This window comes from Ixodes scapularis, unplaced genomic scaffold (assembly GCF_016920785.2).
Source record: "Ixodes scapularis isolate PalLabHiFi unplaced genomic scaffold, ASM1692078v2 PGA_scaffold1__304_contigs__length_218370807, whole genome shotgun sequence".
Lineage (NCBI taxonomy): Eukaryota > Metazoa > Arthropoda > Arachnida > Ixodida > Ixodidae > Ixodes > Ixodes scapularis.
Genome location: NW_024609846.1, coordinates 55,207,642 through 55,279,730, shown reverse-complemented (window position 1 = coordinate 55,279,730; position 72,089 = coordinate 55,207,642). Strand labels below are relative to the sequence as shown.

At 45.0% G+C, this 72,089-nt stretch overlaps 1 protein-coding gene across 1 annotated transcript; it reads right to left on the bottom strand.

The window, feature by feature from the left end:
- Window positions 1-24,442: 24,442 nt before the first annotated feature.
- Window positions 24,443-63,362, bottom strand: LOC8023108 (delta-1-pyrroline-5-carboxylate dehydrogenase, mitochondrial). Its single transcript, XM_002399224.5, has 14 exons — window positions 63,155-63,362; window positions 59,554-59,752; window positions 57,236-57,283; window positions 53,699-53,854; window positions 50,893-50,973; window positions 49,761-49,835; window positions 47,890-47,964; window positions 43,387-43,574; window positions 40,139-40,212; window positions 36,853-37,001; window positions 35,340-35,518; window positions 34,593-34,781; window positions 32,530-32,648; window positions 24,443-25,963 (listed from the first exon to the last, which is right to left on the bottom strand). Exons 1-14 carry the CDS (start codon window positions 63,235-63,237, stop codon window positions 25,848-25,850), a joined length of 1,731 nt encoding a protein of 576 aa, XP_002399265.3. The 5' UTR covers window positions 63,238-63,362; the 3' UTR covers window positions 24,443-25,847.
- Between the last annotated feature and the right edge of the window lie 8,727 nt (window positions 63,363-72,089).

The window sequence follows — 72,089 nt, the reverse complement described above, 5'->3', positions numbered from 1 at the left end:
GAGCAGAGCACGAGGCAGCGCGAACTGTCTCGTGACCTGGAGCCTCCCTCCTTTGAACTAATGTCACTGGATCCTGCGAAAGTAGCGCCAAGCTCCCCGTACGGTAGTCATTTTGGTCCATTGAATGAGCAGTTTTTCCTTTACCTTTCCATTCTTGGTGAGCCGATCAAAATTCGCTGGTGACGGGTAGCTTCACAGAGACGTTTTCTGAAAACCGAGATTTTGTTATCTGCACGCCGGCGCAACAAGCGTACATCTTTGCACCGCCACTACATGCGGTGACGGTACTTGGCGGCATTGAAAACTTTTTTTGTTTGTCTTTAATTACCCAAGAACAAGAATACCATTGTAAGAGACCTGGGGAGATAAGCATACTTGATAAGTAGAGTGCATGCACAGCGCCAAAGACGCTTATATTGGCGAGGAACGCTTTCAGTATGATGATGGTCCATAGCGATCTCGGTGCGACTGGCACAGAAGAACCCTTCCGGAGCCTTGAAGATATGTATGGACCGAAATGGCGATTGCCATGGCAACTGAGACCAATTAGCCAATCACCTCGCGAGGTTTGGTCGTCTGTATGTCAGTACCTCTTTCTGTCTGGCTAGAAAGGCAGGGGAGGGCAGTGGCGCTACTTTCCCAGGGTCCAGTGGCCTTCCATGAACTAGAGTTACGGGGGCCTCATGCATGCGTGGAACGCTTAGTAAGATCGGTCTACTGATACCAGGAACCCCGGGTTCTGCAACTCGAGCTTTCGCGCCATGTGCTCCAAGTTGTGGCCGTTAACAACACTCGTTCCCGTTAATAGATAGCTTGAAAACAAAAAGCCTCAATGCTTTGGATCCCCGAAGAGCTGGGGTTGGCTCACAGCGCATCCGCAGAACGACTGCGCCCGCGCAGTCCGACGTCCCAAGCTCCTTGGGAAACTCAAAGCATTGAGGCCACCTATTCTAAAACTTTATTCTTAAACGTGCACATATCTCCAGAAGTACTATTCCTCACCAAGCGGAGCGCACTTACCAGGCAGGCAGGGACATTCATCCTCATCATCCGACCTCCGGGGAGCCTTGTCCCCTCAACGAGGAACCGAAGCCGAACTCCAAGATCCTCTTTTAAACTCCGGACGACGCCCGGGCGGGACACCCAGAAGAAGAAAAAACGTCGGGTTTCCTTTTCACCCCTTTAACTGTCGTCGCCTGGATGCCTGGATCGGATGGTCGCACACGCCACCAGAGTGAGTGAGTACACGGGCACCACACAAGAGGGCGACGACGCTCCGAAACACTCGCCACCGACGAGTCCACCGCACTGACTTGCGCGCACTGGCGAAAGCTCGTGCTGCCTGCCTGTCCTGGTCTAGATACCGTTGGTTCTCCAGGCCCTCCCCGGAGCGTCGTCGGTCCGGAGGTAGTGGCTATCGGGGGGAACGTGAGGAGAGGGAGGAAAAGGTGCCGTTTGTAAGGCGTGAAAGGGCCTTAAGCAGGGGAGGAGAAAGCGGTCAAGAGCAAGGGGGAAGGCGGTGCGAGAGGGGAATCAGTTGCCCTCGCTTCCTGGCTTCCTGGACGGACGTCGTCGTGCGCCAATGTCCAGGACCGCCGGAGACTCTGAAGAGAGGGCGTGCAAAAAACCTGGGCGATGTCTATCGAGGAGTTACTTCTCTTTTTGGGCGTGTACTCGCCAAATTCCCGGAAATCGAGTTTTCCCCTATCTTTCTGCTTTTGTGTGTTTGTGCTTAGGTATGGTTTCCTCGATGACTAGTCTTTCCGTTTGGCGCTCAGTGCGACCGGATTTGTCCGGAGCGAGTCCCGAGAGGACTGTCATTGAGTCAACAACGTCGCATTCGTCGTCTGCTCCTGCTTCTTACTCGTGCATAAATTATGAGGTGTAGTGTCAGCACTATAGGTTAGGTACAGCATTAACCAAACTGTCCCTGTACAGTGGAGACACATGTTTCAAGACGAACTCCGTTGCGCAACCATTGATATGACCAATTCAATTAAGATGCAACATATAGATGCGACTTGGGGGCCGCAACCGCCAGATCTAACCAGAAAACGTCAGTTCAAACATACTGTAAAAGCAAAGATAAAGGAATATATCGAATAGACTAGATGCATTCGCTTAAAATAGAATTTCCAATACAAAAATCCGGTCTTTGAAACAAAACAAAACAAAAACCTCGGAGCGATGTCCGGCGCGTTTCATGGGTGTTATTGTACGCGTCTGCAGCTAATCAATATGCCAACTGCATAAACATTGACTTGGAGATGGCCAGATGCGCGTTCTTGAGTTGGCATGTAACCAGAATGTGCAATACACTCGACGTTCTCAGCATATATTCACCTTATATTTTAGCTGGAAAGTTACATAAAAAAAAAGTATAATCTTGGGGAACGCCTTCGCATGGAATGTGTTTGTGTCTTGTATCTGCAGCTCGTGTGTTGTAGCCCGTACGCCGCAGACAGTAGCCCTCCGAGGGAATCCCGATAAGTAATGGAATACTGCTGAAGCTGTAAAAACTAAGCAATCAATCCAGCTAACTGAGGCAGCAATCCAAGGCCAGTTTGAATATTCTCGCTGCTTCTACGAATTTGATGATTTCAGATAGTGTTGATGGGTTACAGAGGAGAAAAATAAGGCGGTCTCAGCTACAGCAAGGTGAAAACATCCCACTCTTCCAAGAAAGCCCTAAATAACAGCGTATTGGGCGTACCTATTATTCACACGGTGAATAGTGGCAGGACGTTTCGCCTGAACCAGACTTGGGCGATACGCGTAAGGAGCGCATCACTTCTAGATCTTAACTTTTTCCGAAAATAATGTAACAACCCCGTTAGGCACACTACGAACAAGAAAGAATAACGTGTCTCGGTTATTCTTTTATCAATTAGCAAGTAACGGTAATCAACTTTCATACTGAAAAAAAAAGGAAAAAAAAAACGAGGCAGGACAAAAGGAAGGGACAAACACAACCAAGACTGGTCCCACTTTTCCTGTTTGTGGGGCTGACGGTACATTTGCAGTTGCGTTTTGAGATTTCGTTGTGTTTGTCCCTCCCCCCCCCCCCTTTTTATAAGTATAAACGTTTACCAGCTAGCCTGCGCCACAACCCTTATTTCTGTAATTCAGCATTCTTTTTTTTTTTTTATGAGCTTTAGCCGGTAGCCTGTATTTGTACCACACGCCAGAAGCACCAACGGGGAAAACAAGCACAGGCAGCACCCAGACATATCAACCCACATCGCCCAGAAGGCCTAATTTCAGGAAAGGGATAAAGGTGCACATATTCAACATGTACATCCAATGTACGTATACAGGGATGGGCAGTATTTCAAATACAAGTATTTGAAATACGTATTTCAAATACTTTGTGTATTTTGCATCTGTATTTAATTACGAATTGGGTAATGTGTTTGACGTGTGTATTTAAATACTAAAACGCGGGTATTTCAAATACAATTGTAATTAAATACAATTTTGTGGGAGGAAATACATCCCTCAAATTTATTGTCACTGTCCAGCCCTTAGCAAAAAGAGGCCGTACTTCAAACGAAGTTGAAATATATTTAGCACGGATATTCCTTTTGTATTTATTCTGTATTATTTTGGCCGCATTCGAAATACGCGCGTAAGGTATTCAAAATACATTATAAATATGAATAAAAAAATGTTTTTAGATATACCAAAAATATTACTCCTTCACACTCAAGATGCCATTTGTGCATTAAAAACCGGTTACACAATTTTTTTTATTTTCGATTTCGTCAGCAAGTGGTGTCCCTGTGGTATTTGAAGGCACTACTAAATACATCTCACAAAGCTACAATAGAAACGAACACAAACACAAACACCATGACGCACTGAACAGCTCATTCACAGCCCCGTTGACTGCTCTAGAGCCTTATATAGCCTACATATTGAAGGTAATCATTTTTTCGGTGACCACCTCTGCGCTTATTAAGGTTCCAAGTATTCGATCTTCTCCTCGGGAGTCTGTCAAAGGGGAAACAGTGTTTTGAAGTTCGTGGACGATATCTCTTACTAAAAGGCATTGGTACAACTAATAACAATTCGGCACAGTCCCTAAAACGATATCCACACAAACGGCTCATAAAATACATGTTATCGCTTCTCTGCGTAGCACCACTCAGGACGAAGCGGATCAAGGCAGTTTCTTCACTTTAAAATACTGTAAACGACTTTATTTTCGTGAGGACCTAATTCTCGCTAAGTTGGCGAATCGCCTACAATTCCGAAAAATAGGTACCATGAACAATTCCGGCAAAATGTAAAAACATTAAAATCTATATTGCGATCCCAGCGCGTCGCGAAATTAGAATTTGCGAATTATTCAAAAACTCCAACTTTGACCTAAATCGCGAAATATTGAGCCCGCGAAAAATAAATATTTTACAGTAGTTGTTTTGCCTTTCCTTTTTAGTAGTTGACTATTTAATATGGTAGTTAATGTCACTGTATTAAAGTCACTATTCACATCACGTACAATGGTGAGTATACACGTTCAGTGAACTAACATTGTGCTAACAAAACCACGCCAAACGTATCTGTTCACAGGACCTGCTGAAGCTTTCCAGCATCAGCAAATGTTGTGGTTGTTGTTCCCGAACCCCGTTTGTGATTGGTGTGCAAGGAACTGATCAGGTTCTTGATAGAAAAAAGGAAACAATAACATAAACTGGGCTGATTTATCAGTGCGATGCTGCGCAATTCAATTGACAAACTAATCAAATGTTGTATTTAGGCGCTTCAGTGTACTCCATATCTGATTGAAGTGAACTTCAGCTTTTCAATATTTTGGTAGTTTAAGTCAAACTACCAAAGTATTGCAATCAAAAGGTACTTAGAGTATAACACAACAGTATTTACGATTTTCAGGTATTTTAAGAGTATTCTGCACGTATTTTTGATGGCTCCATTTTTTTAGGGTTGGAGTATATTTTGCATGAATTAAATAAATATTTCAAGAAATATATGTGAAAGGTATTTTTTGCCTATTAATTTAGTATTTACATATCTCAAAACGCATGAAGGGAACTTCAAATGTAGTTTAAGTAATGGTCTTTTAAAATGATTTGTAGAAGTATATTTTAGTACCAAGTAAAAAAAAAGAAGTTTATATTTTCGGTATATTTTTCGTGTACTTACAATTATGAACTGTATTTCAAATACACTCAAATTAGAATGTGGTATATTTCAAACGTATTAGTTTTCGCTAAGGGAGGGCAGGAAGAAAACTACGTTCTGCACCGAATGCAGTGTCTCTCAATCAAGCACAAGCGTTTAGTGACTTTGTGATTACGGTGCTAGTCCAGTGCAAGAATAGTGGCGAAATCGATGTTCACAGGACTGGCTAAATAAGTGCCTGTGGCAACTTGTGATGCTTTCCAGCCTGATTTCCATCCATATTTTTGCCTGGAACAATCTAAATGCGCGGGTTGTCCATATTTTTGTAACTGGTGCGAGCTGCAACAATAAAAAATTCTCTAGCTAGTGCTGCGCGTCTTGGTCGTCTCGGTTCTTGGTTGGTCTATACCAAAATGTAATCGACAAAAAAAGCTGCTTGAAGCTCTGTAATTTTTCACCTATTATGTCCAAGCTGATTACATTTTTTTCTTTTTATTATATTTCTATTACGTCACTAGAGCCTCGCACACTAACTCCCGAGTGTGCGATGCAAAACTAAAATGAAGTACCCAGAAACCCGTTGCAGGTGCCCTGAAATCGCTGACGCAAATTTTGAGGAATGTATTTGGAAAAGTATTTGGAGAAGACCAAATACATTTGGTTGTATTTGTATCTTGTATTTAAATGCTTTTTTTGAAATGTAATTAGATTTGTAATTAAATACATTTTTGACGAAGTATTTTGTATTTGTATTTCGATACATATTTGCATGTATTTTGCCCATCTCTGTACGTATATTTGTTGTATACCGCATACATTTGTTGTACACTTTAAGAAATGCCTGCGCGTCTACTTACCGGCCAAACACTCAAAGAGCCAATCATTGCGATCTATGGGAAATCAGCTCAGCGAATGATGAGACGGAACATCCGCTCGGACCTGAAAACGAAGTCTGCGCTGTGGCATTGCGCGATGCAAAGCGTCATACTTGCATTGCGTAATGCCACAGCGCAAACTTAGTTTTGGGGTCTTAACAGATGTTCCGTCTCATCATTCGCTGAACTGATTTCGTAGATCGCAGAGATTGGCTCTCAAAGTGTTTTGCGGGTAAGTAGACGCGCAGGCATTTTTTAGAGTGTACAGGCCAGCACGCTGTTTGCAAACAAGCCCGCATCTGCCCACATTATGTGTGGGCCTTGCGCATGCGCAGAAACCAGATTCGCGTGAGGTGGCATGTCTGTGCACGCACCGAGTGCCGACAGCAACACCACAGCAGCCGCGTAACGCCAGAGCCTCATGTTGGTGTAAAAAACGTTGGACAGCGTACGGCCCCACTTAATGCTGCGCGCATCACATTCACATCAATGTTTCTGATAATTAACCCTCGCAAACTCATGAACACGCCACAATGTATATCATATTGGGGTTTTTTTGTAAAAATATTATGGTGGAACCAGCATTGAAATCGGTTTACCAAATTTTTTTAACATCATTAGCAAAAAAGAAGCAGAGTTTATTTGCTGCTTGTTTACTGCAACAAGAAGGCTTAAATTTACAACATCGTTGATTTCCTGTTAACCGTCAGCAGCAATGGCGGCGGATTAAGACAATGTGACTGCTTGAAAAGGGAGTTATGCGGATCATCATTATTCTGACGTAACCATTTTAAACATTTTAGTGAAAAACCCGAGACTGGGGTATTGCCAGACGACGACAAGAAAGAGAAGGAGAGCGTCTCGTTCTGCTCATTGAACATTTTATCTCTCAATTTTGAAACGGATTACTTAATATTTATTTTTAAAAAAACATAAATTGTAATCCACGCTCTGTCATTCGACACGCGAAAACGGTCTGCATATGACGTATATAAGAAAATAAACGAATATGCAGAAGCAATATACAGTGAGTTTCAAGCACGAACGAGGGATTTTTTAAAGTCATGAGATATTAAAACATAAGATTTTTTTGTCAAGATTCTTAAAGTCATGAGATATTAAAGTATAAGATTTTTTTTTGTCAAGTGCACGAACCATAAAGTGCGTCGCGCGGGACATGACGACTAATATACTCCGCTCCAAGTACCGATAAGCCACGTTCTTAGCCAATCAAGCAATGCACGTGTACCACGTGACCCCACGTTCCGCTTGCCATTTGGCAGTGTCATGTGACACGCTTTAAGATTGGCTCGGTGGAGACTCGTGCCGTTTGTTGCGCCAAAGTAGTATCGTAATGTGCGGTGTATAGTGTTTTTGTATTTTGTTCTTATCCTTATTTGTTTTTTTTTTCAATTATCGTAATATGCGGTGTATAGTGTTTTTGTATTTTGTTCTTATCCTTTTTTTCTTTTTTTTTCAAGTACACGACTTTCTTTTTTTGTCATTTCTGCTCCGTCGAATCGTGTGGAAGTAGGAAAATACCTCCCCCCCCCCCCCTTTCCTTGTTATCAATGCAACGAAGGGCTAAATAAAATATTTGGCGGTCCCTCGGCCTATCTCTTCCTTCAGGAACAAGGACACTGCTCTGAGAAACAGAACAAACTGGAGCCGTCTATTTCTCTTTTTACGGCAACGTGGAAAAACCTTCCACCCTTGGGACGGCCGAAAACACCAAGGTTAACTTTATTTGGACGGCAAGCCAAACCCAAGCTCTTAAAAAGAAAAAAAAAAACAAAAACAAGAAAACATAAAACGCAGCGGTTCGTTCCAGTCGGCATCCCATGAATGGTGCCACTCTCCAGACGGCAAATTTATGTGCCTGTGAGTCGCGTCGGTTGCTCGGAATTCGAAGCGTGCGAAACCCGCCCAGAACCAAACGGAGTTTTATCTGACGAGGGCGCACACCTATCCCTGCGAGTTTCATTCGCAGCCAAAACAAACGAGAGCTGTTTGCCAAGGAAACGGCTCCAGTGTCTGCAACGAGAAACGTGTTCAATTATAGTGCAGGTCAGAGAAACTTCTCCGCACTCGTATCGGCTCGCGCTTCACTTCTTTTTTATCGTTAACTCAACGCTAGGGCAAATTATGTTTAATAATTGCCAAACAACCCGTACGTTTTATAGGTTTATATTAAAAAACGCAACTAGTTTATTTTATTTTACCACCGTTCCACAAAAGAAATTGTGAGTTTTAAATACGGTCACTGACAAAGATTTTATTTTACGGAGTCTATTCAGGACGAGGTATTTCTTATTTAGAGCCTTCCTCATTCGCAGACTCTTCATTAACATATTCTCACCAATGCAGTGGCGGTTTTCTCTTGAGAATGAGAAAGAGAGCGCATCATGGCCCGCTATCCGGAGAGCAAGTCGTCTGCTAATTACGCAGGAGTTGCGATGACGTCAGAACGATATCGAGCTCTGATTGGTTTCGATCGAAAAGATAGTGGGTAGACATCAATGCTACACTCTAAAAAAGTCCAGTGCGTCTACTTTCCCGCACAACACTCGGAAAGCCAATCTCCGCAACTTACGGAGGCAGATCAGCGAATGACGATGCCGAAGCATACGTTTAGACCAAAAAACGCAGCCTGAGTTGTGTGCAATAAGAAACGTCACGTTTTGCATTGGTACCGAGGCGCCATCTGACGCCTATTTTTTTAACGTTTCCGGTTCCGGCGCGCGCTGTAACATGTGGTAACATGGCTCCCGTCTCGTCGAAACGTCGAAGAAGTGTTTTTTTCGACGACAACTTCGATGAAATAATTGCGCAAAGACGGCAGCAACAGCAAGAGCTTGTATTTGTGCCGCACGCTGTTGGTGCGGCGATTAAAGGTGCGCTGAACACCTTCTAAATTCCCAAAAGCCTTAAAAGATGACGGCTGAATGGCCGAATTTATTGGCTCGCCTGATCCTGAAATTGCGGTAAGGTACATGAAGAACTTTGACAAGCATTTGAAAGATGTATCATACCTTTCTACACCAGCACCATGCTTTTTTATTTGCCACGATGACGGAACGATTGCACGAGCTGCCGAGCGATCGCCGTCGAAGTATCCACGCATCCAAGCAGGCGCGACTTGCGCGTCCGAGGGAGTCCCTAAAGGCTTCGGCGCAAGCACGAACGACGCCGAGAGCTCCGAGCACTGCATGGTAGCACAGAACCAGCAGCTCCTACCCCCGACCGGCCTACCTCGGTGCCGTCCCTGGCTAGGCCGGAGCCTTTCGGCCGCGGGGTTCGGTTGGTGCGGTCGCGATCGGCAAGGTTTGGCGAGGCGAGCACGGTGGCATCCCTAGAGCGTTCGGAAGCGAACTCGCTCGCCGGGGATTGCGCACACCCGACGCCTCTGGTCCAGAGTGGCCCGGCCAGCCCGGCGGCCCGGCCCGGAGCCCAAAACGCTTGGGTTTTGATGATTCTTCGATTCTTCCGTCTCGTGCGAGACCACCGCACCACCGTTTGAAACCACCGCTGCCACCGCGAGTAACCGCGAGACTGGCCGCGAGAGCGGAAACGCCGTCATCTTACCGGAAACCAACTTGTTCGAGCTCTCGCGCACCATCTCCGACGACGGAGCTCGCGGAGCGCGCTCCGCCACCGTGCACCGGAAGTGAGACGATGTCGCTTAGTTTAGCTCGAGTGCACTCTGACCGCTGGAGTGCGCTCGAGCGCGTTAACTTAAAACGCGCCCAATGTGGTCGTGCCTTTAGGCGCCTGTTTCTGGCCTGAGCAGCGTCGCCGTCAACGTCGCCGTCGGCGTAACCGCGCGTTGCATTATGAGATGGTCCCATAATGACGTCACATATGACATCACGTGTGACGTCACGAGAGAGGAGGAGGAGGAGAAAATTTTTTCCGCTAAATTTAATAACAAAAATTTCTCGCTAAATTTAGCGGCAGAATTTCCTTACTAAATTTAGCGGAAAAAATTACCCGCTATATTTAGTTGAAAAATTTCCCTGCTAAATTGAGAGGAAAAATTCCCTGTTAAATTTAGCGGGAAAATTTTCCCCGCTAATTTTAGCAACGAAAATTTCCCGCTAAATAAGCGGAAAATTTTTCCCGCTAAATTTAGTTGTGAATTTTTTCCGCTGAATTTAATGGGAAATGTAGCAAAAATTTCCCGCTAAATGAGAGGGGAGGAGGAGTGTAGGAGGGGGAAGAGGGGCATACACTCCCCTCCTCCTCAAGAGCTGCGCTCTAATTCGGCATTATAAACATGCGTAAACATCGTTCAGTTTTTTTGTTTTTTTTGGAGGGGGGGGCGGCGGAAGGGGAGGTGGGCGGACAACAAGAGCGGAGGCCTTTACGACAGCCAACAGAGCGTGTGACTTGCTGTCCGAACCCACGTGATGAGGACGTTCCAAGCATCTGACCCAGGGACGGAAGCAAATGGTAACTTTTACCCCAGGGGACAAAAGAAAAAAAAAAAGGAAACATATCGAATTTGGCCGGAACCGGAAAGATGGCCAAGTGGGCTATTGGTACATGTTTAACTGAAAAAGCGCCTTAAAAATACGTGGACACGAGAAAGAAGGGAAAGGACCAAGCGCTTTCGGAAGACCTCTCCTTCCGGTACAGTGCAAATGCCGTGCAGGACATCTGCCGTATCATTGCCGAGTCCGTTATTAGCTCCTGATATCCAGCGTCAACTGTAAACTGTGATCGGCGCTCCAGACTCGCGACCATCGCGCTTTTTTGATGTCTTTAAATGGTTCCCATGAACGCCCATAGCTTCCACTAGCCTTCACTACACTGCCATAGAAAATGGCCTCTAAATATGAGCTGGCAAGTCTGAAATAGGCCGGCAAAAAATAGCGCATTGCAAACAATATCGCGCTGAGGGCCGATCTTCCCCAACACCTAATACTCCATCTAACAAATTCTACGCGCATCGCGCGGAAAAAAAAAAAAAAAAAAAAAAAAAATATATATAATAAAAAAAAAAGCGTGTGCCGTTGCCTAAAGGAAGTACAATACTTCATGGAGAGCTCCGGCGGTTGTTTTCGCTACCCGAACTAACTACATTTTCGGAATATCCTGGCTTTACTCTTCCCAACATGCTATTTATTATCTCTAAATTAAGAAAAAAAAATAGCTTTAGAGGAAACGTCAAATGAAGGTTATGGCCCGGCCAATTAACGAACTTTCCCGCGCTTCTTTTTTTTTTTTTTTTGTGCACGAAGTGTTATTTGGAATAATTTGAGGAGGTGACCGCTTTCTGGACTGCACTCAAAGAAAGGAATGCAGGCCAGCATCGTGCAGGAACTGCAGCAGCGACTTGTATAACTTGTCGTCGTTCACCGATCGGGTGTAGTTATCGTGTGGGTGACCCCTTAGTTCGGCCTCGCTGTGCATCTGCTCACAGGTGGTCTTTGTCGAGGAGCAGAGCCACAGCAGATGACGAGCATCCGCCATAGCCACAGGGGCCGGCCACTTAGGGCAGATTCACGGGACGGTCGGTGTGTCCCCAGGATTAGGTGACGGAACGTATTAGGGGACCAAGCCGGAAAGAGGTTTCCTCCACCCGGGAAAGGTTACGGGGAAGGGAGCATTAATGCGCGTGCGTCCCGTCGGACGAGAGATATCGCGACTATGAGGTCGGACCGTGGATCACAAGGGAGGGAGCGGGTAGAAGGTCAAGTGAGGGCTACATGTGTGTGGTGGGCATGGTGGTCAGCCAAGAGGTTGGAGTGGTTCACTCTTGGCTGTGCCCCTGCAGCCAGTGGACTTTTCTGTTGATGGTTGCATCTTGTGTAGTGTGTGTATGTGCTAACATATTAGTAACGTCTGGGTGACCTGTTTCAAATGACTAATTGTATTAAGCGAGTCAGTGTATTTGGGGACTTCATTGACGTCGGGCAGACTGATGACAGCCTTGATCGCGTGGTGTATGATTTGTAACTCCAGTATCACGGAGTCCGATGTGTCCGTCTTGTAGTGTCAGGTGACTTGAATACTGACGTGGGATGGACTTACGAAGGCGACCCGTCCTCCCCGGGGAAGAACTACTGCGTCCGTGTAGACCACGCAGTGGCCGGGATGGTACGGTTTCGTTGTCTTCTTAGTGGCGGTATTGATATTGTACCACGGAGGGATGTTGTCAGTGTAGTAGTCAGGGGAGGTCCTCCGTAGAAGTAGGAATGTAAGCTCTCTGGAAAAAAGAACAAAATGTAACTTCGTACAGTATGTGCCGACCTAGCAAGAAACTTCGTGATGCAAGAAATGAAAATCGTTTTTCAAATCTCCGTAACGCGAAATTAGAGTGCAGCTCTTGAAAAGGAGGCGGGAAGGGTACGGAAGGTAGGGTATGCCCCTCGTCCTCCTCCATACCCTCTCCTCCTCTGCTCCTCGTCGTCCCCTCCTCTTCCTTCTTTCCTGCTTTTCCTCCTCTCCCCCCTCCCAATCCTCCCCTAGTTCTCCTCCTCCTCCTTCCATCCTCCTCCTATCACCTCCTTCTCCCCCTCTGCCTATACTCCTCCTCCGTACTTTTTCCGCCTCCTCCTCCGCACGTGACGTCACTTTTCCCGCTAAATCTAGCGGAGAAACTGAATTTGTTCATAGGTGACGTGACACCAAGTCATATGACGTCATTTTCTATGCTAAATTTAGCGGGGAAACTAAATTGGTGTTGAGGTTACGTGACGCCAATTTTCCGATAAATTTAGCGCGGTTACGCCGACGCCGACGGCGACGCCACTCAACCCGGAAACGCGCGCCGAAGAGCTGCGCTCTAAAATGCAGCTAACAGAGTCGAAGCAGTACAGCAGGCGTAGTAACGTAGAAATTAAAAAGGTAGCTCAGATGCCTGCTCAATCACTGGCGGGACTAAATTACGCGCATTGGCGAAGGTTGAAATTGGTAGTAAATATCTTGACGGCCATACATCGAGTTCCCTGCAAGGACAAATAAAAACCAAACATTGTGGTAAGGTTTTTTGCGAGGTCGGTTCGTGACAAAGTGCTCAGGCAGCAAAAAAAGACTGAGATTAAGCACAACCAACCTCGGTTTTAGCACCAGTGATCCTGTATACATAAATGAGCATATTTGTCCAGAAAATAAAATCTTGCTCGATAAGGTAACCAAAATAAAGCGGGACAAAAACTAAAAGTTTGCGAAAGTATCGCAAAAAAAAAAAAAAAATTCTTATGCGAAATGATAAAAATTTTAACGTGATTCAGATTACCAGAGATGAGGACTTGACTAAGATTGTATAGCTTCCTTCGAAACCCCTCCCACTGTTAAAAACAACACAGCGGACAGACAAGAACGCAGTAGAAGAAACCACAGGACACAGCGCTGGTCCTGTAATTTCTTCTACTTCGTCCTTGTCTGTGCGCTGTGTTGTTTTTATGATTTCTACCTATCTAGCCCAAACTTCTACGTTAATCAACTATATTCCTTTTACATCGGGCTCTTTTCAATGTTTGAGTTTGGATCCGTGTGTCCTGGTGACGCTTATAGCGGGCGCGATTTGTCGCTCCCGCATGCTGGCCTTCATTCGCCGGAAACTTCTGCCTTCAGAAGGCCGGATCTTGTTTGGTGCGTACGGTCCTTCACAAGGACATGGAATGCGAGTTTGCAGGATCCTCCGTTCAGAATGTGTACGACAGACACGACTTTACAGAGAGTGCCTGTTCATACGTCTTCAAGAAAGTGCCAATTCGTACAGGGGTGATGCTCGGTGGCGCGAGTTTTCACGTACAGTTGACAGAACTGTTCACTTTCTGTGGCAACAAACTGTGTTGCACCTTCCAGCCAGCGTGACCAAGACAACTCCAGCTGCTGAAAACAAGGTCCACAAATTGGGTGGAACTGACCTCCCGAAGCAAGTTGAAAGAGTCCTGTGCCGAGGCCCCAAGTTCGCCGTGGAGCCGAAAAAATCGTCTCCTGAACTTCTATCATTGGTGAGGCAAGTCTCTGCAAGAGCGCCGGAATCGGAGACTGAAATATGTGTGCCTGAAGGAGTGGATGTCTTGATGAACTGTAAGCCTTCCGGTCATAAGATTTCTTTGAAGAGCACTGTCTCTTTTTTAAAGGATAACAATCTGTCGCTACTACCAGCAGATAAAGAGGGGGCTTTGTTGTTGCACCAAAGGGCATGTTTTTGGAAAAAGCGTCTGATGCTATCTATGCTACTTTTTCTAACAGGGACGATGTGTCACTTTCAAAAGTTAAGCTAGATGCTTGCAAGATTTGTAAGAGGCTAGGTTTAGATAAACTTGCGCTATCTGTGGAAAAATGTAAAGGCTTAAGTCTAAAATTATATTTTTTTCAGCCAAAACACATAAAGTAGATTGTCCTCTGCGTGTTGTTGCATCGGAAAATGGGACGTGGCACAAATTCATGGCTACTTTCCTACAGAAGAGTTTGAATGTGCTTTTAATATATGACCCTTTTCGAGTTAAGAATTCAGAAGAAATAATTGAGTACCTAAAAGACCATCTTAGCTGGAGTCTTTTGGCCTGCTCGATAGACAAAAAATTAGCGCTGTGTCCTGTGGTTTCTTCAACTTCGTCCTTGTCTTTGCGCTGTTTTGTTTTTATCATGTCTACTTACCAACTAGCCCAAACTTCTACGTTAACCTTCCCACTGTATTGTTTTGTTCTTTTTTTTTTTTGTAAAATTTTCGGCTTAAAATATTTTTATAACATCTGCATATCAGTTGTGTTCGACTAAAAAGTGCTGTCGGTGCTACACTGTAACATAGAGCAGTGGTTCTCAATCGTCGAAGTTTCGCGGACCCCTTGTGGATCGGCAGAGATGCTGGAGGACCCCGTTCGTGGTGAGAGGAGAGAAAAGGTATAGGTTACATATAATAATGATAAATTAAATGGACGAGTGTGAAGTACACTTCTCTTTTTGACATACACATAAGAAAACACGCCCGAAAATTGAAAAATTTCTTCTCGATCTGAGAGAAGACAACTTTTATTGCGGGTCTTGAATGATGAGGCACGGCTTGACGGAACCCTAGAATGCCTTCACGGACCCCTATTTGAGAACCACTGATAGAGCATTCATAAAAATTTAGATGAACTGTTTGCCTCCCTGTCCTTCACTCGTTTATATGTGATGTCATTGCAATTTGCAACAACCGAAACCTGGTTGGAAGGAGATGAGTGCGTTAATATCCCTAGTATGTTCTTGTCTCCCTTCCAAGACCTGCTAAGCATAGCGGGTGCGGCGTAGCATTGTTCATAAAAATGGAATTAACTTTCTCGCTCTTAGAACTGTGTCCAAGTTTTGCATCTGGAGCTGAATTGTGGTATAGCGGTTGGTGCAGTGTGCATAGACCGCCAAACTCGTGCCTGTTATCGTGCCTTAATCTAATATAAAAGATACTTACATTATTGACCGTCACAAAAAAAAATAGATAATATTGATCTAAAAATTATGATTATAGGCAGTGGCGTCACAAAAAAAAGGGGGGGGGGGGGCGGACCGCCCCGGGTGCAGGTAAGGCCTTAGGTGCAGGGCTCAGGGGGGTGTCGCGGCGGCCACGAGAGCGGGTTGGGGGGGGGGGGGGGGGGGGGGGAGAGTCGCGGCGGGCTGGCGCCCCGGGTGCCGCTCACCCTCGTGACGCCACTGTCATAGGATATGTTCACCTTGTACAGTCGTTCAACTTCACACATGTTATTAACGAGCCAACAAGAGAAACCTGTTTCATCAACCCTTATTGTTAACATTCTTACTAATTTTAAAACAATTGATGCTGGGTTTTACGAATTTAACATCGCAGATCACTTCCCCATTTTTATTCTTGTTGTGATGAATACCACATGTTATAGACCGCGTCACCAATTAAAACGACAAAGCAAATTTGAAAAGTTACGAGACATGTTATCAACCTTTGATTTTACAGCTATATATATTCCAGACGTGAATAATGGATTTAGCGATTTGGTAGAGGCGCTAACAAATGTGGCTGCAGATTGTACGAGCAAGTTGAAGAAAGGGCGTTACTCCGATCCTCTCTGCCCCTGGATAACGCCGCGCATTCTTCGCGCTCTAAAGCATAAAAGTACTGTGCATCAAAAGTTGAAGTAGCATAAACACAGAAAATTTTAACTTTGTCAATATAAGCTCTAACGTAACTACGTAAAGAAAAGAATATTATTCTAATCTTATCCATTCCAATTGTCAGGATTCCAAGAAAACGTGAAATGTAATCAATATTGTCATTTAGCCAGGAACGAGGAAGCAAATAAATCCTGACAAAATTGATAATACCACAGTTGAACGTTGTAATCGCATTTTTGCTAATATCGGCACACAACTTGCAGACGACATAATCTCCCGCTGATGTTTTCCCATCCGGAGTTCTGCCCACAAACATGCGTTTTTGAGGAAATAACACTTACAAAAATATTATCCACAATCTCTACGATGTCTGTTAGTAAATCAACAAGGTCTGACGAAATTCCAACTATGTGTTAATATAAATATCAATCTACTAGGTTATGCGCCTATGCCTCGCGGGCATTTCAAATGGAATATATGCTGAAGGCTATCGAAGAACCAGCAAATCAACGCCGATCCTACAAAGACTGCTTCAATTCGCGTAGCTAGGGCTTAGCCCAAGTAGGAGGACTGTTGATGAGATAGCGAAAATAATAATAATATTAAAACCCAAAATGCATTTGGTAGCCTATTGTATTTAGGCTACCAATTGCATTGGTAACCTTCGCCCATTTACCTGGCACACAAATATTGCCGGAGAAAATGGGATTTCCCTCTTTCTCGACTAATCGTTTTCCTCTATTATGTTTTTTGGATATTCATCTTTTTCCCTCATTTCGTTCATTTTCGCGTCCTAGTTTACCCAGTGGCCGTGATCATTTGCTTGTTTATTCTTTTTAGTTTCGCTCGTGCACTTTGTGCAGTGAAGGCGAGCATTTGTACATACATGCATAGGCGTCTTTTCAAAATTCACGTTTTCATGATCTGTTATTAACTGTGAACTTGTACCACGATCTTTTACGGGCTTTGCTGTTCTTTCTCATGTTATGTCCCTTTCGTGTCTGCACGATCTTCTGGTCTGCATTATATAATAGATAAATAAAAATATAACTCCTTATTAGATGTTTTCCGCTGTTTAATTTTTTCTTTTGTTTAGGTTGTTTGAAAATACCGCACCAGTCCTCAAGCTCACCGCCAGCAAATCGACGCGCCGGCGTGCTTACGGCGTTTTTTGTTACCAGTGAAGGTTGTCATGGCTGGGCTAATACCACCATTCTATTGTTCCCATTGCAGTCATTTGGAGCGCAGCTGAACCATTTGAGTTTGCGAAAGATATCCTGTATCATTCTGACAGCCAGCTCCCCACACAAACAAATGCACAAAAAGCAAAGCAAAGTCGTATGCCTTACCAATGCCGTTTGCCTAACTTCCATTTAATCCGACCACGACCCAATGTATTCCTGCCATTGTTTTCCGTCGCAAGCACTCCCCCAAGGATGGATTATCGGTGACGACGGTCTTAGTTTTCGAAATAAATTGTTCTCCGGAATGTGCATTCCTCGAGAAGTTAACACTATAAATTTAAATTTAAATAAAATTAAGATTTCTGTGCCTGTCTTTCTTGGGGTCCTCAAGAAGAGGGAAAAAATCCCTAAGCTGACAGGTGGGAATACGCGCTCGGCGAACCAATGAAGAGAGCAAGTCGTCTGCTCCTTGTGCAGGAGTTGCGGTGACCTTAGAACGACGCCGAGCTCCGAATGGCTCTGATTGAAAGCATAGTGGGTAGACCTCGATGCTAGATGCCTTGAGCTTGAGCCTTGAGTGGAAGCTACGTGCTGGTTGGACCCACTATTTTTTTTTAGAGCGCAGCCCTTAGGCGCTCGTTTCCTGCTTCAGCGGCGTCGCCGTTGCCGCCGGCGTAACCGCGTGGTGCATTATGGGTAAATTTACCCGCTAAATTTAGCGGACAAATTTCTCCGCTAAATATAGCGGAAAATTTTTCCCACTCAATTTAGAGCAAAATTACCCCACTAAATTTAGCGGAAATTTTTCCCCGCTAAATTTAGCGGAAAAATTCCCCCGCCAAATATAGCGGAAAAAATTACCCGCTAAATTTAGCGGGAAAATTTCCCCGCTAAATTTAGTGGAAAAATTTCCCCTCAACCTTTGGCGGAAAAATTTCCCCGCTAAAGTTAGCGGCAACATTTTCCCCTAAATAGAGGAAAGGAGGAGGGGCATAGCCTCCTCTCCGTACCTTCCCATCCTCCTTCTCAAGAGCTGTATTTCGGCGTTCCAGGGGATTGTAAACGTCTTTCACTTTTTAGAGCGCAGCTCTTGGGGCCCGTTTCCGGCTTGAGCGGCGTCGCCGTCGGCGTAACCGCGAGGTCACGTGACCCCCCCCCCCCTCGAGGTCACGTGACCCCCTAAGGCCACGTGAACCCCCTAACGTCACAAGACCCCCCCCCCCAGTGGCGTACCAACTTGTTTCTGAGTGGGGGGGGCAAACCAGACCCTCTCCCCCCCCCCCCCCAAATCGAAAATTCGGCGCAACTTTTGTCGAACTTTTCTAAAGATTTGGCAATGATTCGGCAAAATTACAACGTTACCAGACTTAACATTGATATTTTGTTTTTTCTCACGAAAAAAAAATTTGCTTCTTAAAATGAATACAACTTGTAGTGCCTATTGAAACAGTTATGACTAAATAAGGTGATATTCTAGAAGATAATTGTATCGATGTCGTTTTTGTATGTTTAATGGCAATTTTAGTGTTTGCTCGCAGAAAGTGGCGTGACAACGAGGTTGGGTAGTAGCCGGCGCAGTCACGAATCACACTAGGAGAGCTTTGATTTTGAGGCTTCATCAGCGCACGCCTGCAAGTGTGTTTACATTGTTAAAATAAAGGCAATCACTGGCGTTCTTACTTTCTCTGGGAGTCACCGTTTCGTGCGCGAAAACGTATGCAACGGTTGCTTAGCCTTCACCAGAAGAGATGACAAAATTGTAAATATGCATGTTTTTCGATTTGAGTCACTTGACGTCAGCTTTGCATGAAAGTGCGCGTTCCATATTCGCAATGTGCCGTTTTTAACCTTTAAAATTCCGGTTTCTGGTGTTAGGACACACACGGACGTTTAGGAAGATGGGGAGAGTTAGGAATGTCGGATGTGCAATGTCGAGCATGATCGTTCTGTGTTTAACGAATACTTTTCATCACTGTTTACTAACGAGTGCTTGGACTCCGTCCCCACTCTCCCTGAAGAGCTTTACGAGCGCATGCATCCTATTAACGTTAACTCCACCGGTATTAAAACATTGATTGATAAACTAAAACTTACTTCGTCCGCTGGAACCGATAACATCAACTCTAAAATTTAAAATAAAACACCAGTGTTATTTCTAGTGAGTATTTGAAACTCATCTTTATTCAGTCCTTATCTCAAAGCTGCCTTCCATCTCACCAAAAGGTGGGAAGGGTAATTCCCAGTCTTTAAACAGGGCAGCCGCTCTTCCGCATCTAATTATCGCCCTATTCCTTTGACTTCAATTTCTTGCAAACTACTTGAGCATATCCTCTACTCCAATATCATGAGGCACCTATCATCCCATTTCTTTTCTTTAAACAGAAGCACGGTTTTCAAAAGGTACTTTCCTGCGAAACACAACTCTGCGACTTCATCCATGACTCGCACACTAACCTTGAATGTCACGTCCAAACTGTCGCCGTTTTTTTTTTTTTTTTTCCAAAGCGTTCGGCCGTGTCCTCCATCAACGCCTTCTTTCCAAGCTATCATCTTTTTGCCTCGACCAATAACCGTTTGCATGGATTCGTGACTTTCTTTTTTCCCGTGTACAGGTCACGTCCATAATGATCATGAATCTTCCTTAATAAATGTATCTTCTGGTGTTCCCCAGGGGTTCGTACTTGGGCCCTTACTCTTTTCAATATTTATTAATGACATTCACAATGGGCTTTCTTCAAAAATACGCTTTTTCGCCGACGACTGCGTCATCCATAACAAAGTAACTTGTGTGCAACATAATAACCAGCTTCAGGAAGATCTAGATAAAATTAACAATTGGTGCAAAGAGTGGATTATGTCATTAAACAAGTATACACGCAAGCTAATTCACTTCACCAAGAAAAAAAAACCACTCTGTCATTTAATTACTTCTTGGACTCCGATCTGATTGAGACCGCTACTGTGTATAAATACCTTGGTGTAGAACTAACACCTTACCTTCCCTGGAATAACCACATTGAAGTCATTACTGCCGGTTCATCTGGAACTCTTGGACTAAGCAGACGTAACTTAAAAAACGCTCCACCCTTTGTCCGTAAGCTAACCTTTGACACGTACGTCAGACCAAAAATAGAATATGCTTCAACCATCTGGAATACCCATCGACTGTACCTCATCAATACCCTATAGAGGCACTTCAGAACAGAGCTGCTCGCTTCATTTCATCCACTTATGACTTTTTTTTTCAGTGTCTCAGCGCTAAAAACTGAACTAACCATGTCCTCTTTGCAGCTTCGCAGAAAAGTCTCTCAGCTGTGCCTTATTCACAAAATCTACTACCACATTCCCGACCTCAAAACCACTTTTTTATTACCCCCCGACCGAACATCTTCTCGCCTCAACAACGTCTGCACCATCAAGCACATTTCTGACTCTACTAACGCTTTCAATTGGTCATTCCTTTCTCAAGCCATCAGCCACTGGAACAGTCCCCCATCCTCCATTGTCACCATCTTGGACCCTGCTGATTTCTCCTCTGCAGTAAAACTATACCTTTCTTGGCCCATGTGATGGTGTGCGGGGCTAGGCAGATAGGTGAAAACCCTTACGCAGAGTGCCTGCCGGGCCAGACTTGTACGTAGTTCAACTACTTTACTCAAGTTACTGTAGTTTAACTACTTTTCTGGGTAGTTTAGTAACTTTTAATTACATTTATATTCTAGTAATTCGTAGTTTACTTTAACTACTTTTCCGAGTGACTTCCACTCAAATTACAAATTACTTTCTAATTTTAGTGGTTGTTTTGCCTATCAACAGAGAAAAGATGTCGGAAGGTCAGCTGATATTTGCAGAGGGGGAAGCATGCGGAGTAGAAAAGGGGGGGATGGGAAGGAAGAAAGTGATTTAGATAGTCCAAAAAAACCCAAAATTTTAACGAGCCCCCCCACTGCAACAACACTGCTACGAGGCGCGGGGAGCGAACAGACACGACGCAAGAGAGGTCGAGTAACTGTGGGATTAGCTCCGAATAGTGGCGTTTCTTTGTATTCCGAAGCTCAAGGAGACTTGACGCATATGAAGAAAGGGCTTGTCCCCGCTTCTCTCCAATGTAGGAATTCTTGCCCACTACAGGAGGTGCACACACTGCTCCTTTTACGGTGCAGGCGATAGAACCCCTAACAACGACGCTCACGCCGGATGGGCTGCTCGTGTATCACTCGAAGCGCGTTAACCCACCCCCGCGCCTGCGTTCACGCCGCTTCGCGGTGACGGTGTGCGGCTGCTAATTACAAATCTATTAACCCACCTAGCCCCCCCACCCCCCGTACACGCCGCTTTGCGGCGTCCGGTCGGCAACCCAAGCCCCGCTGCCCCCCATGCACTTCCGTAAATAGAGTCGATACGATTTAGTTTAGCGATGTTTCGTCAACAACATTCGTTTTTTTAGTGTTAATGGTAAAAAAGAAATGTAAATATCGCCAAATGCCTCGACAAAACAAAATGTTCGAGAAAAAAAACAAAAAGAAGTAAGCCGGCCCACACCATAAATAGAACCCGGGTCTGACACGTATGAGGCAGACATCTCACCACTAAGTTACGCTACCTCTTCGGAAACTCGCATTGCATCCGCTGCCTATGTTGACGGCGGCAGCGCCTATCTCCAAGCAAGCAAGTAAAACTTTATTTTGTGTAAGGGCCTACGTCCTGGTCTGGACGGCCCGTCCGGCCCATGTCTCGCGGATGGATTCCGTAAGGTTACCGTGTAGCCTTGTTCGTGGAGCAAGGCTTTACGAACCAGCCAATCCGGCGTGCGTTAGCACCGTTGCTAGGGTTTGTATCGCCTGCGCGTTAAAAATATGCCCGCGCGGGTCGGGGGGCAGTGCCCTTGGTATTCCTTGGGCGCCGCCGGCCAGTGTCTGCCCTGCCCAGTGGCGGCCGTTTCAGGGGGGGCAAAACGCATGCCTTGCCCCCCCACTCTGAGAACTGGGGGGGCAAGTACCCCCCTTGCCCCCCCGGTTGGTACGCCCATGCCCACCCCCCCCCCCCCCCCCCCGAGGTCACGTGACCTCAAGGAGTCGCCTATCCCTCAGTACGCTTCCATCCTCCTCAAAAGCTGCGCTCTAACCGGCGTTACAGGGAATCATAAACTGCTTTCATTTTTCTTCAATCAGTTAATAAGACATTGGCGTTCTGACATCATCGACACCTCTGTGCAAGCAGCAGACAAACTTGCGCTCCGCATAAACATAATTCCCTCTCATCACCTGCCCCCCTCTCTGCGTGATCACGTGGCGAAAGATCGATGCATATGACTGGTCCAATCAGAACGTAGCTTCCACTGCAGTCAGCTTAGAGGCTTTGTTTGCTCTCTGTATTACACTGCACGGGGCGACGTCAGGGTTCAAGTTCTCGGTTATCTTTGTTTGCTCTCTGTATTACACTGCACCATTTCAGCGAGTCCGAGGGCAGCGAAGGATGCCGAAAGTTCACCACCACGTACGCGAGAAAGCGATCTCGAGACAAGGGATTTGAAAATATCACATAAATTTGCAGCCTTATAAAAAATAAAATGGCAGCGATCTTTATTTTTGAAGCCCTATAGTGCCTGAAATGCGGTATTTAGGAGCGACATTAAACTGCCGTTCCGGGGGTGGAGAACGTGACAGGGGGGGGGGGGGGGGGGGGGTGCTCTAGGACTGAGAAGATTGGGAGAGCATGAGAGGAATGGGAAAACTGAATTGTTGTGTCACATGACCAAGGAGGGGGAAGAGAAAAAGCAGGGATGGCACCGTAGGGTAGGAAGATGGTTGCGAGATGGGAAGAGGAGGGGTGACGCATATCCCCACGCTAAATCTAGCGGGCAAACTTTTTTTAATTAATTCAGTTGGCCATGCGGCATAGGTTAATTCATTCCCGCTTCCTGGACGAAGTCCAGAAGGGAGCTGTGGTGCGGGCCATGCGTCCGCTAAAGTTACCAAGGAAACTGAATTGGTGTTTAGACCATGACTTGAATTTTCCCGCTAGATTTAGCAGGGGAACAGAATTGACATACCCCTTCCCCCCTTAGCAGAGCAAATGCTGGAAAGGAGGCGACCTCCTCTCCAGTGTTTGCTAAGCTAAAGCCACCACCTGTCGCTCACATCAATATTTCCACTTAGAGTATAGGTCGAAGGCATTCCATGTTTTAAAACATCAGGCGCAAACCGGGTGCCTTAACTCTACTTAATTTGTCGCATCTCCTCAATATTTTTGACAACGCTGCGCATATCTCTGTAATCTTTACAGGTCGCTATTACCGGCTCCAAGTCCTCCGCGGGTGAGACGATGTTTGAGGATCTTCCAACCACGCGAAATTGACTGTCTGAGCTGCGCCAAGATGTTGCACAAAAAGCGCGAGTCCAAAAAAAAAAAAAAAAAAAAGTCAAGAAGAGTTACATGACGCAACATAGCAGACTAGCGAATGAGAAGAAAGGTAAGGTCTTTGCAGCGGACGTTCGTCAGATAGAGACATGCTGGCAGGGCATGGACAGATCTGCAGCCAAGAGCTCTAGATGCCTGACTGACAGATTTTTCTATTCTCTCCTCGTTAATAGCGTATTCACTGAAAAAAGAGGGGGTAGAAAAGAATTGGCTGTCTTTGGCATTTCCAAAAGCCGTTCTAAAGGCATAGCATTTCAAAAGCCTTTGCTCGTGTCTGCCGCACAAGTCACTGCACCGAATGTCATGTGCTGCTGGGCACGGACGGCGCTCTCATTTTGCAGTGCGTCCCTTGCAGCTGCGCTGCTTTTGTTTCTAGCATTAGTGGTTTGCGTAGGTCGCTTCGCTGTCGCCAAGCGCACACTAAGGAAACTTCCCACTCCAAGAGCAGTCGCCGTTGCACGCGGAGCAACCATACTATCGTCAACAGCTTGCTCCGTGCTGAACGATCTCAGGCTCGATCTCAGGCTCACACATTTAAAATATGCCAGTCAGACATCTGTGCATCAAAAAGGGATATAGCCTTTATAGATATGCCTCTGTGTGGCTGTTTTCTTTTTATGGGTTAATTTCATTAAATGTTAGTTGTGTGCCAGTGATCGTCCCGTCTGCTTTTCCGTTGTTTTTGTGTGGTGTGTATTTTATTTATAAAGACTGATTTTGATTTATACAAGCTGCGAGCAGTGGTCAAAAGACGTTTGGTTTTATTAATTTATGGTACATGATCAGAAGCAGCAGCCTTTGCTGCTGTTTCTGATCAGAGCCAAAAGAAGGAAAGGTGTCCGTCTGCTTTCTGGAATGAATCGTGGTGAAAGACAGCAAACATTAAATTACTGCAGCTGATAATAGCACAGTGCTCTGTAAACCCCAAGTCACCTCTTTACATACTGTATTTTCAGGAGTTTTCATACAAAAATCGAAGGCAATGCCAACTTTGGGCAGAAGCATTAGCAGTGCTTATAGAAAGAAATTAAAAAGAAAATGAGTTCCAAGCTTTGCACACTCAAAAATTGACATTAAATGTGTTTTCACAGAAATCTACATGAATGCGACTCTCATATAAAGATTACCAACACGTGAAGAAACCAAGCAGGGTAATGCGGGCATCACAAAAAAGCCATCACTTGCTATAAGGCATACAAAGTAAAAGTCAGTAAAACATTGCACACTGAATGTACCGGCAAAACTTGTGGAAGAATCCCCGTACACATAACTTCTTTTGAAACCCCATACTATTCAATTACTGCACTGAAACTCCTCCCGAAGATTATTGCGTAGAAAAGTAGAAAATACTCTAGTTTTCGTGTGCATTGGTGTCTTTGCAAATTAAAAAAAAAAAAGAGGGAAAAAAAAAGGATGGGAGTTCTCTCAGTTAGTCAGCTCTTTTAACCTCGGGAAGGTGGTCCTGCTGGATCTTTGGTTGCTCATATCCTTTTGCAGCAGTACATTGTACCTTAGAGGGGTTTAGCCTGCCTTAAAACATTTGGTCAAGTCATTGCAAAGGCAGCATCTTCCTTTTTCCATTCCTTCTTGTTTGAATGCGCACTTATTGCCATTCACCGATGTCTAAACACAGCTGCACGAAGACTGTCTCGTCCGTTTCTTCGATTTCCCCATTCAAGCGTTTAGGCTGTCGTTTCTCAAGACATTCCCCTACACTATTTCCCTTCTTGCCTACAATGTGATGCACGTTAAAAAAAAGGCTACACATTAAAATATTAACTTCGCATCTCCTTCCTTTGTGTGAAGTGCCCGGTACCATGGCTGCCATTCAATCCACATTACTAGAAATATTTTTGGACATCTCGCAGGTCTTGCAACGAGCTACCTTCTTCGGCATACACTCCCCCAACACACATGACGGTAAAGACAAATTAAAGTCGAACTTCCACAACATTGGAAGACATTCGAAAGGCAACAGGTTCCATCTTCCGCGCTGCTATCGCTGGAAAAGGCACGGTTTCTTTCATCCCGTGTCACACAGAGTGAGCGAAGCCAGTCTTTCACTGTCTGGTGCACGGGCGGCGTCGAGCCTCGCGCAAATGTCCCGTGGATGTGACACAAAGGAACCAGGCGGATGACGGCACTACGACGCCATGTAGGGGTAAGCGATGTCCGTGAGGGGTATCTTGGTCTCCTTGATGGTCTGGGCAGAGCTGAAGCGGAGGAGGTAGTGCGGGCCGCCCGCCTTGTCGTTTGTACCTGTGGGTTGCGAGAAAAAAAAATGTTTCTGGTCAACAGCTTTATTGGAAAACAGCTTCAATCAGCTTAAAAAAAATCGGATTACCGTAATATACCGAGAAATGGCCCACCTAAAATCTATAGCGAAATCGGATGAAAATAAAATGTGGGCTAACTTTCAATGTGTCATACAAAAAAAAAAAAAAAAGCTTCTTCTAGATTTTGTGACTCTCGAAACTTTCGATCGCAGGAAGGGGCTCCAATGAGCCAAAGACGACTGTTCTTCCCAGTCAGCAATGTTCGCTCATCTCCCGCCGATGTTAAGTAACACTGTTTTTGTCGAGGTCATCATTGGCCAGGGCCCTGCAAATACTGGAGGTGGGCAGGCTTTCGGGGGTGGGGCATCTCTCGAGATATTACGGTACTCCTAAAGCGAACTGTTACCCTCAATATGTACAAAAAAAAAGAAAAGTAGCTTATTTATTTGAATATATGGTACGTTAGGACAATACAAGTAAAGTGGTCACCAGGGGGGTATCATTACTGCAGTGCAAATTTTTTTTTTGGTGTTTAGCATTTTACACACTACTTTTTCATTACTTGAGACCTAATACAAGAAAATGAACTACCATAGAAAGAGAGAAAGGAGTGTCTGTATCCCGAGATTTTTTTTCCATTTTTGCGGAAGTATCTAAAAATTCGGATAAAGCGAAGATGAAGGTATACCTCAGCACCTGCATCCTGTGCTTTCCAGTACACATATCTTCATGCTTATTTTCCCGCATGCTCTCACTCAGCCCGGCTCAAAGATAAAAAAAGATGTGTTATAAATGTTTCTTATAATGTACGCCTAACGAGTTCCAAGCAAGATAACGTGGTAGAGTCGCAATGTCTTAGTGTTAACGGCAGCAATAAATGCTGTCTTCTTTTTATCCTGCACAGATAGTTGAAATTAATAGTGTTGCGCAAATTATTCAAATTTCCCGATACAGTCGAACCCGATCACATCGAACACGGGCATATAGAATTACTGCCTCTATCGAACCCTCGTAGAACTCTGATAAAAATTCCACGCATTCCAAATTTTTTATATCGAACGTGATCGAGCTCGTAATGGATATGTCAAACCCTTCCACAGTGGATAGTGTGCACTCCGGAGACATGCAGCAGACTTCTCCTCAATACACCGGCGCACAGCGGTGGTGCAGCAAGAGCTTGCAAGTCTAGAATGCTTGACCAGCACCGCACGCCCATATTGTTAGTGCCAGAAGCGCTGAAGGGAACCAGGGTGGAGCTGACTAACATCGAGATGGAAGCTGAGGTCGTTTGAGAGCGGCCAGTTGCATGCCATGAGCCCAGTCCCACAGGAGCCGTCGCTGCCGTAGCCCTGCTATGCCACCACTGTAGTACCATTGAGGGCAACACACTCGCACTCATTGACTGTTCAGATACCATGAAGTGGGCCGTTACCGGGGGTGCAACGAGTTCAAAGAAATGGGCTACGCTTACACAGTTCTTCTTGCCCCAATAAATTACTACGTTTTCGAGAAAGTGTCTCGATTAATGGTGAAGTGCAGGCTGGTAAGAGCTGCCTGCGAGTTTGCTGGAGAATGTGTCAGCTGCATTGCACTTACATGCAATTCTTTTGCTACATTTTGTATGTTGAATTTTTGCTACATTCAACTATTTTAATATCGTCGCGCCGTTCGATATAAGCAGGCTTGACTGTACAGTTTCGAGTAACACGCTATTCGATATTCACTCCGAGATAAACTGTGATATTACTATTTTTCGAAGTGTTGATTGCGGCGGGTTAGCCCCGTTGAGCGCGCTTCTTACCGAGCACAGGAGCACTGCAGAGAAGCAACACTCGCCAAGCTCGCTTCCGCGGATGTTGCTTCTCCGCAGTGCGCCGGTGCTCGGTAAGAAGCGCGCACAACGGGGCTAACCCGCCGAAATAGACATTTCAAAAAGTGCAGATATTGCAGTCGCGTGCGTAGGAGAAAAGCACCCTTTTAAAGCGGGATGGTGCACGTGCACACCTAGTGTATTTCAAAAGAGGCCAAAACTTTGTGAATGTTGATACCTGCACTGAAATAAATTTTTTGAAATTAAACTGTGGCGATTATGCAAGAGTATACAGTATTTTAGGAAGAGATGCCCTGACAACCTGCGTTCATCATTTGAGATTATTTTTCTTTAATTCGAAATTGAAGAAAGGATACTTGCATATCCCAAGATTTATAAATCCTCTTGATCAAGTAGAGCTAGGCATCTTTATAGGTTTAATTTTATGTCAAACCTGTTGTTCCCTTGATGTGCCTATGTAGGCATTTAACTTTTTGATGCCACACTTTCTAAATATAGCTATATCAAAATTATCTTAGAAATGGACTGATGGAAGTTCGGGAACAAGCTTCACAAGCCCAGCTGCGTTTTCGTTCAAGCATGGTGCAACAGTAGTGAAAGGCTCGGAAGAACTATTTGATATCCGATTCAAACATATTCGGCCAACGCCATGATTTGCTTAGAATGAGCTTCGAACTAAAAACCCACTACAGTCAAACCCCGCTACAACGAAATTAACGGTGCACCAGAAAAAATATGTTGTAGCAAAAATTTTGTTGTATTGTGAAATTCACAAAAAACTGGCATACCTGAACTGGTAGAGTACTGAAACTCAAGTGGAAGCACAATATGTCGTTGTTATTGTTTTATACTCTCGTGTTATGTACCCCCCCTTATGTAATGCCCTCAACGAGGGCCTTTAAGGGAACTTGAATAAATAAATGTCTGTCTCTGCCAATGCTGACTTGCCACTAAGTTCACACACCAGCAATGTAAAGCAGTCGTGCGATGCAACTACATCGCATCGCAAAAAAATTAGATGGTCACACTGGCGTGCGCTATGAGCGAGTCCAACACCTTCGTTGGTGAATAGCTTCTCGAAAACTCTCTGTCCGAGCGCCGCTGATTGGCTCAGCCGCTCCCTGACTAGATCACATCGCAAAAAGTTGGGTCGGGTAGTGACTGCTCAAATCGCGTCTCTTTTTTTTCTGCAATGGCCGCTTTTACGATGAAAGTTATCGCGTGACTAGATCACATTGTCGGAGTGAACGCACCTGTTCAATGCCAAAAAAAGAAATCGAAGGAATTCTGAACTTTTTTGCGATGACAGCTTTCTTCTGTCCACTTGCGACTTCGACCAGGATGCGAGCTTTATCTTCTAAAGATAAAACCTTCCGCGTTTTGCTTGGCGGTACCATGTCTGAAGGGCCCGTGTACTGTGCTCACAAAAGGACAACTGACAAAACAAAGAAGACGACTGAGCTTCGGCTTTGGATAGTCTGCAGCAGAGGATTATCAAGCCAAGAGCTAGGGTACAACCAACATGGGTGCAAGCGGTGCAACAGAAAAGGAAGGCCAGCCTCGTCGCCGTCGCCACTGAGTAATAGCGGTCCGCACGCCCGGTCAGCGTTGCGCTCAGGTAAGGTTATAAGTGGCAGTTTCTGGTGGTTAAACACATGACTTAAACTTTACAGTAGATGTATTTTATGTGCCAAAACGCACCAAAGTGCTGGAAAGTTTGTTTTCCACACGGAAAATTAAACTTTCGAACTTCGAATTGCTCTGTAAAATATCATTCAAGTGGAACGGCACAAGAAACAGTGTTCGCTGTAGTGAGAATTTTTGTGCATCGACTCCTACGGACCGTTGACGGGCAACCGGAAAATATTCGTTGAACCGGAAATTTCATTAAAGCGGCGTTCATTGAAGCGGGGTTTGACTGTATTTGCACATGACTACCAATTATTAAAAACAAGTAAATAAATTTTTAGGCATCCGCCAAAAAATGTGAAGTTTTTTTCTTGCTATGGTTGGATCCCTAATTGATTTCCTCAAATCTTGAAAGAAAAAGAAAAATAGAAAAAAAGCTTGCAGCCATTGCGTGCATGAGCATATACTGTAAAAGACTACCGTAAAATACCGCAGAAGAGCTGACTTCGTTTAAGCGTCCACTAATAACATTTCACGAACTTGGGAATTCTGCAAATTGTACATTAAGTGCCCCCTGCTTTCCAGCATTCCATCTGCTTCCTCCTCCTTGGCCTTCCTTTCACTTCTCCTACCTTCTTGAGTTGCAATGGACTATAGATTAACCCAGTTTTCAGTGGAAGTGGGGTGGGCACTTCCCCAGTACTTTATGTTATTTTCGCGGGCTCAATATTCCACAAATTTGACAAGGCGTTACTTTCAAGGATATTTCGCAAATAAGGATGGTATGCTATATATTTGCTGGCAGAGGAAGACATATTTAAGGGATGTATTTTTTGCAATATTATTGTAGTTGTGAACTTCGCGAAAATTAGGTCCTTGCAAAAATTAAGCTGTCTACAGCAAAGGTTCTCAAAATAAGGGTCCACAAAGCCCCGCCTCATGAGTCAAGCCCTGCAATAAAAGATTCATTTTTTTCATATTGAGAAGAACTGTTCCAATCTTCAGGTTAGATTTCTTGTGTATATGTTAATAAGACAAGTCTACTTCACACTAGCCCTTAGTTATATCCATTTAAGGGGGGACATGGGTCTTTGGAGCCAAAAACGTCCTAAAACTGTATTCTTTTGAAAATGGTGATGGCTGTTGTTGTTCTGAATTCATCAGGCTTCTAATTTCGTGGATGAATATGTGGGCTATAAATCAACTAATAATGTCTATGCGGGCTGAATGTGAGTTGAAGTTGACTCTAAAACATTGCTTTCACAAGACACAATTTTCGGACTCGTGAAAAGTTTGCAGGAGAGATGTCTCAGCAACCAGAGCAGATAGAAATATAACCTTTCCTGAAATGTGTAGCTAAATGTGTGAAGCATACAATGTTGAGAGCAGATTTTCTAATAAAAGTCTAGAAAATTTTTTATTTGATCTTTTGTTTTATTATTTGTTAGCCATGCATTGAGCTCTGAACTTCGATATGTGTTAAAATCATTAATAGTGTGTTTATCTTAAAAGTACTTCCAACATTGTATGCTCTACACTTTCTAGTATCTAGCCATGTGTTAAAAAGGATATTTTGTTGAGTAGTTTTTTTCCTATCGTTCCTCCAAACAAAGGCAGGCAAGTTTTAATTACCTTGAGGACAATTCTCCTGACTGAGAAAACAACCAGATATATAAAATCAGCACAAAAAGCTGAACAAGCTTATGCAGTTTCAATGGGTTTGGTCACAGAATAAGAAAAAAAGCTCCAAGACCAGTGTTCCCCCTTAATAAATATCTATCACAATTAACCTATACATTTTCCTTCCCCTCACCACGAACAGGGTTCCCCATCATCTCCGTCAATCCACAAGGGGTCCGCGAAACATCAATGGTTGAGAATCACTTGTTTACAGTATACAGTAACTGAAACTATATCCTCAGATTCTCAAAAACTCAAACTCTGTCTTTTCTTAAATTGAAAGCCCAATGGCAGTCCACTTGGCAGATCTACAACCATCTAGGATGAGATTCTCACAGTCACAGTTTTTATGTTTTTATTTTTACAGCGGAGGGAGCTGTTAAGAGTTGCTTTCCCCAGGATCGTGTCCCCCAGCAAAGAAATGTCGACACAACACTTTGGACAGCTACTGCCATCTACAATCGACGACGGCAAACAGACGACCGGCTTGCCGGTCGTCTGGTTGCCGCCGTCGCTCAAAGATGGCGGCAACCTTTCCAGCCTTTCAACTCTGGCCTGCCGACTTGCCATTACTTTATTCTCATATTCCCACCTTAGTACAGCTTCGCTGATCTTCCTTCTTCACCAGAGTGGAAAGGGTGAAAGTCTTTCTTTTATAATTAAGGGTTAAAAGAACTCTAAGACATGCAAATATTAATCAAATTCTTCAATAAAAATCAAAGAATGAGAGGCATAAAAATTTGTTGAGCGACGATCACACGATGTGATGCGACAGCTATGCCGCTTATTCAACGATAAGACAATGACGATAGATTGACAATGCGCCGATCTTGCACCATACGGTGATCTGATAGTAGAATGATGTTGCATTGATTTAGCGGCGATGTTTCGCTGATGAATAAATGATTTTAAAGAAATACTATAACGAAATTTCGGCGCTCATTTTTTGGTCTATATGTGTTCAAAAAAGCAGTATCACATCGAGCATACCAACATCTTGTTATAAAAGTCTCGAAAAGGAATTTTAAAACGAATTAAACGATTAGCAAAGAGCACCTGGTGGATGTCGCTAACGCCTTGCAAAACGGCTAGGTAAGATGCGCCACAGCAAAGTGAATTCCGCCGAAAGCCATGAAAAGGATCCACCTCAACTCGAAAGCACGCACACAATTTTTTTTTTTTGCACGCAGCTGGATTACGTTATTTGGCTGCGTGACATCACAGCCCAGTCATGAGACAAAGTCGCACATTCTCAAGTGCTTTTTTTTAAGTATTTATGTTTACGCTCATGTCTTCGTGAAACGGGGGGACGTCCCACTAACAGCCGACGCAGTAAAAAGTCCCTTGGTAACCCTTACCGTCCTTGCATTCAGCTAGAAGCAAGCAATGCAGAAAAATGCGAAACAGACCTGAAATGCGTGAGCCCCCAAAAGGCTGCTGTCCAACGATGGCCCCTGTTGACTTGTCGTTGATGTAGAAGTTTCCGCCGGTCATCTTGAGAGATTCACTCGCAGACTTGAGGAAGCCCCTAAGACGAGGATCAATATTCTGTTTAAGCCATCCACATCAGGCCTAATTGCCCGTGTGAGAGAACATTAAACCCAAGCAAAAAAAAACATCTTAGTTTAGTTTAGAGTTAGGGGAAGACGGCAGGATAACTAGGCTTGAGAATCTGTTTTACCTCAATCTTTGATTTTCACTGTAAACATGCCTCAACAGAAAATAATTGGTCAGTTCCTTTGACTTCGATGTGCTACCAAAACGTCCCATATGCACAATGCGCTAGCAATATGTACACAAATATAGGCGGTATGACCGTGTGATGTCACCAGCGTGTAGGACAGCTGGACGGGGAAATGAGACCCGATTGGTCGACCCCATTGTGTCGCCGGTTAAGGAAGGTTTGTGGCACTCCACATAGATGGTGCCACGCAAAGGTGAAACGAAAAACGAAGTATCCATATTATTATCGCGGGCAACGCGACACAGTGGCAATTTATTTAGTAAACTGCGCGTGAACCGCGCACGTTTGATCGAGCAAACTAATAATACATTTAACATACAGGTTCCGTTTTGCCTGTAGTTCTACATTACAAGTTAAAATAATCAAGGGATTCATTTCGTCGTGCAGCACGACGAAATGAAGGCAAGCCGAGAAGTCAGCGAAGGCGTGTCGTAAATGCCTTGACGGCGTCGCTTCCATTCCGCCTGCAGGTGTGTTTGGTGGCCTAGCTTTATAAGTTTCCGCCACATACGTGCAAGCGAGGTAAATTTTAGCTCGACGTGATTCGAAGCCAGCGGTACCCTATTGCACTACATTGCGATCACACTATGTCCAGCACGACAGAGTCACCCCAACTCAATGTCACCCATGTTTGATATCGCCACGTTTCCTTTCTTCGGGTCGTAACCCGACCGACAGTTTGGAACACAACGGTAGCGACCCGTACCTCGAGAATCTTGGCTGTCCCTAGGCGCCAAAAAACAACAAGAAATGCCAACTTCGTTCGCTACCGCCACATTCATCTGCTCTAAGCAAGTTTGGGAGCAAACAAACACAACGAAAGGCAAAGACCGCATCAGACGTTTCTCAGACGACTTCACGCAATCAATTGCTCACGGGGTTTGGAAAATACAGCAAAGTTAAGAAACATGTCAATGAAAAATCGTGTGGTGATTTCACATTCCCAAGATATAGTAAATTCTACTTCAACAAGTAAAAGCGAGCGAGGTGAAAATGAATACTTAAAATCGAAAGGATAAAACGTGGAGGAAAAGAACAGGACAACCACCATACTGTGCTTGTCTTCCACATTTTATTCTTTCGATTCTAAGTCTACTTCAAGTTAAAGAATATCACTGACACGGTGCGTTCCCTCACAGAGTTCCATACAAACCCGAGCCCATCGCCTTCCGTATGCCGCCGCGCCATCTACCATGACGCGGAGGTACCTTCCAAGCTAAAGCAGCGAGGACACTATCTGGTTGTGTCGCTGCAGAAGATTTCAGTGGTTGTTTCTCCACCTATCTCCCACCCTGGATGTCACGGTGTCGAGTTGTGATGTTAAGTGATATTGTGGGACCTGTCATCACGTGGCTCGATGTTACGCCACAACTTGGCACCCAACGTTACAAGAATCTAATTGGACAGACACCGTGATATCAAGACTTCGCACAGCGAGTCTTGTGACATCGCATGATCCAACATCATGTGAGGTGGCATGGCCTCACGCTTGTTAAGTGGCCAATTGACCAAGTGACCCCTAGTGACGTCCCGCTAAATCTCACTGATGATGTCACTTCCGCTGGCACTGTGCGGCTATACAAATCATAACTTCGCTTCCATTAAAATGTATTTTGAAATAATAACAAATCGCTTAGTGGCCAGAGCCCTCGAGACCGATGGAGAAGTGAGCGACGACCGAACCGGAATTAGCCAGTAAAAGAGGCCAGAGAGAGCTTGCCGACTCACTCGTCTCTGCCAAAGATGGAGGCTGTGAGACCGAAGGGGGCGGTGTCCCTGGCCAGGGCCAGGCAGCCCTGGACCTCCCGCTCTGGGTAGACGAACACCGTGAACACGGGGCCAAAGATCTCCTCCTTCATGATGCGATCCAGGGGATCTGACGTCTCCAGGATCGTCGGCTGCACAAAGAAGCCCGTCCTGCAAGCGGGAGGGCATCGACGATCGGCACACGGGGGCAAAGCAAACAACCGCCCAAGCTTAGCCAGCAATGCAAACAAATCTTTGAAAACAAAAGCAAGAAGAGGGAAGCAGCTACTGCAGACGATTTGAAAGGGGATATCAACAATATAAATAAAGCTACGAGACATTCCTAAAAAATAAATAAAGTACAAGCCCTCAGAACTCATCGTGAAACGTCAACAAGTATACTACTACCACAAGTATTTCCCAGATCAGCAGACACAAATTGACACCCAACATTTCTCAGCCCATTGGATTTCATTCTCGACACCCTGCATGAACATGCCATAGAGTTTAACCCCGGTCATATCAAAGATCTTGGTTGGTCACATGTGACTAGAAAAGCAAGTATAAAAGAAGGCCTAGTCTTATTTCTCCACTTCCTTTTACTTTCACTGACCGTTATTAGCTTTGTCTTTCTTATTGTGGAAGCTGGCTGCATACTTTGAAGCCAAGTTTTGTAATTATGCACCAAGATTGGCAGTACTTATCGAGTTAGAGAAAAATGTCACCTACCGGTCATCGCAGTCACCTCCTGCCAGAACCTTGAGCGTGGACGCACTTTTGGCGTGGTTCAGGTAGCTCGAGATCTTGTCAAAGGCATTGCGATCGATGACGGCGGACGTGAAGGTGTCAAATTCGAGCGGAGAGCCCACCTTGAGCGACTTGTGGGCCTCGAGCAACTGCTCCCGCAACTGAAACAAGGGGGCGGACACACCCATTTAGCCACGTCGGTACAATACTTCCCCACAACGCGCCGTTGCACTCAAGTCCCGATATATTCTTGCTCCAATTCCCGACTCTGAATCCCTCAAAATAATTTTAAAGAGAGAACACAGAAAACGATGGAAGGTTGACATTAACATGTTTTTGACATGAACCAGCCACAGTGTAGTCTCAGGGTTGAAACAACTGTAAAACTGTATCTGGTGGCAGGGAAACGAACTGCGTGCTATTCCCTAGTAAAGATGACACCGTGTCTCCTTCATCTAGAGTCAAAATCACCTGCAACAGTTTTTTTTTCCTGGCTCGTTACTTCCAAGGTTTGCGGCCCCTCCTTGTTGAACCTCCGGCAAGTCCAGCTAAGCGGGAGTGAGCCAAAATTAAAAAGTCACTTTACGGTTCCTCTTTATTATATTACAGCGGAGCTGTTAAGGGCTAGTTTCTCCAGGATCGTGTCCGCCAGCAAATAAATGTCGAAACAACACTCCAGACAGCTACCGCCATCTATGAGCGATGGCGGCAACCTTTCCAGCCTTTCCACTCTGGCTTGCCGACTTGCGGCTGGCCATTACTTCATTTCCACCAAGGTACAGCTTCGGTTGTCTTCCTTCGTCACCAGAGTGGAAAGGCTGAAAGTTTTTACTGCATTTCCCAAAGTGACGCTCAATTTTGTGGAGGACACGACTTGAAGGGATTGCCCAGTAAAATTTAGTCTTTCAGAAAACAATTATATTATATTTTCACTGCTTTTAGGAATATCATCCGCACAATATCCAAATTTTCAACCCTCCGCCGCACAAGCAAATTCAATTTTAAACAGAGCCCAACTGTTCAGATTGCACCCGCAAAACACGCAGCATGTTTTTTTTGGCAACAGCAGAAACTCTAATGTAACGTCGTGCAGAGAGCCACGAGAGCTCCTCTTGACTGCTGTACCTGTAAATTAACTTTGTTCTAAGAGACACTATTTACAGTATTGAGGGAAGCTCAGTTCTTGAACAACGATCTTTGTATGCACCATCGACCACGTTGATCAAAACTGGGAATAAGTAAACGCCCGCAACTCTGACGTCATCGTGCCTGATCCGACGTTGCGACACGACCAGCCGTGCATACTCACGAAATTTGGCGTGAAGTTTCGTGTTAATGCTCGTAATTGATTCAACGAATATTGGGGAGACTTTTAATGAAATAAATATCACATCTGACTATATTTAGGCCCTCACCACATGACCAGCGCAAAAGCTTAGTAACTTTCGGATATCACTGGACAATCCCTTTAACGATCAAGACAGGCCCCCCTCACCTTGGGCCAGAGGTTGTCCGGCACGTAGACACGCTCGGCTGCGGAGCACTTCTGGCCGCTGTATTCGAAGCCGGAGCGAATCGTCTGGGCCACAACCGTAGGAAGGTCGGCCGAAGGATGCACGAAATGGAAGTTCTTGCCTCCGCACTCTGCAGAGACACACAGCACAAGAACACCTTACATTAGCTCCACAGCACACTGACAGATGCCTTCGACAAATTTATTTTGGCACTCTTACGTAACCATAGCTTAGTCAAGCATTGAACACTTTCACCAATGTTGCCTTAGCGTACATTGTTGTTAACAAAGCTTGAGAGCTTATAAATAGCTTCATCCAAGCACTGTCGAGTAACAAGCGATTCTTTGGCTCTCGCTCAACTTGTAATGGGTCTTCCCCGAAGTCCAAAAGTCGAGAACACCTGCAGTATACTCGATAACAAATAGAAATAAAATGTAGAGAGGGCGAAACTCGAACAGATACATTTTGAAAGAATGTGCTCATCTGTGTTTAGTCCTCTCTATGTTTTATTCTTTCTGTTATCTAGTATACTTTACCAACACGTTCATAAGAAATACAATCCGCAGTATGTAATGTAATAAGCCTAAAATCGGGGCTGCTCACATTTAACTACTGAAGGTTAGGGCTGATTATTACATTATTACATTACGTGTGCCAGCTAACTCTTTCCGTACCACGCTCACTGTCCACCTATCACAGGTGGTCAATGGATTCCATGTGCTGCCAAGATTTGAATCTGGCAGTGCACAGGAACACGCTGCTCCATCTTGTGGATGGCTGAAGAACTACAGCTTCAGTTTCGATTTCGCTTTGTGCTTTCTCCCAATCCCTGGGTGAGCCATCAGAAATAAATCTCTGCGGGAGGGTGGCACCTGTCAAACGTGATGTCCCGCAGAGATGGGTACTGCTAAAAAGATAGCCTCAATCCTATGATTTAAGTGCTTTTACTGCTCATCTCTTTTGGATGACTGCAGCACTGAAGAGTGAGATGATTTTGGATCATTTTATCTGAGCACCTACGACGTCACTTCATCCCTGAGGTGCGGAATATCGACAGGAACTTGTTGGAGAGCGTCATTCTAGCTTTCTGGGCCGTCCTGAGACAGGAAACATATTTTCTGTGTGTCACGAGCTATAAAAACAACAGCAGACGGGAAGTAAGAGCATAGTGCTAAAAGAAACCAAAATGTTGTAAAAAATCATTCAGCCTTTCCACTCTCGTGAAGAAGGAAGACCAACGGAGCTGTACTCAATACACTGTGTGCTTCTTCTTCGTCGTCGTCTGTTTTTCGCGCTGTTTCCTACGATGAATTCTCACCAACGTGCTCAACTATCCATTCTTCTATTATAACCGGAAAGGTTGCCGCCGTCTACGAGCGACGGCGGAAACCATACCGGTTGTGTGCTTGCCGCTGTCGTTTATAGATGGCGGTAGCTGTTCAGGTAGGTTTGAGTCGACATACACGGACACGATCCTGGGGAACCTAGCCCTTAACAGCTCCGCTGTAAAAAAGAAACAGAAAAAGAAGTGTTCTATAGTACGACATACATTTTCGCATGCAACAGCGTGTCTGTATGGCATGACGCCACAGAAGCGCACTTTGTATATTTAGGATTTTTAGAGGGGGGATCGGTGGCCGAGTGGGTTGAAGCGCACACCCAGCTCGACGCGCGTGGAGCGAAAGCTCGCACTGCAGAACCCAGGGATCCTGGGTTCGAGCCCCACCCCTGCCCGTTTCGATCTGGATGAGCATCGTACCGGCGTGCGGTCGTGTATCACTACTGCGTGGTGCACGTTAAAGACCCCAGGTTAGCAGTTGTACTGCACTGGCTGAATTGCTCATCTACAGCGTGTGACTCGTCGCAACTTTAATGGAATGGCAGACCACCTACACGCTGTATAAATATCCCCACAACCCAATCATCATCATTTTTAGAAATCATGGTATGATTTAATAAAGCCACAGACGTTTAGACTTCTTGTTTTCATTCCTGAATAAATTCCAAGTCCTACATTTAAAATGACCACTTATTTTCAGCCATTAGTATAAATCTTTTTTTTTTTTTTCCTTCTAAAGAGCAGCTCAATGGCTACATTGTAATGTATCAATTAGCCATGGGCTGACTATAGTTCTTGAAAACCAAACTTTTTTGGACACCCCTCAAAAATCGCTGCTTTTTCTCGTGGTATGGAAAGCATTAAGCAACCAAAAATTGGGCAAAGCCCATATATCATAATACCTTGCTGCAAACAGGAACAGGATTTTCACATCTTTCTATAAAAAGCTTGCTATATACCCCACGACTTGAACAATCTACCGAACAATCACTAAACTGGTGAACATACGTGCATTGAAGGAAATCCAACACTGCAAGCAACAATCTCCCCTTAGTTTTCAGATCCTGCTTTGTGGAATCACTCTAACTCAAAAGCCAAAATCTCACTTGTATTTTAGTAGCCTCCAAGACAGGCAAACCACCTAATAGGTCTGCCGGAGATTGCAAAGTGCAGAGTGACGCAATCCCCCTGACCCAGTAAAACAAGTACAGTCTGCATACATCTGTGTAACACTCAACAAAGAAAATTCAAGCACCTAGTGGAGGCCCTATGAAACTGCTGTTTAGCCGGGTCTGAAGTGAGGATGTTGCAAACCTGCCAACGCTTGAATTGGACCAGCTTCACCTTCTTCAGACTTTTTATGTATAGTTAGTCTACTGTGCACATGTGCAGAAATTAAAAACGAGCTGACATCCCCTGACAGAGAAGGGTTGCATTAATCATTGGGGGCATCACTTCAGGTTAACAAACAAAATCATGAGAAGTTTGAGTGTCTGCTTTTACTATTTGTGAACAACTGTATAGTATATAAAAATGTTCCCAGGTGTTTGAAATTTGTGTGTACAAGTAAGGCAAAGTTCAAAATTTGAACTTTGTCCAACTTCACCAAAAGTTTAAAGGTTCGCTAGACCAGTGAAACATCGAGGATCAACAGAAATTTGCGGCAACCCCACTTCCAGGTAGGTTCTGAAACTCTCCTTCATGTCCCCTCTCTCTGCAGGTGGACACAGATGTCCAAAGGAAGATTTGTCTTGCATTCTGCCTTTCCCAGTTTGTCACATTTATTAAACAACTACTTCCCATTACATTCAAGGAACCAGTTATTCCCTTGTGGAGAGTTCAGCCTTGATATTCAAGAGGTTACCCTGGGTTAGTGAAAATATGACCAGCCTGCCGCGGGGTTGGGAACATGTGCCTGGGACACTCACCACCAACGAGCCTGGGGAAGTTGCCGTAGGAATCCAAGTTTTGGGCGACCTGTTTCCAAATGGTCCGGAAGGTTCTGCAAAACAGAAAAGCCTTCGCTGTAAATGATTTATCTTTTAAAGTGACTTAGTTTCATGAATTAAAAAATGTTGTAAAGAAACACGTACACAAATAAACTGTACACAGCCAGGGGCTCCATGAAGTAAGTGGTTTACCCCCAAGTGCGAAGCACGATACTATCAAGACCGGTGATAATGAAGTTGGTTATAACGAAATAGTGGCTACAGCAAATTGATCACAATTTCTCATTCCCATTCACACTTTTTAATGCGAAAGCATTAACTGTCCCACGGAGCGAGCCAAAGTAATCGGTTTTGAAGCCGTGCCAAATGGCACCTAAACTTGTTTCTCCAAGTGAAGCCGCGATCTGATGGCTCCCAGCTTTGAAGCCACGTGAAAAGCCTAGCCACCAGCCCCTGGTTTCCCCGCCCCCAATGAAGCACAGTGAAGCCGAATTCTGATGGATTTTGTCTTCAGTCCCATTGGCTGGCACACACCATAGTTTCAAGGAACGAGGCTCCCATTGGCTGCTGCACGTCAGTTTCAAGGAGGGCCACCCCATGGCGCTGCACGCCCGTGCCACCTAGAGTTCCTGTATAGGCTTCCTATGGAGCCTATACAGGCTTCCTAAGAACTGTAACACCCATCTTTCCATCACCGTAACACCATCTTTCCTGCACGGCATGTTGATCCTACTCCTCACGTGACTGAATTCAGAAAATAGCAGCGACGCACGTTTGAGGCACGCGGCACGCTCAAAAGCAGGAGAACGTAGCTGGGGCGTGTGCAGCGTCTACTTTCCAGGACAGCATTTGATCCGACTTCTCACGTGATCGGATCTTGGCAAATAGCGACGCGGTGGCACGTGAAAAACAGACATGCATCTCTGGCTCCCGTAGGGAGCCTATAGAGGAACTCTGGTGCCGCCAGCGAGCAGATACCAGAAATCGGCTGGCGCGCTCGGGCAGACCGCCAGCGCGCGAGAAAAGAATAAGCCGTGCCGCCGCTCTCGAGAGCGGTGGCATGGCCGATGTCACCGCAACATGGCCGATGTCACCGCAGCATGGCCACTTCACGAGGATGTGCGCAAGGACGACATTCATGCTTTCGCATTCACAACTCGTAAGAAGGGCTGAGGTGTACCTCGAGCCTTTCTCAATGCATTTGTGTCTGTTTTTAGCGAAGAAAATTGAGCGGTTCCTGCGGATATAGCGAAGAGAAATGTTGCGATAAGTTAAAAATAATAATATTTGGAAAGTTTACCAAGTCTCAGACCGCTGAACTTTGCTGCCGCGGCCGAGTAGCCACCCAGAACGGGCCGCAGACAATGCTGCAAGGCGGCCTGCATCGCTGTCCGCACCGCCCTCATCTGGGAAGCGGCTTTTCTGCATCGCACGCAGAGAAGCCGTCTTAGCTTGCCAACAGGGGCGCTCGGAGCCCTAGCGACAACGCACCGGCAGAGACGACAGAAAGAGCCCAGACTTAAAAGAGGGAGCGATTCCGACCATTGAGAGCATTGCAATTTAATGGTAAATGCCTCCTGGGCAGATTGGCGCAAGTACGCCCACATTTGGTTGTTGCATGGCCGGTGTGGCAAGGAAACTGGGCAGAGAGGCGGGATGAAAGCTTGGGCATTTTGGTAAGGCATGATTATTTAAAATGTACATCGAAACAGAAGCGGGCACATTTGCAGAAGGTGAATGCTTTTGGGTTATGACCCCTTGCATGCTGCAGCTTGTTTTGCAAACGCGGCCCACAAACCACGTGACCCCAATCGAGCTGTTTTCCCCTCTCTTAAGCTCCGTTTAAAGATGAAAAACGAGTTTGGGCATGGACTCGGTGCCGTGCCTGCTTCTTTGTTTCCTTCGGGTTTGAAGGCGGCGTCACTGGTCGGTGTGGTTGCCCTTGCGTGGAAGTCTAACTTCGCTCAAGCACCAATGCGACAAATCATCGCCCCTCAACAATGGAGAGTCCCAGCACTGTCGGCACCTCAACGGGGAAGACGAAGGAAACCTACTTGGAACAAAAATGTGCCATCCTCGACAAAGTGCACATAAAGGTAAAGAATGCCGTCCACGCGCGGGTGTCCTCCGCGGGGGCTGTTGCAGCTGTTGACACGGCCCATACGTAGCTTGAAGAATCTTTTCTCGATTGAAGCTTCTCGCAATTGCCGAGAAGCGGCTCCGGTCTAGCAGAGAGCGCAGGCAGGGACGGGTCAACCGGTTTCTGCAGGCACACTAAACAAGCACCCATGACAGCCCATGTTAATTATTTTTTTCTTTTTTTAGATACAACGAAGAAGTGGGTAAAGCTAAGTGATTTCTGATTCTCATTGATTTTGTTATAACCGGGTTTGACAGTATTAAACAGCATTTGGAAAATGTAGCTAAACAGAAAGACCAAAGTTGTCTTTGTTAATGCCATTTATTTGAGCAGCTCGCAACCCCGACCTTCCGGAACTCTTAGCTTATTAATTCTTCACCCCCAAAGAAACGAAATTAGGACTTTTCAAGTGATCCCTAATCAGTACCGTCGGACTGCATTAAAACACAGTCGACGAGAACAAGAAATATGTTTGCTATATTAAGGATATGAAGAAAACTTGGATTTTGTCATGCTCACGGCACATAGTAATTTGTTAAGCAGCTTAAATACGGGGAATATTCACCGAGCTTGAAGCAACATGCCACGGGAAACGGGAAGAGAAATCCCGTTTTGCACACCGTCAGTCTGGTCAAAGCTGCGATTCCCGGCAGATGTTGTGCATGATTAGCCGCCCTGTGGGGGGTTTGAAACCAACCCAATGATAGGAATAACTTGCCTAAAGAGGCATTTAGTATATTGAATTTAACATGAAACGTGGTCAGCGGAAGGAAGAAGGTAGAAATATTGGCCGGTTGTTGCACCGGGCGGCTCTGGCAAACACGTCCGAGCGGTGTCTATGAATGCTAAGCATTCGGTGTTTCGAAGCAAATAATTTCTGAACGATTTTATGGTAATAATTTGCAATTCTGCCATCGAAGGGAGATTGCGCACCAGAGATGGTACACACCCTCCAACCATTCGAAATGGCAGGTTTCAGGAGCCAACCTTCTGCAAACATGCAGGGGGACACCCACTACTGCTGTACATGGGATGCTTTGCAGCGGCCTCCAGCAAAAGACGGTTTTGGGGAAAGAAGAGAGCTCACGCCACACTGCCGGTGAAGTTGACGCAGGACAGGTGGGGGGAGCGGCTTGTCACGTCCCCAAAGGTGCGGCCCTCCGAAGGAAGGAAGTTGATGACGCCCGGAGGGAAGCCTGCCTCCTCGAAGATCTTGAAGATGAGGTAATTGGACAGCACTGCTGCGTCCGACGGCTTCCACAGCACCACATTTCCCTGCGAGAGAGGACGAGGGAGAAACGTGGGACTAGAGCGCTTCGGCCAAGTTCCTTGAGCCGGTCACACGAGGCAGCCTAGCTAAGTATTTCCCAAGCGCTAGTAGCATTGTAACTGGATGGTCCGGACATCTCTCCAATTACTGTACTCGGCGTCAACTATTTTGTGCTGTGTCATGAAGGAAGCGTAACCTCCACAGCGCTCAGTTGCAAGAGATTGTGACTTTGTTTGGTGTCTCCTTCGCACGATAGTGCCTGCGAATGAGTCGCAAGGATAGGCCATGTGATCTCACAGCAGTGTGAAGCTGCACAGCCCTTGACAATGTGGCACAAATTTATTGATACCAAGTATAGTGCTCTTATAATACTGCCCTAGCCAAGTTCCTTTTGGGATTAGCATGTTCTCAATGTGATTAGCTCTCCGAGAAGGCACTTGGGGGCCTCTTCTTACGAGACCACTCGTCAGGTCAAGGGAAACCAGACAAACTTGAAACGTTTGTCAGTTGCTTCCAACGTCGGCGCTTTTATGTCCAGTGTGCAACACTGCCCATCATATTGACAGCAAACTGCGACCCTTAGTGTCCGAATAAAGGACACATGCAAAGGAAAAAAACATTTTTTTTGAACGGCTTAGATGGGAAAAGGACGCCATAAAACGATTTTACAACGAAGAAAAAAAATTTTTAGAGCTATATTTACGGCGCAAAACGAATTTGTAGTTGGCGCCCGCGGGCACCGCGGAAGAGTGGTCCGTATTTATCACGTGACTGGTCCTTATCACGTGGTGCTTGCGTTCTTTCGGAAGCTTCCTATGGCCTCTAAAAGTAACTTATTGATCTTTGTTTGAAGTATAACAAAAAACTAAGATGAATTAGTAACTTTTAGAGCCCAAAGGAAACTCTGAAAAAGCGCAAGCAGACGTGATAGACCTGTGCGCCGGTCAGACGGCGGCGGCGGTGGCGATGGCGGCGTGGAGAAACGCGTTGAAGCGGCGTTCGCACAACGCTTAGCGTGCGGCGGCGACGCAGCGCGGCGGCACGCGGGCCTACCACGTGACCAGCGGCGGCTCCCGCGAGCGCCAACTACAAATTCGTATAGCGCCGTAAATATAGCTCTAAAAATTTTTTTTCTTCGTTGTAAAATCGTTTTATGACATCCTTTTTCCATCTAAGCTGTCTAAAAAAAATGTTTTTTTCCTTTGCATGTGTCCTTTAACTAGACTGGCTCTTTATTGAACGAGCAAATAAAGTGGTCAGAGCGGAAGCAAGCAGAAAAGACCCCAGGTTAGCAGTCCTAATGCCCTACCCAAGTTGCTTGTCTATAGGGAGAATCCGTGTCACCACATCTCTGGGGCAGAGTGACATCTCGCTGTCGAACTTTAAATCCTCGATCGTCACGTCTTTTCTTACATTTTGTGCACCTTTGCCCTTATTTTTTAGGCCACAGTTAATTGAGTTTGTGAGTGTCGCAGCCACAAAATGCTTGCGAAGCATTGGCCTAGTCAATACAGCATCACTGTTCTGCATAATCCTGGGTCCATGTGCTAACTCAATATGTTTTCAAAACTTTATTGTTAAGAATAAAAGACAGAGTTGAATATATAAAATTTTTAGCTGAAGTATGGCTTATGAAGAGATAGAAATAAGTCCCAACTTTGTTATTTTTAATAGAGAATAAAAGACAGAGTTAAATAGGTTCGCTCAAGTAAGAAACCTCTCACTTGAGCGAACGCCGGTTGAACGAAGATTTCAGAATAACGAACTTTAGAAAAATCCCCAATGGTTTTCCTATGCATTATATGCAAAAATGTATCAGTTAAACGAAAAATGAATTTCGGAATAGCAAAGTTCAACGAACTTGATCAGCGGGCCCAGGATTATTTTTGCAATCAGTTCAACGAAGTTTTGTGTTCTGCAGTGCTGGCATAGCCGATCCCTGCCACCCCACCACTGCTGCCTCTGCAGCGGCAACGTATTATTGCTGGCATTTACAGCACCGCTGAGGCAAAGCGACTGTGCGGTAGACGAAAACAAACCACGTGGTGTGTCTGTTTTTTTCTTTGTCATCGGTTCCATTCGGCCATCTTAGTTTTGGGAAACGACGGCAGGATGGCAGTTTGTGCTCCCACTTTCGTAATGAATACGACGAAACGGAAGTGGTTGTCTCTATCAGACAACCTCAAAGTCCTTCGGCGTCTGGACAATGGTCAAAGGCAAGCGGAAGTTGCAAAGGAGGGATTTCACCATCGATAGTGTCAACGAGAGTAAAGCAAAAGTCAAGCTTGAAGGAGAAACTGCATTCAATCCCAACAGGAAACGACTCTGCATGGGATATTTCAAGCCAGTAGACAATGCTGTTGCGGTATGGCTTCGCAACGTAACTGTTATGCAATTTGTATATGTCGATGTATATGACTCCATAAATTGCATTTCACATTTTTGACACGGTGTAGGCTGCGCCCTATGCTGTTCCATGTTCTAGTGAATATATTCAGTTTGGTGAACTTTCAGTTAAAGGGACACTGACACCCCCCAAAATTTTTTTTAATTTTTTGCCAGGTGCTTTATTATGGTGTCGGAGGACTACCCAATTAATATTTTTGCAACAGTGTAGCATATTTTTTTAATAAAGCCAAAAGACGCAACTGCTCGAAACTGAAACCCGACGGAGGTCGGAAAAGTGGAGAGAAGAGAGTGAGTGGCGGAAGTCACGTGGCTACACCCGACCGTGTGTTTTTTTTGGTTTTTTTTTCTCCTTCCCGTAGCAGACGACATGCGGCGTACGGGAACTGTTCGCCGTGCGATTCTTTTGCAGTTATGTATGTTCTGCTCGTTGTTCTGTACTCCAAGATGAGTTGTTTTGTACATTGAGGAGTTGGAGATGAGTAGTGAGCGCCTGTCGTGAATTTTGATCGGCTCCGAAAAGAATACACCCAAGATGTTCCGTGAAGAGCTGGCTCACATGTCCTGCGTCCGAAACAGAAGTGGCATTGTGCGAGAGAGTTTCCGAAAGATCAACGGGATCAGGACCAATGGCTGGCTGAAATTCCTGTAGACCATTTACGGGCACCTCTGAAAGCGGACGCTACCTGATTTATATGCTCCTTGCATTTTGTGGAAAGTGATTACATTGAGTTCGCAGGTGTCAAAAAGGAAATCCTATACCATTTAATTCAGCGATGTGTCGTCCACAACATTTGTTTTTTTTTTGTTTTTTTTTGTTTCTTCAGTGATAATTGTAAAAAAAAAAAAAAGAAATGTAGACATAAAAAAATATTTGAAAAAAAAAAAAAAAAAAAGTTTCACGGGGGATCGAATCCGGTCCTACCGCGTACGAAGCGGACGTCTTTCCCACTGAGCTACTGGGGCATATCGAAACTGGGGGATCTCTTTTCTTAGTAATAATTCAGCCGATAAACTGTAAGTTGGAAAGTTTGCTGCCGATTTTCCTCTAGCAAAAGCACTCCCGGGTCGAAGTCGGGATGCACCACGCATTGGCGACGTTCTCACCTAGTAAAGAAATCGTACGCGTGCATATTCAACTCTAAGTAGACACGTCGTGCTTGATGTTTGCGCGAGCAATGTCTTCAGCCACGAGAAGGGAGAGACGGCTCGGCGACGTCTTCGTGCAAATCGGTTTGGTGGTCGGGCGTGTCGTACGGGATGAATACCAATTCTTTTGATCAGTCCCAAGTTTCTCTTTTAAAGGCAGACAAAATTCGCCGGTTCCGCGAACGACAGTTCTGAAATAGAGGTCCCACGCCCGTCGTCCGCTGCCATCGCCGTCCCTGCGAGTCCCACGACGATATGCGAAACGACGCACGCACAGAATGCTTCCGGTTGTCTGTGGAACTTTTTTTTCAATCAACGTATTTGCAGCTTTTTAGAAGCCACAAAAAATGGGTTTCATATTTTTTCTATTTTTAATATTGAGTGTGTGCCTTCAGTGACTTACGACTTTGAATAAATTTGGTGGTCGCATCGATACCTTAGAAAACGGCCCGTGACCGCAAAAAAGAGAGTGAGCGAGACTCGAACCGGCCACTTCTTGATCGGCGGTTTTCGGGCGGAAAGAAACCGAATTTCGAGCCGCAAATTCTGTTCTGGGTAGTTGAGCTCTCATATGTCCCGTACAACTAAAAACCTCGGCGAGCATAAATACCCCGTCAGTGTCCCTTTAAGTAAGTTATTTCCTTGGGTACCTTGAAGTTTGCTCCGGTGAGAGTTTACGGTATACAGGCTTATGAAGAGACAGAAATAAGTCACTCACAAAGTGCAAAATGCAGAAGCAAGTGTCTTTGCACTTTGCCGACTTACCATGAGCGTGGGTGCAGAGGCCAGGTTGCCACCAATGGCCGAAAAGTTGAAAGGAGAGATGGCAGTTGTAAAGCCCTGGGCAAAACACGAGAGCTGTCAAGAGACACACTCCAGGGCCAGCTCGTCGATCTTTGCAGGTACCTCAAACGGTAGGTAAAACAATGGTGACAAAAGTCTTATTGTACCTAGCGTTACGAGCCAATAGCTGCCGTAGGTCCACCCTCGTTTCGGTTATTCAAGTCCGTCAAAGTTGCGTGAATGGAATTTTTTGTTTTGCTTCGTATAATGCTGCTATAAGTTGAATGCACACGATTTTCATTATTTGATCTTTATCATTAGATTATTCACCTTATTTTTCCCCTTGTATGTAGTTTGCTTTTGTCTCCTACAATGGATGTCCTGCTGACAAGTTTGAGACAGGTCCCGGACCATGTCAAGCTGCCTCTGGCAGCTTTCTGTCTGGGTGCTGCGTTGGCTTCAAGGCCATTAAGAAAATGAATCAACTGATAAAACTCTCACACGGAGAAAGGGCAAAGAGGCTTGAAGTGAAAGTGAAATGAACTGCATTAGTGTACCTTAGGAGTGCGATGTAAAGTTATTTTTGGGGAAGGTTGCGTTAAGCAAGAACTAGAAAAAAATACAAGAACCAAGATTTACATTTGCCGAGCACAATTGGCTGAAATGCTACAGTCGGTTACAGGTCGTGAACGAAGAGGAAGCCCCTCCCGCCTCTTTCCACTTTAATAGTGCGAACGCTGGAGAGGAGGCAACCTCCTCTCCACCGTTCGCTCCACTGAAGTGGAAAGGGGTGGGAGGAGGTTCCACTTCGTTCTTGACCTGTCACCGACTATAGGTACTTTCTCCTCGTGGAGGCTAATCATGTGAGGTAAAAATCCTTCTCGTGGCTATTTTACCCACCGGGAGAGGTACCCGCATTGGTTAGCAAATAACAGAACTGCAACTTTTATTTCGTCTTATTTTTTGTCCAAGGTAGCACCACCTCATGACTAGGGTTCCCCGTTTTTGGATAAATCCGTAAAATTAAAGAAGAAAAAAACCCGCCGGTAAAGTTTGCGTAAATGCGGATTACTTTGACAAACTCAGAATTTCAATTCACCAATGCCAAGAAACAAAAAGGTATTTTATGATTAAGTTTGAACACAGCACAAGTCAATGGTCTTGAGAAAATCTAACCCCAGTTTGCTCTCAAATCTCGAACCATTGACTAAAGGATTCTTACAGCTTATCTTGTCAAGATTCATCAGGACAACAGGTCTTTCGTGTCATGACACAAACAACTGTTCCGGTTTGCAGTTTGGGCCATACTATTTGTGCTTCTTAGAGAAAGGAGGGGTTATGTCTTTGTAACAGTGAAAGCTGTGAACCATAGAGACTTCATAGGAGGAGGAGAAGGGGCGGGCAGTTGAAGGTAGGTTGACGGATAGAATGGAATGAATACGGGCTTCCTAGCAACTACCTCCAGGAGTTTACTCATTTTAAGATCTCAACGTTTATCGAACACCTGTTTGCAAATTTTGTAGTGGGACAAATGAGTATTGAGAATGGCAATGGCTCCAATGATAAATCCAGTGAGAAACATCAATTGATACAAGCTCCTTCTTTTGAATCTAGAAGACATTTACACCTGGATATGACTTTCTTTTTTTTTTTTAAATCTAAAAACACTGCAAAATTATGCTTTGAATTTCGGAGAATTGGGAATCAAATAAAAATAAACTACTCTAAACTCCAAATTTTCGGCTAAAACTGAACTCGACAAACACCCTCTGAATTTGGTAAAAAGTGAACTCCAAAAACACGGAATCCCACTCATGACCAAGGTTTCATTTGAACGATCTTAACTAACAAACCTCCAGTCCCCGTTGCCTGTAGTGGTTCACCGTCACCTTGGGGTCTGTTGTGATGGGCTGATACTTGGTGAGCTCCTAGAAGAAAGAAAAGGTTTGCACAAACACTGCACAGGAGCACAGTGGAAGAAACGCATTTAGCTGATGACTCTCTGTCTGACGCAGCGGCCACATTATATTTGGCGCAACGAGTGCTTCACTCGCACAGGAATAGATGGCACCCAAGTATAAGGTCCCTCCCAAATGGACCGCTCCGGTTGTTTCTCCCAGTGGTGGTCCTGCATTCCCTCGTTCACTGCTCCTTGTCGTACCCACGGTGGAAGGAACACATTTAGGTGATGACTCTCCGTCCGACGCGGCGGTCACATTATATTCGGCGCACCGAGCGCGCTTCACTCGCTTGAGGATAGATGGCGCCCAAGTATGGGGTCCCTCTCAAACCAACCGCTCCTGTTTCTCCCAGCGGTGGCCCCGCATTCCTCGCACACCGCTGCTGAGCCGCCACCAAGTCTCCAGAGTCCGTTAATCTGTGCTCTCTTCCTTTTTGGGTTAAAGCTCACCTTCGTGCATGATGGCGGCACCTGTGATCAATACAGCTCCAAAGCAAAACAGGAGGCCAGCCACTAGCCGCACACAACCACCACACCACCACCACACCGCGCAAAAGGCGAGCACGCTACGCCGCCGACACCGTGGCTGCCGAGAGGAGGGACTGCATACCCCAGCGCCCCCCGCAGCGGCGCGAAATTAACTACTCCTGGTTCGACGCTAGCTCCGAACACGATCTGGTCGCTCGCACCCCAAGGGAAAAGCGACCAGAGTCATTACCTAAATGTGTTTCTTCCATCATCAAACAAGAGGCAACTGATGCAGCACTGCTCACGAGCAACCCGCAATTGTTCTCAATGTGCCAGCAACAAAACTTCTTGTTCCCTTCTAAGACTCAAAATTGTAAAGAACATATATTAAGCCTGATAAAACTAAACGACAACCACACTGCAGCAACCACTGCAAAGTAGCCTGGCACATCTGAAAACACAGCCCCATTGTACAGTATAAAGAGACTGGTCGTGCAAAGATTTTGGAAGGTGTGAGAGCTCAATACAGACATCCATCTACTATCAAGTTGTCTTACCTTGGCAAAGAAGGCATTGAACCTAAGGAAATCGGCGAGCTCGGCAGCGGAGTCAATTTCGGCCTGGAAGACTGTCTTGCCCTGCAATTTTAACAAATTTATTTCAAGGAGCTGTGCAATGATTTTAACGTTGAAAGAATTGGCATCTTCTACTTTTGATATTATTCACCTTGTCACAAAGGACAGAAAACACACCTCCTTCCCTCGAAACGTTGCGATTCCGCCACGTAATCGCGAAGCAAAAATGAGGATATTCCCCGACCTGCAGCCGCGAGCGGCGGCCATGAGAAACACGTCAATGGGGGTCTTGTAGAAAGATAGCAAATTGTGCAAATACCTGCTCGATAAAAGGTAACTTTTCTATAAATCTTGTCGTTCCAACATAAATATAAATGCGTCAAAAACCTGGTATCGTCGACAAAACTTTCATTATACGGAGTTTTAGTGGCGCCATCTATCCTAGGTCCATGAAACCATCAGCTCTATCTGCTACTGCGAACAGCTGCCAGAAGCCGGAGGGAGGGGGACAGGGCCGGACGGGTATGGCCGGACCCGGATGAGACTTTCCTCCTTTCACCATATTGTTAGCGCTGCGCCCGCCAGCACGTGGCCACGCGGCCGCGAGCGGATGAGTTCTCGCCGCTCACTGTGGGCTCTAGAGAGAGAAATTAACCGGAACCCCGCGCAGACCCCATTGACGTCACAGTGCTTGTGGCTCGGAAGATGGTGAAGGAGTTGAGAGGTGCCGAAAACCTCAATCTTCGTCCGTTTTTGAAATAAAAACTAGGACATGCAGGCAAAAGCGTTTTTTTTTTTTTTCTTCACTTCAGAAAGGTTGAGACACCAACTCCCAAAATATTTAAGCAAAGCACTGAAACTGTTGCACAGCTCCTTTAAGAATTTCAAGCAGAGAACTGCAACTTATACAAGGAAGTGGAAACAAGTGAATATCTAACATATAAATGTCAGAACTACTTTCTAAGGAGGTTCTATGCCATTCAGAGATGGTGCTGTAATCTACTTAAAACTGAAGACCCAATCACCGGATGGCACAACAGTTTGGCTCCATTCATGCACATCCATAGTGCTGCCCAGTCTGCAGAACGTGATGATGTATAAATATCTGACAACTAAATTGTTTTTTTTCATTATTCGGAAAGTGTACATGAAGAGAGAGATACAAGAACAAGCCTTATTTTAAGCATGCAAACAGATGTCCCCCTAAAGCTAATGGGCTAACAAACCAGTTTGACGGTCTCTTTTTATTTTTTACCAAAGTGCCACTCTGTGCTGACGATTTCAGCTGAAGAACTTGCATATATTTCTGTACAACTTTATTTCCTCCACAAAGTAAATCTGAGACAGACATTTAAAGGCCTTTAGGGAGGCCTAAGCCAAACATAGTCAACATGAATTGTGCTGTATGGAGGTTTTGACAGAGGGAAGGCAGTATTGTTTGAAATGGCATCTGGCATTTGCGCCGAGGTGGGCAATTCAGCCAGTGGAGCACGCAACTGCTCATTAGGTGTCTCAACATGCAGCACACAAAGATTACACAACCTAAACAACCTCTGGACTGCTTTGACAGCCTTGCAGGTGACTAAACTGGCAGCGACATACCTTCGAGGATAAAGAATAGCAAAGCAACTACCGTAATATCCCGAGTCATCGCCCATCTCCGAGCCATCGCCCACCCCAATTTTTGGGCCAATATCGATTTCCGAAAAAACACCGAGTCATCGCCCACCCCTTCAAATACCTCAGCGCGGACTCTGCGATCCGCGAACACTCATCCTACCCGAATGACGCGGCCGCGGACCCTACAGTTGGAGGACGTCCGTGACAAAGTAAAACGAAGGAGGGAAAGACACTTCTTTTCGTTTACACATTTCCTCCGTGAGCGACCCCAAAGTAGTCGTGTATCCGTGCGAAAAGAAAACGATGGAGATAACAAAATAAGAGTTTGTTAACGTAACCGCGGAGTGTTAGGTCAAAGTCTGTCTCCGCCGAAGTAAAGTCACCGCGAACCCGCTCCTTCTTCCCGCCCGTCGCGACCGGGGTTGTGCAATACTTTAGGGAAAGCCAAAGCGTAAATAAAACTTTGCTGGAACGTCCTACACAGACGTTTGCAGAGCGTCCCAACCGTGCATTGATAGCCCGCCGTGCACGGACGCACGTATGTACGCACCAAACAAGAAAGTTGCGCAAGAGCTTGCACTTGACAAGGCGCCCGACTTGGCCCGACGCCAAAGTATTTGCCAACGCGACCGCCGGCTTTCCCGCTTTCCCAGCATTGCTCTTGGTCGCTTCTTTGGTCCGCTCGCTCGCTCGCTCGTTGCGCCTGGTCGGTTTTTCTATTTTCTTGTAGACTTTTCTTTCTTTTCTTTTTTTTTTACTAACTAGGAGAACATAATGGTGACATTCTTTCACGGAACAAACGTTCGTGCTATATGCAGATCGGCGGTGTTTCTAGCGCGTATGCAAGCTACGGACTTCGCTATAGTAAAATATTCTTTCGTGAGCATTCTTTTCTATAAAACAATGAAACTAAATCGAGTTTTGAGTTTGATGTATCTCTTGTGCATCGGCGCTAGATACGCAGAGAAAAATAGGCGGTTTTTTCCGCTTTTTTTTAAGTGTTTGTGCTCACCCACCGAGACATGGCCCACCCCACTTTTTTAACGAATTTCAGGCGGTAGGGGGGTGGGCGATGACTCGGGATATTACGGTATGCCCAGAAGAAGGAAACCTGACCAGGTACATCTGCTTAGAAAAGCTTCGAGCAGACAGGAAGAGGCTGCCATACCTGTCCAATCATGGTGGCAGCATTGAGCTGGTAGCGGTACTTCTTGCTCACAAGATCGGCTGCCTTCAGGAACAGCTGCACTTTTTCGTTGAGGGGGCGGCTCTCCCATTCTTCCCGCACCTTCAGGCTGGTGTTGATCGCCTCTTGGATTGTTTCCTGCAACAACAAAATCACTCTTCCTTCAGTCTTTTCACCCTGTGTCCATCGTAACACTCTGTCTATCTCAACGGGTAACCCGGATAGTTATTTACTCAGGCCGTGTTCCAAAATTTACCTGATCTTACTCCAGGGTAAAGGTTTTGCATCTTGGTGCATCTAGCGTTTACAGTCTGTGCTGTCAGTTGACACGACTTGCCGGAGTAACTCGGATCCATTTGGGTAAGATTTGGAATACAGCCTAACTGAAGCGGTCATGAAACAAATCTCTCACTTTCGCTAAGTAGTGCTTAAAATGAGCCATTTATATTCATAACCTACAAAACCCGCATTCTATGTACTTCCAAGATACATAGGCACATGCCTTTGCCCGACGCTCTGATTGGCTCACTGGGGTCATATTTCTTGGTGTCTGCCTACTTGCGGTGAAACAAAGTAGAACAGTTGCAGAGAAAATTAAAAAAAAAGAAACGGAGTTCAACCCCTCGGCTCGCAGCCAGAAAAAGCAACCACATGATCTGGTGCTCATTACATGTCGCCAATGTTCATCATAGTCACGCAAAAAAGTCAGCAATGCAAAGACTCCGGACACTGCTGGAATTTGGTTATTCCCGTCACCATACCCATTGGACCAGAGCCACAACACAAATGTCTGCCACAGCACTGATGTAACTGAGCTCTAGCCAGGTGCTCACAAGTGCTTGTTTTAGAGCGCAGCTCTTAGGCGCCCGTTTTCGGCTTGAGCGGCGTCGGCGTAACCGTGCTGTGCATTATGGGTAAATTTCCCCGCTAAATCTAGCGGAAAAATTTCCCCGCTAGGTCTAGCGGAAAAATTTCCCCGCTAGATCTAGCGGAAAAATTTCCCCGCTAGATCTAGCGGAAAAATTTCCCCGCTAGATCTAGCGGAAAAATTTCCCCGCTAGATCTAGCGGAAAAATTTCTCTGGAAAGTCACGTGACACCCCCCCCCCCCCCCCCCCCCGAGAACACGTGACCCTCAGTACCCTTCCCTCCTCCTCCTCAAAAGCTGCGCTCTAATTCGGCGTTACAGGGAGTTGTAAACGGCTTTCATTTTTTTAATCCTTGAGCTGCGTTCGCCTATCGTCTGTGGAGTCACTAGTGGAGGGTCGAACCGCCCGGAGTGCAATGTTCAGTAAGGTGCAGCTGGGCAGTCAAAGGGGGAAGTGGTGGTGGGCCACGAGGGGGAGAGATGGGGGGGAAGAATCGCAGCAGGCCATTGCCTTGGGTGTTGCTGACCCTAGTGACGCCACTGCCTGTCGTTACTGTGGGAAGGTACCCCCGGCTGCATCAACAGAGTGATCCTTATGACTACATCAGCCAGCTTTACGAGAGAGAATAAAAGAAATCGCTCGCTTCCGTCCCTGAAATGATACTGCAGCATAGAAGCTTCCAGCTAAGTGTCGTTGCATGCAAGTATACTGGTGTCACACTTGTGCCAAAGCGTTTGCGTATGGTGCGTTCCATTAAAAGACCCCTGAAAAGAAAAAAAAATTTTTTTTTTTTTCAAACAGTCTGGTTGGGACACGCGTGTCAAAAAATTAATTTTACACGAAAAAAAAATAGTTTTACAGCGGAGCTTTTAAGGGCTAGGTTCCCCAGGATTCTGTCCGGTATCAAACGCCTCTCGACACAAACTTACCTGGACAGCTACCGCCATCTATAAGTGACAGCGGCAAGCACACAGCCAGTCTGGTTGCCACCGTCGCTCGTAGATGGCAGCAACCTTTCCAGCTATCATAGAAGAATGAATAGTTGGGCGCGTTGGTGGGAATTCATCATAGGAAACAGCGCAAAAAACAGACGACGACAAAGAAGAAGCACACGTAACGAGCGCAGCGCTCGTCACGTGTTTCTTCATCCTCGTCTGTTTTGCGCGTTGTCTGCTACGCTCTTATCAGTTTCAGAACCAGCGATGTAAAGGGCGCTGGCGGGCCAACGCCACGGACAACGACCAGGCCACGGAGGCCAAGCGCAAGTGCGAGGCCCGGCGACGACTGCACTCCATGCCGGCTGAACAGTTCCCAGGAGCGACGGCGAGGTTCCGGAGGGAATTCGCGTCTGCGACCGACTTTGGTTCGCCAGAGACATATCCACGATTGGCGATGTGTCGGACAAGAAGAAGCGGGAAACGGGCGAGTGCGCGTTGCGGCAGTGTATCGAGTACAGCTCCGCCGGTTTTCCTTCTTCACGAGAGTGGAAAGGCTGAACGTTTTTAAAGAAATATTGAAGGCAAAATATTTATTTGAATTTTATTGATTTAGAAATACTGCTAATCTCAAATGGAGATCATAGCAGCTGGGATACAAACATAATGAAACGTAATACACTAGGTCAATTATACAGGCACTCACATTCTACACCACACAGTAGCAAAACACAATAAATTATACTAAATGCGCGACAAACTAATCAAGAGATCCTAATTCCACTGTCTCTCGAGGAAGCCCGTTTTACTCCTCCACAGTACATAGAAAAAACTAAAATTTTAAACAATTATTGCAAGGTATATATGGAACTATGGATAAACTATGTTTTCGTCTTGTAGAATAGCCTCGTGAAAAAGTTATGTAGTTATGCATATTAAATTTAAAATGCTTATAAATAATGTGATATAAAAATAATTAATTTTTTTTATAGCAGAGCACGAAGTTCATGATGTCACGGAATGGTCATTCGCTCTTTCCACCACAACGTGAAGGCAAAGCCGATACACCTCTCCTCGAAAGGAGGTGACTACCGACTAAATCGCGCCTCGCACCGTCAATATTACTCTAAAAATATTTTTTTTTCCTCCAAAATTAATTTTTTTACATACGTATCCCAACCAGACTGTTTAAAGAAAACTTCTTTTTTTCTTTTCAGGGGCCCTTAAAGACAGAATACCATTCAATGGCACCTTTAAGTACCAGTCCTTCATACTCTCCTTTTATGAGTCCTCTTTTATGATAATTCCCATTGCACTTGCAGCATAGGTTATGAAAAAATGACTTGCAATGCTATGAGTTCATTGGAACGAACTTCAAACTACTTCACTAACATTCTGTAGATCGATACATCACCTCAAAGAAGAAAGCATTTGATATTTAGAATTAAGATGCATTGGAAAAGTGCTCCAAGGGTCTTTAAAACAACCATTTATTTTCTTGCTTTCTCTCTCTTTCTTTCGCAAGGGCCTGCAAAATACTACCACTGAAAATGTTTTGGGCAGGCAATGCCAGAAATACAACTGTATGTGACAACCTTATTTTTTTTTTTTGAGCACGACTAGAAACAAATAATTTCAAAATATATGAAAAACCAATCACTAATACAGTGCAAAATGTTAAAAACACAACAATGGACAGTGCCAAAAAGCTCTCACCTCTGATGCCCAGTAGTATTTAGCTACTTTCTTGGAATGGTCAAATGGCTGGAAAAGAAAGGCAATGCATCTTGTTCAAAAAAAGATGTTCACACTCCACATAAATTGAGTTTCCTTTCAAACAAGCACTTAAGTAATTGCTGCAAGAAAACAATATGGGTTTGCTGACCGGACATACACATGCTACACAGCATGCACACAAGGGCATACTGCAAATGCACAGACCAAAATAAATGTTGAGACAAAGGTACCTATGCAATAATGTAAAACTTCACGTATGCTACAAGATCTTATTTTGAGTGTTGGCGAACCAAGTGCACTTCCTCTATACAGGGTGTCCCAAATAACTAGCACCCAACTTTACAAAAGAACGGAGTGCTCTGCGAGAGTGAAACCAACTGCATGTTGTTAAAAAGCTTTTTTGGGAAAGCGCGAAATTTTTTTAGTGCCTTTAGTTATTTTGATAATTAAGACTAATTTTTGATTATTTGTTCAAAAGCCTGAGGTATGAATTGGAAATTTGCAGAGCACATTGAGAAACACCCTGACTAGGTGGACTTCGTTCCTTCAGAGCACGTTTGAGAGCACTGCAAGCACGACACGCCCCCCCGTTGTCACATGGTCTTTTATATTTCGCAGTCTTTCTTTTTAGGCTAATAAAAAGAAGCGCACAAGGAGTATCATGTAGGAAACACCTAGCTTAATTGAATGTTTGTCCCCATGACCTCTAAAACTTTCAAAATCACACCTCGGCTCTTAAAGGGCCCATGAAACGAATCTTGGGCTGGGATACATCAATTTAGGTTGGGATTTTACTAATAGCACATCGTTCAGTGGGCCAAAAGAAAAAAGGTAGAAAGTCAAAAGTCTGACTTTTGATACGAAAATCTGAAAACACAACGGACTATTTCGTACCTCCTTCCCTTCTAAGCTCTCTGCCTTTTCACTGTGATACATCCGCGGTCCCCAAAGCGCGCCACCGGATCCAAACGCACGTCGCACAACACCGGACCTCACTTATTCCCTTCACCCCTAAGCTGACATTGCGGTGGAAGCTACGCGCTTGCCGGACCAATCAGGTGCCTTCCTTTCATCAACTGACCTCATTCTCTGCGCGTGGGTATGCACGAGAGAGCGTCATCATGTGACAAAAGTGTGGCTGGCCCAATGAGCCCACAGCACTGTCAGCTTCGGGGTGAACGGGATGGTGAAAGCAACTTTTGTCCGAATTTTGAGCGACAGGCTAATCTTCCAGGGGGAGAATGGCTGTGTCCGGGTACACAAATGAGAGTCGGAGCAAGAGGGGTCTCCCCCTTTCAGTCTTCTTGAACTGTTTGGTAGAATGCGCGATTTACGAGTTGAGGAGAAAAGCTAAACAGGAAAAAGTTGTAAAATTTTCATGACGCCTTTAAACAAATTAAAGAATTAGCTAATTAGTCTTAATTAACAAGATCACTCGGTGCACTAAGAAACATTTGCACTTTCCCAGAAAGCTTTTTAACACAAAGGTGGTTTCACTCTTGCAGAGTGCTTCGTTTTTTTGTAAAGTTTGGTGCAAGCTATCTAGGACACCATGCATATTTGCAACTAAATGCAATTCTTAACCAGTATAGGGCATAGCAAGAAACCTGTACAGAACACAACACTGTTAGCGCAAGCACAGCATTGGTGCTTTTTTGCATTTTAATTTAAAAATGTAACAGTAAGCAACAAATCTTACTGCTTAGCATTGTGCCCAAAATGAGTCATTTGCTTCACACGACTAGTTTTAATGACAAACTTAATTCTGAAATAAAATTGAAAAAAAAAAGATGATTGCTTGTTTGTGCTAACACTTTGCAGAAGGAATGCTGGAGAGGAGGTGACCACCTCTACGGCGTTTGCGTGAACTCTTAGCCTGTCAACAACTATCCATGGCTTGCACGTGACGTCAACCCGCCTTTCTTTCTGGTAGCCAAAAGTGCCTCAATAACGCTGCACAAGCAACACTCTCACGTGCCTTTTCCTCCAAGTTCGCCCCTCTTTCTGGTGGCAAGAAGCATCTCATTAAGCAAGTGGAAGCTACACTCTCACGTGCCCTTTCTCTCATTATGTATGACTAAGTGACGACAGTGTAAGCTACATATAGAACAAAAATTACAGTCTCGTATGCTAGCCTAAGGTAACTAAGTACATTCTGAGCCAAAGGTTTCTCTGCCTGCACCCCAGGGCAGCTGTCAAACTAAAGGAGCCGCTCGCCGCGTAAACACAATGTGGCAAGCCTGTGGTCGGTGATGCAGCAAATTCGTCAAAGGAAATTTTGGCGTGGTCCCACTCACGGCCACGTGGTATCGCGGCTCGGAGGTCCTGATCTCCTTGCCTCCAACCACTATGGGGATGTCCGTGCACGTGTCCTTCAGCCGTTCCAGCGCCTCCTGAAGCAGCTTGCGCTCCTGGCTTCCCGGCAGGTACGTCAGCATCGGCTCGTTCTCCACCTTGAAATCCTCCACCGTCTGGGCAAAGCTGAGTGCACGCACCCTGCAGACGTACGAGGTGCACCGCAAAGATTTAGGCCGAGTTGGTTGCTCTAAGCGTGTTAAGTCTGTTCACACAGGAGCATTTTCTTACATTTTCTAACGTGATGCCATGAGTAGGGTTTCGTTGTATTCAGTAAATACGGGTAGACAATTAATCAATCAATGTATTTCTCTCCGTTTGAGAAGGGAAAGCAGCATTTAGCAACTTGTTGATCTCCTTGCCTCCCCTTTACACTTGCAAAAAGGGTGCAACATGGTCACACATTTTCAAACTTATACATAGAGCAATATATAGGTCATTTAAACTCCTGGATGTCACGGTGACTCGACGTAAGCTCCCGTAAGATAAAGAAACAAAGAAATGGTACTGTGTGAAGAGGTCTTTATGGCACCCCAACTACAGGAGTGAGTCGCATCTTCGCAGGCTACAACTTTGGCATGTTACTGCTAGGCTTTAATGTGAATCAGGAATGTGCAGTGCATGTTAGTGATTTTTAGCTTAGCAGCCACATCACACTTTTTAAGTTACTCTTGTACGGCTGCGGCACAAGGTTGGTTGTCGTTGTTGCGCAGACTGGTTTAAAGGGATGCCAAAAGGGATTTCTAAATCCGAAAAAGCTGTGAAAGACTGAATGTACACATCTTCAAAGGCACGTGTGTAAAGTTTTTTTGTCGGCTCCATTGGCAGGAGCGACGTAACTACCGACTAAAGTTTTTCTCTAGACTCACCCGCCGAGCGAAGGAAAGGAGAGAGAAAAAGTAGAAAAAGCGATTTCAGGGGCAGTATCAGGTGACCCTGGATAACCTCGAAGCTGACAGAGATGCAACAATGACGTAGGGAGGCCTTTGACAGATAACAGATGGCAGAGAAGCTCACCCCATGCACCGTTGCCCTTAAAAGATATCATGTAAACAAACTTCATTTTCGAGGACTCAACATTTCGCAATTTCTGCAGGCTACGGAGTTTGGGAATGTTTCACAGGCCCAAAAATTTGAAAGTGGGAGTGGAACACTATAAATATGTCAGCATGGAGTGATGCACTTGCATAATTAGGTCCGAGAAAATTAAGCAATTGATGGTATATGGTCACAAAAGATTGGCATAGAGCCTTTGAATTAAATACACTGGTGCTCCTAGGAATTTACACACGAGGCTGGACTTCGTAAATCATTTACAGATTTTTCTCTGCTGCCTTAGGGCCAAGGAAGAGTGCAATTCGTACACAAAAATAAAACAAAAGGCTCCATTCTGTTTTTAATTTTTTGGGCAATGCAAAACACGCTCAAACGCAGCATGTTTGCAGTAGCGGAACTGTAACAGCTGGATCAAAAAGACCACCAAGGACGTTACGACACTTGTGACAAACCCAGGCGGCAGCGAAAAGCACTGGATGTTCTGCAGTAATTGCAGCCCGTTTTTCTAAATTAAGTATGAATAAACATCCTCATTTATACCCAATTTCAGTGTAATACCCTAAATTCTAGGGGTAAAATAAATAAGGGCCACTCCAAACTCAATTTTCGTGAAAAGCATTTTGCTTTTTCTTAATTAAATTGCGCCTAATGTCCGAAAAAAGAATCCCATGGCGAATAAATTTAAGGTGTCGATAGGTGCCTTCATCGTTACGTCACCGCGTTCAGGTCGCACATCCAATCTCATGAAACATACTGGCTGTGAGCTTGATGGGTATGACTCATCCAGTCACAAGCACTAGTACTTGTTTGGATTGTGAAGTAACACCGCACGGAAAGCGAGTGGCACACACGGACAATGTGCCCGAGCGACGCACATGTTGGCGCACATAAAGGAGCCGACAAAGTACCAGTACAGCACATAGCGGGGCGTTACCGAGACTGTTTAATCTTCGACGGTGCCCGGTTATTTTTAGAATAAGATAGCACTCGAGTAATTATTCCTAGCAAGTCAAACCTTCTGTACAGTATTATCGCAGGTACATTAAGTTGTTGGATTCTACGGGAAATGATTCCTACGTCAATCATTTTTCTTTTTTTGCCAATGCACTGATGTCAGAGAAAAATCTTTTGTGGCATCTGAAAGGGTGCGACTCAACCGTCGTCCACACCCATCTTTTGCATTCGAGTGAGTGCCCGAACGAACACATTATTCTGCAAATGCACGTTCGTCTGTGCACATAATATATAAAAAGAATGTTGTGGACAATTCAGAGCCAATGTCCTGCACTGAATCACGAAATGCAAGAATAGAAATGAAAAAGGCTAAGCAATCATTTAGGCTTGAAAGAAAGAAAAATTAAGTAAATTTTGGGAGTTTACATGCGAAACCAGCAATGAACATCTGGCTTGCCCCGGCAAAGACTAAGGACCAATTCAACCTCCAAGGGGTTTTTATACATGCAATCAAATACAAAATAATAAAGAAAAAAAGACAGGAGAGAGTTTGAGAGATTATTGACTACTTTGAAACTAAAAGTGGTTGTGCAACTAGAAGGGTTAAGTTTGGCGTGGAGGATAGGTTTTCACAAATGAAAGCAACTATAATAAATGGGTGAGTGATCCAAGATCGTTGGGTGTGCCCCAGAGATGCAAGCACCCGATGTTGATTGCGAAAATTAATTGGTTAATTATCATTGTCTACAGTACCTGTTAATGTAAATTTCCTATTAGCCACTTTTTTACAAATTTTAACTTTATAATCTCTAGTCACGAGTCAACGGTAATTTAGATAACCATTGTATTTGCTAAAATATTAAACGATCGTTCTCTCAAGCCGAACGTGAGGCGGCCGCCGAAGTGACAAACGGGACCGATTACAACTTTACAACTCCTCAACGATTTCGCTCTGACCTCGTCCTGTTCTTAAGAAATTGTGTTCACACTGCCGTTTCATTGCTGCGAAGCAAACCACTTTGCCCCGCGAACATTACACGCACGAAGGAACTTCGACGAGCGGGACAAGTTTGACGAGTTTGGACAAGACCCACACGAAACACACCTTGTCATATGATTAACCCATTACGCGGCTCGGCATTAATTCCTCCGGAACTTCAATAAATATTTCCAATACGATCCCACGATTTCAACGGAGGCAAGACCGGCAACGAACGATAAGTGATGCAACCTCCCCTCCGATCCCCACGTCGAAAGAAGTTACAGCTGTCGTCAAGTGCGACGATTAGATACAGACGATTTGCCGCGAAGCACTCGAGCAGCCCCTTGACTGACTCGATACAGCTAATATCTGCGGAAGGTTTGTTGACGGTGAGGGCCCACCCGTCAATATTGATCGACCAGTCTGGCGGCTCAGGTGGACGAACTCAAGTTGAAGGTCGCCGGATCGCACAACGTGGATCGGCGAGGTCGATGGATCGGCACGAAGGTGTAGGCTTAAATCAAGAATCAAAAATCGCGCTCACGACCTACCTGAGGGCATTTGCGGACGATAGTCGTTTGTTGAACCTCATTAGACAGTGAATCCGACAGCGTTTTAAGACGAGGGAGGCCATTTTTGCAACTTTGTATCTTCCGAGGACTACCGTTGACCGTACCAAACTACGAGAGGAACGGCCCGCCACCAGATTACGTCGTCTGCTTATAGGGAGAGCCGCGTCATTGCGTTCTTCGGGCGCGCCAAAACGTAGTGCGGGCGGAAGTTGGCAAATTTTATAAGCGCTCACGTGATATGTATTGAAAGGGACAGAAATAAATAGACATGAATAATATTTTAGCTTATTATTTTGTATGATAAGCAATATTATTAAGAAATTTAGTTCTAAAAATTTTCCATGGCTCTTGATTCGAAATGGTGTTCTCTCGCGCATGACACAAACGCGTTCCAAGACAAGAACGGCAGTTGAACGGACGAGCGCGCTTCCGTTTGAATATTTGAATATGGTGAAGAAAAAAAATTGGGTTGTGTGTATGTTTATACAGCCTAGAACTTGGTCTGCCTCAACGGGCGACGAGTAGATGAGAAATTTAGCCAGTGCAGTACAATCGCTAGCCTGGGCTCTTTAACGTGCGCATCACGCAGTGAAAGTGATACATGACCGCACGCTGGTACGATGCTCATCCAGATCGAAACGGGCAGGGGTGGGGATTGAGCCCAGGAAACTGGATTCTGCAGCGCGAGCTTTCGCTGCACGTGCTCCGAGCTGGTGTGCGCTAACCCACTCAACCACAGCACCCCCCCCCCCCCCCCCCCCCCCAAAAAAAAAAAAATGTAGTGATATTTACAATGTTCCGTATTGTAGGGCTGGAACATTATTCTAAGCTATGACGAGTGGCCGAAATTAATGTACCTACGCACAAGGATGAATTAATTGTCATTAATAATATTTGTGCGTATTTGCATCCTGAGCCATAATAATTTAAATGAATTTAAACACATATTAAAAAGTGTCTTCTCAGGAAATGCTATAAAAATTAAATATTGACTCTAGTAACAACTGGTCTCGCAAAGAAATATGCGAATATTTGTTAAATAAGTGCAGTGTATACAGGGGCGGATTTAGAGGGGGGGTCCGAATGTCCTGACGCCCCTCTTGATTTCTGCATGTGTAAATTATAGGGCGTGAAACGAGGGAGAGGGGGAGGGGGATCCTAAACAAATGGTACGCTGACCAACACCTGACCCCCCCTCAGGAAATTCCTGCATCCGCCCCTGAGTGTATACGTGTTGTAAATGGGCGTGGAACCATTTGGGAGAGATTCTCTCAGCAATCTTCAATTGTTTTCTGTTTTTTTTTTTACAATAAAATTTTTATATACGTATATATATATATATATATATATATATATATATATATATATATATATATATATATATATATATATATATATATATCAGGGTGTCGAACCGGAGTCGAACCGAACCGAAAACCAGAACCGAACCGGTATTTTTTCCGGAACTGAACCCGAACCCGAACCGTTATATTGTTATCGCGATGAACCCGAACCGGAACTGAACCGGAAAAAAAATAACGGTTACCGGCTCATGTAAAAACGGTTCGGCCACGCGCTGTTGACAATGAATGTGCTATCAATGCCATTTGTTTTTTAAGTGCCGTCAACTGACACACACCTCGCTTACATATTTTTCTTCTCCACTCAGTCTTAGGAATATAAACGCTGCATCCATGAATCTTGACAAACGCTACATCCATGAATCTTGACATAGGAATCAGTATTGCGCTGGTAGCGGCTTGCACGAAAAAAAATCGCGTCACGGGGTTTTATTTTTCTACAGTCTCGTAAATCCTAAATGCTGCTGTGTGCTCATTTCATAACACATTTCTAGAACGCGCGAGTTCTTGAAGCTTGCTTCCATCGGAATGAGAAAAGAAAAGGCTGTGGAGTTTGATAATGATGCATCCGGTTTCGTATAGGCATTTAGAAGCTAAAATATTTGTGAGACAGCGAACTCTTCTATTTTAATATTTATCCTATTACGTCCTTCTGGCGTTGCGTTCGGTGAAGCGTTTTTCATATTCCGTATCTTGTTTAATGAAAACTTCTTTAAGGGTCTAATTTGAGTTACCGAAGGTTAGTTCAAATAAAGAAAGCGGTATTTTCTCCCCACTGTTCCTTCAATTGCTTACACGCCGAGGTGGCGGGATAGTTAGCGAGTTCTACTTGTAAGTGGGTTTGTAAGGAGGTCGCGGATTTTACAGCTACTGCGTCGGACCCAATTAGATGAAGTCCGAATGCGTAAACGTCGGTGAGGTAACCTTTGAGTGCACATAAAGAAACCATTCCTGGTAGAAATCCCTGAGCCTTACACTACGATGTATCCCGTTTCGTGTGTGCTGATTTCAGATGTTTTATTTGGAATTTATTTTGATGTTGCAATTTGTCATTTATAATTTCCAAACCGGTTCGCGAACCGGTTCAGCGCCCCGAACCGGTTCGCGAACCGGTTCGCGGATTGAATTAATCGAACCGGAACTGAACCGGAACAAAATAAATTTACCTGAACCTGAACCGTAACCGAACCCGTATTTTTTTCGGTTCGACACACTGATATATATATAACACTGTTATATTTACGATTTTTTTTACAGGAGATTTGTTTATGCTCTTTGGCCGAGCGTTTGCTTGATTTACTGTGTGCGCTTTTTTCAGTCCTTTTTTTTTTTTTATGCAGGGGATTTGTCTATGCGCATTGGCGTTGATTTACTTTGTGCGCTTATTTCACCTTTTCTTTCTCTATGCAGGGGTTTTTTCTATGCGTTTTGGCGTTATTTACTGTGTGCGCTTATTTCATTCTTCCCTCTTTTTTTTGACTGTTTTGTTTGGCGTTGCGTCCTTCCGCGGCGTGCGTTGCTGGCCACCTGGGCCGATCCAACTATGTGAACGTTCTTATACGTATTTTAACCTAGCACGCAACTTCTTGATGTGTTGCGGAAGTTCATACGTGGCAATAAAAAGTGTGGCTTCAGGAAAACCATTTAGTACTTTGCAGTACTAGCAAACTGCTTTAGTGGAGTAGCCAGGAATTATTTTCGGGGTGTGTGACGGGGCTGAGATGCCTATGGCTTGGGGGGTGTGGAAAGAGGGGGGGGGGGGGGGGGGCTGAAGCCCCATGGGCTCTCCCCCCTGGCTACGCCACTGAACAGCTTGCTTCTTGCCTACAGTCTATTCGCCGACTCGCACGATGAAAGTTTTTTTTTTTTTTTTCGGAATGTTCCAGTGCAGACGCACTATTTTACGGACTATAATTTTAACGTTCGTTCACATGACCTTAGCCTGACTGATGCAGGGGTTGTGGTGACGTCAGAACGCCGAGCTCTGTATGGCTCGGAAGGAAGCATAGTGGGTAGAACTCAAGGCAGCTTGCAACGAGGTCTACCCACTATCCTTCAATCAGAGCCAATGAGAGTTCGGCGTCTTTCTGACGTCACTGCAACTCCTGCGCAAGAAGCGGACGTCTTGCTCTCCGCATATGTTCTTGCTTCTAATTACTGTATACGTCCCTGCCGCATGTAAAGAAAGTTAAAAAAACAACAATGCTTTGCGTTTCTTTTTTTTTTCCGCGAATTGTTTATATATATTTTGCTTCATGATAACTTGGAGAATTGTGAAGGCTACGGCCCCGTGACCCAATAAGAGTGTTGTAGCGAGGCACGTGACATGTCACGAGATCGTGTGTGCCACTGCGCCAAGGAACAGGCACAGTGACACACACGATATGAAAATACTACTGAGTGAGCTACAAAATGGATTCTGAAGAGATAGAAGACTGCAAGATAAGTTCTTCGTCTCAACACAATGTATATAGAAATAGCAATGAAGAATCAAACCCCTTTATGGTTAGCTTATTGGACACCAAGAGAGCGTATGATAATGTGAGCCAGGAAATACTCTGGGGTCAGCTGAAGGAGTATAATTTAGATGCAAATTTGGTCAGGTTTCTTCAGCAGGTGTGCACAGACAATAAGGTAGTTATAACATGGGAAGCAGAAACTACACAACCCACAGAAATTAAAAGAAGGCTCAGGCAGAGCTCGCTCCCACGTGGCTCCGGCCCAAAGTCTCAACCCTGTCTCCCAGTGAGTTTGGTTCTGGGGTAACGCCGACAAGGGTTTGTCCAGAGGAAGATTGACTTCTTCGCCGGGGGGAGGAGGCAGGGGGGAGGGGGGGGGGTGATGTTTTTAGGTTTTCTTTGCCCAATCTCCCAAAGGTTATCCTGATGATATCCCACACTACGCGGTAATAGGTAGGGGGAAAAATCGGTTTAGAAGGGCGGGAAGAGTCATATGTTTGTCTTTTTAGACTTTGGCTAGGTGGCGCAAGCTATGGCTATACCTGTTAGGAAGGTATAGCCACTATTTATTTTATTTGTTTGGAAATACTATTGGGCTCTACTCAAAAAGCCTTAGTAGAAGTGGGTACACCATACGACAGAAAGTACAGTCATACAGAGCGACAGAAAAAGGAAAAACAGAGGTAAGTAAAATTTCCACAGCTGTAACGAAATTTTCAACGAATGTTAAGATAACAATATTGTTTGGTAGCTCATTCCAATCTTGAATTGCCCGAGGAAAGAAAGAATATTCTAAACCCGTCATTCTTAAACATCTATTGTTTTAACGCTCTAGTATGTTGTAGGCGTCGGGACTTTCTCGATAATGGTTCTAAGTAGTATATAGAGCCTTCCATTTGAATAGTGTCATTAAGAATATTATACAGCAATTTTAATCTATCAATTTTTGCTCTTGTTTACAACGGCTGAAGCTGCGCCCTGTGAAGCAGTTCTGTAGATGAGGTTCCAGTACGAAAATTATTAAAAATAAACCGAGCAGTTTATTTCTGAATACGTTCAAGACTGAGAATACCATTTTGCGTGTAAGGTGGCAGACTGAGCTGGCGTAGACACAGGTCTAACAAAACTTTTACAGGCAATAAGTTTAGTATCTAAATCAGGACATTTTTCTTTCCTTCCCAACGCGAACACAGTGAATTGCTGGGTACTAGGGTGCCTAGATGTCTGTCTGTCTCAGGGTGGAGACATCCATTGTTGTCCGGGATGTGCCAGCGCGTGACGCTCTCGCTACTCGGTGCGTGACTTGGGCGGTAAGATGGCGTCAATGCATCAGCCAGAGCTACGCGCTCGAGCTGAGTGACACCGGATTGCGCGCACTTCAAAATGCATAAAAAAACGATTGGGCGGAAAAATGGCTGAGATGTCACCACTCAAGCAAAAGCGCGCGTGTGTATGAAGGCACTCTACTGGGTACAATCGAGTTTACCATTAAAAACCAGTCCTGATTTTTTGACTTCCTCGACTCGTCTGATAAGTTGCCCTTCAAGTAAGTAATTAAATTGGATAGGCTCTTTTTTACACGAGCCTGCCATGACGGCTGTCTTAATTTAACTTATTTGTTAATTCAATATTGTCCTCAAAGCTCCTTATAGTTTAAGGTTGTCATTGCCTTATTTTATTATACAGGGTGTCACAAAAAAAAAATTACAGGATTTTCTTCATTGCAAAAATAAACTAGGCATCGCCGAACGCTCATTCTCTCCCAACGGTAGCGCTAGAGGTCACAACCAGGTGCCAACGTTTCAGCCCGATCCGATATCTTATTCAAAAGTTATGTGATTTTCTGAAAATATCAATGTGAAAAGGGTGCGTATGTCGAAGATCACGTGAGGGTGGGCTTGAGATTTTGAAATCAGAATTTCAAAAGTGCCGCAATACGACTGAATGAACATAGAGGGTTTGGAAGTTAGGTAGTTGCAAATAACCTAAAAGATTAGCGTTGTCAGGTATTTTAAGTTAATAAGAGACACTTTTCAGGATAGCTTTTAGGATGCAGTCCACTTTGGTTTTCCTATATAATCAGAAGAATGGCCGAAAACGGTGATGGGGAGCCCAAGTTTGTCCTTTATCAATATGTACGCCAAGAAATATGTGACTTTTGACGTATGAAATTGTGTGCTTAAAAATGCGAAGTGGATGACGGTCCATGTTTCTTCGAGTAAATGCAATGGCAGCAGATTTGGCAGCGGAGATTTCAAGGCCACGGACGCAAAGGTATCTGTGAACTTTCTTTAAAACTTTTTAAAGATCTTTCGATCCACTTGTAGAGACGGCCTCCGATGCCAACCTCCTGTAGCGCTTGAAAGATAGCATTATGAGTGACACGGTCAAACGCTCCTTTGACGTCGAGAAAGGCCGCTATTGTGATCCTCCGTTGAGATTTTTCCTCTTCGACGTGATGACGAGATCAAGGACAGGATCCACTGAGTTTCTTTCTCGACGAAAACCATGCATATTTTTTGGATAAGCTCTTCGTTTTTCCAGGTACCATTCTAAACGACGATTAATCATTTTCTCCATCAACTTGCCAACACAACTTGCCAGAACAACAGGACGGTATGATGATAGAAGTAGGGGTGACTTGCCACGCTTCAGTAAAGGACCAATTCTTGCCCGTTTCCATGCGCTAGGTACTTCTCCATTTGTCCATAGTTTGTTAAAATATTCCAGCAGCCAATTGCGAGCATCAGTCCCCATATATGTTAAGAAAGCATATTTTATCCCATCCGGACCGGGACATGAGTTTGGTTTTATAAATACCAGAGCGGCATCTAGTTCGCCACGAGTGAAGACATCGTCCATGCAGCCATTAGCAGCTGATGGTGCTGCAGCGGTAGGGACAGGACGACCTTTCAGCATGGCAACACTCGACGTGAAAGATGCACAGAACTCGTTTGCAAGATCTTTTTGAGACCATGCCGCCGACAACGCTAGTGCTCGGAATGGGTGATATTGTTGAGGAGGAGACTTAAGGCCTCGAGCTATTTTCCAAATTGCGGAGAGTGGCTTTCGTGGATCAATATTTTCACAATTTACATTGACCGAGCTTGTCAAAATGGTGGCTGATGTTTTTCTGTAGATTTCTTGCCGCGCGAATATCGTCTTTTTCTTTAGTTCGTCGAGCACGCCTCTCTGCCTGTCGACGTATGACCCGAAGACGTTCGTACTCTGCGTCAATAGTCGTCAATAGTTGTTCGCTTAAGTGGAAGGCTATGACTATGGGTTGATGAGTTTGCAGAGTCAATGACAGCTTTTTCGAACTCAGAAAGGTCAGTCAGCGTATTGCATTTACCTCTCATTGACTGCTCAAACTCCCACCAATCAACTCGTTTGACAACATGATTCTTTTTGATACGTTAAAATCTCCTGTAATTATATGTGGCGATGGGACTGTGTTCAGGATGTTCTCTATGCGTGCTCTGTCGAACTTGGACTTTGGAGGTATATAGGCTCCTATAATGGTTAATTAGAAAGTGCATTTTTCATCAGAAATTGTAGCACAAACGTACTCATTGTCCGGATGGGGTGGAATAATATGTGCCACGTACGTGAGTTCTCGGCGAATGAAGAGAGTTACGCGACTTTCCCCATTAGTACGTAAGGAGTCAAACTTTTCGTATCCAGATAAACGCATGTTGCTAGGCAACCTGGACTCGCATATAACAATAATAAGGTACTTGTACTTGAAAGCCAGCTGTCTAAAATCGAACTATCGGGACCTTAATCCTCTTGCGTTCCATTGGAAAATAGTGGCCTTTTTATAATTTTCTTCAATTGCACCCGATGTTATTTTCAAGTTTTTTAAGAATCGTTTGAAGCCTTTAGCAGGTGTTCCATTGCGAGAAAAGCCCTTACTTCTGGCAGGTTGTTAGCGTCTGGTGATGTTTTTAAAATGGCCTTTAGTGCTGCGAAGAACATTGGTAGCAAAACTTGACTTACATCACCTTGCTGACGGGACGTAAATCGTGGCGTAGGCACAGATTCTGAAGAAGTCGATGGACGATGGTTCGCTGAGGATCGAACGTTCGGTGTTGCACGCGGCGCATCCACAGTCGATGTTTCGGCGGCAGTCTTCTTTTGCTGTGCGACACTGTTGTATACGTTTCTCTGTAGTCATATGTGCCACACGTGCTTTGGGACGACGATTTACTGCACCGGCGTATGTAGGTTTCTCTGGTTTTTCTTGTTTAGTCGGAGACAACGTCGGGAGCCGGACGACCTCAGGGTTAGGTGAAGGCGCACGGCGCCTAAGAGCTCGGCCGTTCATTATGCTTGCGCGAGCTGCTGCGGTTGCTGCATGCTTCCGTGGGCAGCCGGAGAAGGATGCCGAGTGCTTGCCGTCACAATCGGCACACTTTGGTTCTTGTTTAGAATTGCAGTTCTTGTAGTGATGCGGTCCAGCGCAGATTTTGCAACGTTGTGGTCCTCGGCAGTATTTGGCAACATGGCCATATCTTTGGCATTTGAAGCACTGAACCGGTGATCCAAAGTACTCTTCGACCGTCGACGGGGTGACTAGTAAAGCCAAGGAAGACGCGCTGGGGCATCGGGTGGTCCGGACGAAACACAAGGACAACGCTTCCACAGGGTCGTGGTTCGACAGTCCCATCCTCCTTGCGAAGGTATGCAACTTGTCGTTGCACGGACGTTACTCCGGCGTCAAGAAAGTACTCAAGGAGTGCAATGTCGGGATACTCAAGAGGTACATTCTTAATGTTTCCTAAATTTCTTGAGTATGTCTGTGGCACGGTTGCAAAGACCTTGACGTTTTCTAGGGATTGCAGCGTCAGTAGTTTGTTTGCGGATCCAAGTGATGCCACGTTCACAGAGAGGCTTCCATGCTTGTTGATCTTGTGTGACAATACCTTTTCTTACGTGACCGCAACGATGTCTTTTACAATTAAAGTTGGGTTCACCTTCCAAAATGACGATTCAGGGGATGTCGGCTTGAAGATGAACGGAATTCCAGATTGTCTGTTCTTATGATACGACACTTTGATGAACGGTGTAGAGTCGTCTTCGCCGTCCATATTG

What these genes read in the sequence shown, in the direction of transcription:
- LOC8023108 (XM_002399224.5), bottom strand. Translation starts at nt 63,237, where the DNA reads ATGGCCTCCCTCGTCTTAAAACGCTGTCGGATTCACTGTCTAATGAGG. An exon ending in ACAGGCAACGGGGACTGGAG is followed by an intron (nt 47,965 to 49,760) that starts GTTTGTTAGTTA and finishes TGTTTTGCCCAG; the next exon opens with GGCTTTACAACTGCCATCTC. An exon ending in TGGGGGCTCACGCATTTCAG is followed by an intron (nt 25,964 to 32,529) that starts GTCTGTTTCGCA and finishes CGCAACCCACAG; the next exon opens with GTACAAACGACAAGGCGGGC.